At 49.4% G+C, this 72089-nt stretch overlaps 3 long non-coding RNA genes across 3 annotated transcripts; all 3 read right to left on the bottom strand.

Annotated features, from left to right (window-relative positions):
* Positions 1–24424: 24424 nt before the first annotated feature.
* On the bottom strand, positions 24425–25218 carry LOC130366785 (uncharacterized). The gene is made up of 3 exons (XR_008891920.1): positions 25106–25218; positions 24841–25005; positions 24425–24738 (listed from the first exon to the last, which is right to left on the bottom strand). It is a non-coding gene; the product is annotated as an uncharacterized LOC130366785 (long non-coding RNA).
* Positions 25219–44136: 18918 nt separating this feature from the next.
* On the bottom strand, positions 44137–44890 carry LOC130366784 (uncharacterized). Its single transcript, XR_008891919.1, has 3 exons — positions 44792–44890; positions 44527–44691; positions 44137–44428 (listed from the first exon to the last, which is right to left on the bottom strand). It is a non-coding gene; the product is annotated as an uncharacterized LOC130366784 (long non-coding RNA).
* A 20409-nt stretch (positions 44891–65299) lies between these two features.
* Positions 65300–65892, bottom strand: LOC130366783 (uncharacterized). The gene is made up of 3 exons (XR_008891918.1): positions 65763–65892; positions 65498–65662; positions 65300–65396 (listed from the first exon to the last, which is right to left on the bottom strand). It is a non-coding gene; the product is annotated as an uncharacterized LOC130366783 (long non-coding RNA).
* Positions 65893–72089: the final 6197 nt, after the last annotated feature.

Here is a 72089-nt window from a genome sequence, read left to right as displayed (position 1 = left end):
AAAAATACAAAACTTATCAAATACAAAACACAAAGCAAGCTTAACCAGCTATAACATAAATAAGAAATACTCTAGAACCAAAAACAAAACCTCATAAACAAAACCCTGCCTAACCGGCCAGCCCAGCTTTACTAAGATACTAAAATACTAAGATATTAACCCCTTCCCGCAGAATGTCATATATAAACACCGGGTTGTGCAGTTCGTTCGCGCATCCCGACGTTTATAAATGACATTCAGTTAACCCGGCGATGCGCAGCATCGCACGGGTTAACTGGCAGAAGTCCCGCTGTTTCCAGCAGGGGACAACTTCTGCTTCACCCCCAGGACCATCCATTGATGGTCCTGGTCAGCGATCACTGTGATTGGTCCCTGTGGACCAATCACAGTGATCTAGGGTGAAAGTTCAGATCCCGCGGCATAGGTGGGGGAACACGCGGGGACCGGCGGCCTTACCCGAACCAGCAGCGGGACCGAGGAGCAGCGCGGGACTGGCCACGTGGACGAGCAGCGACGGGACCGGCAGGTAAGTACATGGTCCTCAGAAGCAGCAGTGAAGATCTTCACTGCTGCTTCTAGGAGTCTGAAAACTACAACTCCCAGCATGCCTAGACAGCCTTTGGCTGTCTGGGCATGCTGGGAGTTGTAGTTTTGCAACATCTGGAGGGCCCCAGTTTGGAGACCATTGTATAATGGTCTGCAATCTGTGCTCTTCCAGCTGTTGCAAAACTACAACTCCCAGTATGCACTGACTGTCCAGGAATGCTGGGAGTTTTAGTTCAGCAACATCTGGCCCTTCAGATGTTGCCGATCTACAACTCCCAGCATGCCTTTCAGCTGTCTGGGCATGCTGGGAGTTGTAGTTTTGCAACAACTGGAGACCCACTGGTTGGGAAACATTGTCTGTTTCTAACTCAGTGTTTCCTAACCCGTGTGCCTCCAGCTGTTGCAAAACTATAACTCCCAGCATGCAGTATGCAACAGACCATGCATGCTGAGAGTTGTGGTTTTGCAACAGCTGTTGCACCCCCCCCCCCCTGTGAATGTACAGGGTACATTCACATGGGCGAGGCTTTTACAGTGGGTTTCTCGCTGCAAGTTTGAGATGCAGCAGATTTTGCGCTGGGAAACTCGCTGTAATCCCCCGCCCATGTGACTGTACCCTAAAAACACTACACTACACCAACACAAAATAAAATAAAAAGTTAAAAACACTACATATACACATACCCCTACACAGCCCCCCTCCCCCAATAAGAACGTCCGGTACATGACTGTTTCCAAAGCAGAGCCTCCAGCTGTTGAAAAACAACAACTCCCAATATTGCCGGACAGCCGTTGACTGTCCACGCATGCTGGGAGTTTTGCAACAGCTGGAGGCACCCTGTTTGGGAATCACTGGCGTAGAATACCCCTATGTCCACCCCTATGCAAATCCCTAATTTAGTCCTCAAATGCACATGGTGCTCTCACTTTGGAGCCCTGTCGTATTTCAAGGCAACAGTTTAGGGTCACATATGGGGTATCGCCATACTCGGGAGAAATTGCGTTACAAGGTTTGGGGGGTATTTTCTTCTTTAACCCTTCATGAAAAGGAAATGTTGGGGTCTACACCAGAATGTTAGTGTAAAAAATTTTAATTTTTTACACTAACATGCTGATGTTGCCCTATACTTTACATTTTCACAAGAGGTAAAAGGGAAAAAAGCCCCCCAAAATTTGTAACGCAATTTCTCCTGACTACAGAGATACTCCATATGTGGGCGCAAAGTGCTCTGAGGGCGCACAACAAGGCCCAGAAGGGAGAGCGCACCATGTACATGTCACGATGCCGGCTGGCAGGAGGTGGATCCTCTGTGCCAGAGAGGGATTGGCGTGGACCGTGCTAGTGGACCGGTTCTAAGTCACTACTGGTTTTCACCAGAGCCCGCCGCAAAGCGGGATGGTCTTGCTGCGGCGGTAGTGACCAGGTCGTATCCACTAGCAACGGCTCAACCTCTCTGACTGCTGAAGATAGGCGCGGTACAAGGGAGTAGACAGAAGTAAGGTCGGACGTAGCAGAAGGTCGGGGCAGGCAGCAAGGATCGTAGTCAGGGGCAACGGCAGGAGGTCTGGAACACAGGCTAGGAACACACAAGGAAACGCTTTCACTGGCACAATGGCAACAAGATCCGGCGAGGGAGTGCAGGGGAAGTGAGGTATACATAGGGAGTGCACAGGTGAACACACTAATTAGAACCACTTGCGCCAATCAGCGGCGCAGTGGCCCTTTAAATCGCAGAGACCCGGCGCGCGCGCGCCCTAGGGAGCGGGGCCGCGCGCGCCGGGACAGGACCGACGGAGAGCGAGTCAGGTACGGGAGCCGGGGTGCGCATCGCGAGCGGGCGCCACCCGCATCGCGAATCGCATCCCGGCTGGAGGCGGTATCGCAGCGCACCGGGTCAGTGGATCTGACCGGAGCGCTGCAGTAGCGAGAGTGTAGCGAGCGCTCCGGGGAGGAGCGGGGACCCGGAGCACTCGGCGTAACAGTACCCCCCCCCCTTGGGTCTCCCCCTCTTCTTAGAGCCTGAGAACCTGAGGAGCAGACTTTTGTCTAGGATATTGTCCTCAGGTTCCCAGGATCTCTCTTCAGGACCACAACCCTCCCAATCGACCAAAAAAAAAGTTTTCCCTCTGACCTTCTTGGAGGCCAGTATCTCCTTTACGGAGAAGATGTCCGAGGAGCCGGAAACAGGAGTGGGAGAAACAAGTTTGGGAGAGAAACGGTTGATGATGAGTGGTTTAAGAAGAGAAACGTGAAAGGCATTAGGAATACGAAGAGAAGGAGGAAGAAGAAGTTTGTAAGAGACAGGATTAATCTGGCACAAAATTTTGAAAGGACCAAGATAGCGTGGTCCCAATTTGTAGCTAGGGACACGGAAGCGGACATATTTAGCGGAGAGCCATACCTTGTCTCCAGGAGAAAAAATGGGGGGAGCTCTTCTTTTCTTATCAGCAAACTTCTTCATGCGTGATGAAGCCTGTAAGAGAGAATTTTGGGTCTCTTTCCATATGGTGGAAAGATCACGAGATATTTCATCCACAGCGGGCAAACCAGAGGGCAAGGGAGTAGGGAGGGGGGGGAAGAGGGTGACGGCCGTACACCACGAAAAATGGGGATTTGGAGGAAGATTCAGAGACTCTGAAGTTATACGAGAATTCGGCCCATGGTAGAAGATCTGCCCAGTCATCCTGGCGGGAGGAAACAAAATGCCGTAAATAATCACCCAGGACCTGGTTAATTCTTTCTACTTGCCCATTGGATTGAGGATGATAGGCAGAAGAAAAGTTTAATTTAATCTTGAGTTGTTTACAGAGAGCCCTCCAGAATTTTGACACGAATTGGACGCCTCTGTCCGAGACGATCTGTGTGGGCAACCCGTGAAGACGAAAAATGTGTACAAAAAATTGTTTTGCCAACTGAGGCGCTGAAGGGAGACCAGGAAGAGGGATGAAATGTGCCATCTTGGAGAATCGATCAACGACCACCCAAACAACAGTGTTGCCACGGGATGGGGGTAAGTCTGTAATAAAGTCCATACCAATCAGAGACCAAGGCTGTTCGGGGACAGGCAGAGGATGGAGAAGACCAGCGGGCTTCTGGCGAGGAGTCTTATCCCGGGCACAGACAGTGCAGGCTCGCACAAAATCCACAACATCCGTCTCCAGAGTCGGCCACCAATAGAAACGAGAGATGAGTTGCACGGATTTCTTGATGCCCGCATGACCTGCGAGATGGGAGGAGTGACCCCATTTGAGGATTCCGAGGCGTTGGCGTGGAGAGACGAAGGTCTTCCCTGGAGGAGTTTGCCTGATGGAGGCTGGAGAAGTGGAGATCAGGCAGTCAGGAGGAATGATGTGTTGCGGAGAGAGCTCTACTTCCGAGGCATCCGAGGAACGAGAGAGAGCATCGGCCCTAATGTTCTTATCGGCAGGCCGAAAGTGAATTTCAAAATTAAATCGGGCAAAGAACAGAGACCACCTGGCCTGGCGAGGATTCAGCCGTTGGGCAGACTGGAGATAGGAGAGGTTCTTGTGATCGGTGTAAATAATAACTGGAAATCTTGATCCCTCCAGCAGATGCCTCCATTCCTCAAGTGCTAATTTAATGGCTAGTAGCTCTCGATCCCCGATGGAGTAGTTCCTCTCCGCCGGAGAGAAGGTCCTAGAAAAAAAACCACAAGTAACAGCATGCCCGGAAGAATTTTTTTGTAGAAGGACCGCTCCAGCTCCTACTGAGGAGGCATCAACCTCCAATAGGAAGGGTTTAGATGGGTCAGGTTTGGAGAGCACGGGAGCCGAAGAAAAGGCAGACTTGAGCTGTTTAAAGGCGTCTTCCGCTTGAGGAGGCCATGACTTAGGATTGGCATTCTTTTTGGTTAAAGCCACGATAGGAGCCACAATGGTAGAAAAATGTGGAATAAATTGTCTGTAATAATTGGCGAACCCCAAAAAACGTTGGATAGCATGGAGTCCGGAGGGGCGTGGCCAATCTAAGACGGCAGAGAGTTTGTCTGGATCCATTTGTAGTCCCTGGCCAGAGACCAAGTATCCTAGGAAAGGAAGAGATTGACATTCAAACAGACATTTCTCCATTTTGGCATAAAGTTGATTGTCACGAAGTCTCTGAAGAACCATGCGGACATGCTGGCGGTGTTCTTCTAGGTTGGCAGAAAAAATCAGGATATCGCCCAGATACACAACAACACAGGAATATAAGAGATCACGAAAAATTTCATTAACAAAGTCTTGGAAGACGGCAGGGGCGTTGCACAGGCCAAAGGGCATGACCAGATACTCAAAGTGTCCATCTCTAGTGTTAAATGCCGTTTTCCATTCATCCCCCTCTCTGATGCGGATGAGATTATAAGCACCTCTTAAGTCCAGTTTGGTAAAGATGTGGGCACCTTGGAGGTGATCAAAGAGTTCAGAGATGAGAGGTAGGGGGTAGCGGTTCTTTACCGTGATTTTATTAAGACCGCGGTAGTCAATGCAAGGACGTAGGGAGCCATCTTTTTTGGACACAAAGAAAAATCCGGCTCCGGCAGGAGAGGAGGATTTGCGGATAAAGCCCTTTTTTAAATTTTCCTGGATGTACTCAGACATAGCAAGAGTCTCTGGGGCAGAGAGAGGATAAATTCTGCCCCGGGGTGGAGTAGTGCCCGGGAGGAGGTCAATAGGACAGTCATAAGGCCTGTGAGGAGGTAGAGTCTCAGCTTGTTTTTTGCAAAAAACATCCGCAAAGTCCATATAGACCTTAGGGAGACCGGTTACAGGGGGAACCACAGGGTCACGGCAAGGAGAACTGGGAACCGGTTTAAGGCACTCCTTGAAACAAGAGGAACCCCAACTCTTGATCTCCCCAGTGGACCAATCCAGGGTTGGGGAATGGTGTTGAAGCCAGGGTAGTCCGAGGAGAATTTCGGAAGTGCAATTGGGGAGGACCAAAAACTCAATTTTCTCGTGATGAGGTCCGATGCACATTAGGAGGGGCTCCGTGCGGAAACGTATGGTACAGTCCAATCTTTCATTGTTAACACAATTGATGTAGAGGGGTCTGGCGAGACTGGTCACCGGGATGTTGAACCTGTTGATGAGAGAGGCCAAAATAAAATTTCCTGCAGATCCGGAATCCAAGAAGGCCATAGTAGAGAAGGAGAAGGTAGAGGCAGATATCCGCACAGGCACAGTAAGACGTGGAGAAGCAGAGTTGACATCAAGGACTGTCTCACCTTTGTGCGGAGTCAGCGTACGTCTTTCCAGGCGGGGAGGACGGATAGGACAATCCTTCAGGAAGTGTTCGGTACCGGCACAGTACAGGCAGAGATTCTCCATGCGGCGTCGTGTCCTCTCTTGAGGTGTCAGGCGAGACCGGTCGACCTGCATAGCCTCCACGGCGGGAGGCACAGGAACGGATTGCAGGGGACCAGAGGAGAGAGGAGCCGGGGAGAAAAAACGCCTCGTGCGAACAAAGTCCATATCCTGGCGGAGCTCCTGACGCCTTTCGGAAAAACGCATGTCAATGCGAGTGGCTAGATGAATGAGTTCATGTAGGTTAGCAGGGATTTCTCGTGCGGCCAGAACATCTTTAATGTTGCTGGATAGGCCTTTTTTAAAGGTCGCGCAGAGGGCCTCATTATTCCAGGATAGTTCAGAAGCAAGAGTACGGAATTGTACGGCGTACTCGCCAACGGAAGAATTACCCTGGACCAGGTTCAACAGGGCAGTCTCAGCAGAAGAGGCTCGGGCAGGTTCCTCAAAGACACTTCGAATTTCCGAGAAGAAGGAGTGTACAGAGGCAGTGACGGGGTCATTGCGGTCCCAGAGCGGTGTGGCCCATGACAGAGCTTTTCCAGACAGAAGGCTGACTACGAAAGCCACCTTAGACCTTTCAGTAGGAAACTGGTCCGACATCATCTCCAAGTGCAGGGAACATTGAGAAAGAAAGCCACGGCAAAATTTAGAGTCCCCATCAAATTTATCCGGCAAGGATAGTCGTAGGCCTGAAGCGGCCACTCGCTGCGGAGGAGGTGCAGGAGCTGGCGGAGGAGATGATTGCTGAAGCTGTGGTAGTAGCTGCTGTAGCATCACGGTCAGTTGAGACAGCTGGTGGCCTTGTTGCGATCTGTTGTGACTGCTGGGCGACCACCGTGGTGAGGTCGGCGACAACTGGCAGAGGGACTTCAGCGGGATCCATGGCCGGATCTACTGTCACGATGCCGGCTGGCAGGAGGTGGATCCTCTGTGCCAGAGAGGGATTGGCGTGGACCGTGCTAGTGGACCGGTTCTAAGTCACTACTGGTTTTCACCAGAGCCCGCCGCAAAGCGGGATGGTCTTGCTGCGGCGGTAGTGACCAGGTCGTATCCACTAGCAACGGCTCAACCTCTCTGACTGCTGAAGATAGGCGCGGTACAAGGGAGTAGACAGAAGCAAGGTCGGACGTAGCAGAAGGTCGGGGCAGGCAGCAAGGATCGTAGTCAGGGGCAACGGCAGGAGGTCTGGAACACAGGCTAGGAACACACAAGGAAACGCTTTCACTGGCACAATGGCAACAAGATCCGGCGAGGGAGTGCAGGGGAAGTGAGGTATACATAGGGAGTGCACAGGTGAACACACTAATTAGAACCACTTGCGCCAATCAGCGGCGCAGTGGCCCTTTAAATCGCAGAGACCCGGCGCGCGCGCGCCCTAGGGAGCGGGGCCGCGCGCGCCGGGACAGGACCGACGGAGAGCGAGTCAGGTACGGGAGCCGGGGTGCGCATCGCGAGCGGGCGCCACCCGCATCGCGAATCGCATCCCGGCTGGAGGCGGTATCGCAGCGCACCGGGTCAGTGGATCTGACCGGAGCGCTGCAGTAGCGAGAGTGTAGCGAGCGCTCCGGGGAGGAGCGGGGACCCGGAGCGCTCGGCGTAACAGTACATTTGAGGTGATTTGCACAGGGGTGGCTGATTGTTATAGCGGTTTTGACAAATGCAAAAAAAACAAAACCCCACATGTGACCCCATTTCGGAAACGACACCCCTCAGGGAATGTAATGAGGGGTGCAGTGAGAATTTACCCCCCACAGGTGTCTGGCGGATCTTTGGAACAGTGGTCCGTGAAAATGAAAACTTGTACAGCCCACTGTTCCAAAGATCTGTCAGACACCAGTGGGGGGCAAATTCTCACTGTATCCCTTGTTACATTCCTCAAGGGGTCTAGTTTCCAAAATGGTATGCCATGTGTTTTTTTTTTTGCTGTCCTGGCACCATAGGGGCTTCCAAAATGCGACATGCTCCCCGAGCAAAATTTGCTCTCAAAAAGCCAAATATGACTCCTTCTCTTCTGAGCATTGTAGTTCGCCCGTAGTGTACTTCAGGTCAACTTATGGGGTACCTCCATACTCAGAAGAGAAGGGGTTACAAATATTGGGGGTATTTCCTGCTATTAACCCTTGGAAAAATGTGAAATTTGGGGGGAAATACACATTTTAGTGAAAAAAAATAAAAACATTTTTACATATGCAAAAGTCGTGAGACACCTGTAGGGTGTTAAGGCTCACTTTATTCCTTGTTATGTTCCTCAAGGGGTCTAGTTTTCCAAAATGGTATGCCATGTGAGGGTTTATTGCTGTTCTGGCACCATAGGGGCTTCCTAAATGCAACATGCCCCCCAAAAACCATTTCAGAAAAACATACTCTCCAAAATCCCCTTGTCGCTCTTTCCCTTCTAAGCCCTCTACTGCGCCCGCCGAACACTTTACATACACATATGAGGTATGTGCTTACTCAAGAGAAATTAGGCTACAAATATAAGTATACATTTTCTCCTTTTACCCCTTGTAAAAATTCAAAAATTGGGTCTACAAGAACATGCGAGTGTAAAAAATGAAGATTGTGAATTTTCTCCTTCACTTTGCTTCTATTCCTGTGAAACACCTAAAGGGTTAAAATGATGACTGAATGTCATTTTGAATACTTTGGGGGGTGCAGTTTTTATAATGGGGTCTTTTGTGGGGTATTTCTAATATGAAGACCCTTCAAATCCACTTCAAACCTGAATTGGTCCCTGAAAAATAGTGAGTTTGAAAATTGCTGCTGAACTTTGAAGTCCTCTGGTGTCTTCCAAAAGTAGAAACTCGTCACTTCTATGATGCAAACATAAAGTAGACATATTGTATATGTGAATAAACATTTTTTTTATTTGTAATATACATTTTCCTTACAAGCAGAGAGCTTCAAAGTTAGAAAAATGCAAAATTTTCAAATTTTTCATCAAATTTTAGGATTTTTCACCAGGAAAGGATGCAAGTTACCACAAAAATTTACCACCATGTTAAAGTAGAATATGTCACGAAAACAAAATCTCGGAATCAGAATGATAACTAAAAGCATTCCATAGTTACTAATGTTTAAAGTGACAGTGGTCAGATGTGCAAAAAACGCTCTGGTCCTTAAGGCAAAAATGGGCTTGGTCCTGAAGGGGTTAAAATATGCCCAAAATATCTAATCAAACACTCACAGGCTTACCGAAAATGAACATAAGAAAAATAAATAAATAAAATAGCACAACTTGGCTTGTCAAAATATAAACATAAAAGTTATCATTACCCGACTATAACTCAAAACCATCCATACTTGGGAACACGCAACAAGAAAACTAAACAGAAAAGTAGCAAGCACACCTAAAAAAAAATAATAATAAAAAAAAATAAATAAATAAATAAATAAAATAAAGGGGGCGTGGCTTGACGCACTGGCGGGAGGACGTGTTCTCTGAGCGCTCCTGACCGGGCCACCTGAATCTGGGCTACATCCGTGTGTTATGGGAGGCAAACGTAGACACAGAAAACCCAGAAAGCCTGCTGAACCCTCCAAGACCGCGACCCACCTGATTCCGGACTTTTTTCAGCCTCAGCAACCGTCCACAGTACGGGAGAAGCCAGCGCCTGTGCCTGCCGTCCTCGCTGGGCCCCAGACCGGAAGTGCACCTACGCCTCACAGCAGCGCTGCACACCCACCGGAGTCCGCAATTATGGAGGAGAACACGCGACCTCCTGCACCCCGGCCACCACAGCTGACCGCTGAGGGCAGAGAGACGCCGAGGGCAGCCACAGACCGCCAGGAAACGCAAGTACATAGGGGCACAAAGCCTCCTCCGGACCCGCACTCCCTGTGCCCTCGGGCCCCTAGACAGCAGACACCTGTCCTCTGTCCCCTCACAAAAGAGATGGCTGAGCCTTGCTCCGGGCCTGCTCCTACCGGGCTAAGTGCCCCAAAAGTGAAAGCTGCACCACCCACAGAATCTCCTGGGGTGCCTGATGGAAGGGGCCCAAACGGCTCCCCCAGCCTGCCCTCCCATGCACGGTCTCCTAGGCTGTCTACCGCATCACCTCCCCGCCCGGAGGTCCCAGCACGTACGCAGGCAGACCACGCGGCAACCCCTGCTCCTGCTCTTCTACCTGCCGCATCTCAGACAGCTAGTGTCCCGAATGTATCTACACTACCTGTAACTACATCTCCTTTAATTTCCCTCACTGGTCCTGCTAGCAGGTCCTCCTCTGAACTTCCTCATGCCCGACCTGTCCCAGGCCCTGCACCACGAAACGTCCTAGATTGGGCCTCTGAAATGGAGACTAATCCCCCATGCTCTGATGTGGATTCATGTGTGTCTTCGGACGACTCAGACACTCCTGACTATTGGGGGGCAAGCCCCCCTGCTAAGAAAAAACTGTTCAAGACACCATCAAAACTCTCGGCTGCTAGATCCTGTGGAACTGACTGCTCGTCTTCTGATGACTCTCGAGGCGATGTGTCAAGCAGGCCCAAACAAGCTAAAACCCCAATACAAAGTCAGGAGAGTGTTCCTGCGCTGCACTCTGCTCCGTATCCTTCGGTCCCCTCACTGCCCACTCCTGAAATGGCAGCCAACACCCTGAAGGGCCACCCTGAACTTCAGGCGCTCCTGGCTTTACTGCCGACTAAGGCTGACATGTTCTCATTGGCGGCAGACCTGAAGTCGGCGTGGCAACAGGACCTACAACCTGTCAGGGAGGACATCTCTACTCTACAGACTAGAGTACAATCCCTTTAGGACTTTCACTCATCCGTGGCTGCACAAATGAGATCATTGCAGGAGTCTACAAAAAATCTCTCCTTACATCAAATGGCGACAGTCGAACACCTTGACGATATTGACAATAGGAACAGGCGCAACAACATACGTCTGAAGGGGCTACCAGAATCGGTACCACCCCAAGAGCTGGCGAACACGTTACAGAGACTTTTTAATGAGATACTTCACAAGCCTCCTGATCATCCAATTGAACTGGATAGAGCACATCGTGCACTCAAGGCCAAGAATCCGGACCCCAGTAAACCGAGAGATGTCATCTGCCGTGTTCATCACTTTACTATAAAGGACGAAATAATGCGCAGAGCTAGGACCCTTAAGAATCTCTCCTATAACGGTGCAGCCATTCAGATATTTCCGGACCTCTCGCTCCGCACTCTACGTCTGAGGACTGCCCTGAAACCCTTGCTGACACTTCTGCAGAATGCAAAGATTCTATACAGATGGGGGTTCCCTTTCTCCCTGGTAGCCAGACATGGCTCCACTATTGCCACTCTCCGACGCCCAGACGACTTGCTTCAATTTCTGCGCACCTTCAAGTTGCCACCTGTTCTACTGCCAGATTGGGATGTGCTGTTCCAGTTTAGCTCAGCAGTCCCCTTGACCCCACGCATAATGCAATCTACCAGGCGTGGTCCCTCTTCTCCTGCTGACCCGTTACCTCAACGCCAGAAGAGAAAGACTTGACTCCACTCCTTCCTTGCTGGAAGATTCCCTTGTCTCCTCGTATTATTTCTTTAAGAGCTCCCTTGAGTCCGACCTATGAGCCCAAGGCTACTGGACTTCGCTAAGGACTTCGTCAGAATTTTTTCTTTTTCCTTAGTGAAAGATTCCTTAGACCTTATGTTTTCTGATTTTGTTTGTTGGTTTGATTATGATACCTGATGCTTGTAATATGCTGTGCCGTGGCAGCTCTAAATATTGCCGACTGCCCAACCTCCCATCTCTACATACCCCCATAGTTTGTCATAATTTTCCACCTTGCTTCCCCGCCATCAGCCTTCATAGGGTTATGCACCCACACGATATACAGCCCTTATATAGGATTACCCTCCCTCACATGTTGAGTCGAGGCCCACTTTATGTTGTCATTAGGCCCTGGTCCCCGCACCTCCTAATGTCTCTCTATCTAGTGACAATGTGTACTTGGCTGCTTGCGGTCCCCGGCCCTCGCCTCTTCTGCGTTACCCCCACTAGGTCTGAGGCCAGGCTGGTTCTGGCCTATATTTTGGCCCTTATGGCCACCTTCTTTAGCCCCCCCGCTTATGTGTCTATGCGTATGCCTGTTTTTTTCTTCTGTATTCTCACCTTGTCTTCTCTTCTCTTTTCCTTTTCTAGGTCAACAAAACTTTCCTATTCCTCCACTCCTTGCGGATCGGTCATCTGGAAGAACCCGGGGCACCTGAGTGAGTTTGACAGTATATGTCTTATTCCCTATGGCCAATGATATCAAGGTAGCTTCACTAAATGTGAGGGGCTTCCACACACCTGAAAAGAGAGCCCAGATCTTATATGCCTTTCATAAACAGAAGGTGCATATTCTCACGCCCCAAGAGACTCATTTCAAGGAGGGTTGCCTCCCTGCTATCAGCACAAGATATTATCCCAAGTGGTACCATAGCACAAACCCGGAAGCCAGGACGAAAGGTGTGTCGATCGCTTTTCACAAATCTCTGCCAGTTGAGGTCACCTCCACACTTGTAGACCCTGATGCTAGGTTTGTCTTTGTGAATTTTACTGTGACAGGACATAACTTCACTGTGGCGTCAGTCTACGCGCCAAACCACTCACAGATCCCTTTCCTAATCCGAACCATAGATAAACTAGCCAACTTTGCCACAGGTAATATTATCTTAAATGGAGATTTTAATGTCCCCCTCTTTCCCTCCTGCGACACCTCTTCAGGCCACTCTACACTGTCCCACAACAAGCTAAGAGCACTACGCCTCAAACTTCACTCCCTCCAACTCAATGATACTTGGCGGACTCAACACCCACAAGAGAAAGATTACACGTTCTATTCCCATCCTAGAAACTCTTACAGTAGAATTGATTACATCTTTCTTCCACACCATCTCTTGCCATCAATCTCATTCACCTCTATTGGTACAGTTACACACTCGGATCATGCCCCGGTGTTCTGTTCTTTTGCCCTGCCCTCCTTTGCCAAGCCCCATGCCTCATGGAAACTAAATGAATCATTGTTGCTTGATGCACTTTGCCTTCAGGAACTGAAAGACACTATAGCCCAATTTGAAGCTCATCACGCCGAGGACTCTACCTCACTGGCGATGAAGTGGGACGCCTTAAAGTGCGTGCTTAGAGGGGTCCTGATGAGGCATGGGGCGAGATTGAAACGAGAGGCGGCGCACAGGTTCAGGACCTTAATGCAATCCCTCCACACCCTAGAGGCCCAACATAAACGCTCCCAACAGGACAATGTTTATAGGGAGTTAATTAAAGTTAGACATGAGTTGCTGGAGGTGATGAACGCCAAACACCGTTATTTTAAACAGCTCACCGGGAGGGTCTTCTACGAATGGAGCAATAAGTCTGGTCGCCTCCTTGCTTCAGCTCTTAGGAAAAAGCGCACATCCACGTATATTCCGGCGATTCGGACCTCCTCTAACTCCATCTCCCACCTCACCCCGGACATATTATCTGCGTTCCACAAATACTACTCTGAACTATATAGTCTTCCTAAACCTTCGGCCCTGACCACACCTTCTTCCGCTATACCCTCACTACGGCACTACCTAGACTCAACGGCTCTGCCTAAACTCCCCCATGATGTGATCCAATCCCTAGAGTCTCCATTTTCTGCGGAAGAACTAGACGACGCCATATCGGCCATGCCCTCGGGTAAAAGCCCTGGCCCTGATGGATACACTAGTAAATTCTATAAAGCACTCAAGGTAGACTTAATTACCCCCCTCCTTAAGACGTTTAACTCGGTCTCTCAAAATTCCCCACTGCCCCCTTCCTTCCTCCGGGCATACATCACCGTAATCCCGAAGGAGGGTAAGGATCCCCTTCTCTGCCCTAGCTACAGGCCAATATCACTCATTAACATGGACGCCAAGCTGTTTGCCAAACTACTGGCGAATAGGCTGGCAGACCACCTGGGCTCCCTCATCCACCCTGATCAAGTGGGCTTTGTCCGCGGACGCGAGGCAAGAGACAACACTCTGAGAGCTTTCTCTACAATACATTATGCACGTCGACATAATATCCCAACCATGCTCTTGTCTTTGGATGCGGAGAAGGCCTTTGACCGGGTGGACTGGGATTTCCTGCGGATGACACTCTCACACATTGGTGTTGGCGACTCAATGATGGCCCGAGTTATGGCGCTGTACTCTAATCCCCTAGCTCAGATACGTGTAAACGGACAACTTTCTTCCCCTCTTCCCATTTGTAATGGCACGCGGCAGGGTTGCCCTCTTTCGCCGCTCCTGTATGTCCTCTGCATGGAGCATCTCCTTGTGGACATCAGACAGAACACTGACATTAGGGGGATATCGGTGCCGCCTTGCCATTACAAATGCTCGGCATTTGCCGACGATTTGCTTCTTTTCCTCACCTCCCCGCACTTGTCACTGCCCTCATTATTGGCCACTATCTGCCGTTTTGCCAGCTATAGCAACTATAAATTGAACACGTGCAAGTGTGAAGCCCTAAATATCAACATTCCCACCCGCACCCTTCAGACACTGAGGGCTTCCTACCCATTTAAGTGGCAAACACGATCCCTGCAATATCTAGGTGTTCAGGTCCCGGCTGTCCTGGCTGACACATACCAGCTTAACTTTCCACCCCTTCTACAAGCGCTGCGCTCGGACTTAGCCAGGTGCAATCGTGGCGACCTCTCCTGGCTTGGCAGGATTAACGCATTCAAGATGAATGTCCTCCCCCGCCTCCTATACCTGTTTTCGGGTATTCCTGTGCACCTGCCTCGCTCCTTCTTTAGAGAGGTCGCTGCGATCCAGACTGGATTTGTGTGGGCGCACCGTCACCCCCGCCTAGCCAGAAACATCCTCATTAGGAGGAAGACTGAGGGAGGCCTGGCTCTTCCAGACTTCTCTGCTTACTATATGGCATCAACCCTCACGAGGGTATTAGATGGGTTTCACCATAGAGAGGGGAAGCAGTGGGTAGCACTTGAGCATCGGACTTCGGGTATAGACATACGATCTGCGCTATGGCTGCCTAAGATTCCTTGGACCAGTAATACCCCTTTGAGTCTCCCACCCATAACGGCTTCAGTTATCTGGGCCCATAAGACATACTCCTCCCGCCTGTCTATGTTCCCGAACTCTAGCCCATTGTCACCACTCTTTGGAAATCCGCTGTTCCCTCCGGCCCTGACCTCCTCATCGTACCTTTCCCTGACTAAATCTTCAGCACCAGCAATACGGGATCTCTTACACTCGTCGGGCGTGAAGCCCCTCGAGGTCATTATGGGTGATATACCGCCCACTGCTTCTCATAGGTTTCAAAATCTACAATTCAAACATTTCTACGAGAAAAACAAAAGTAAGCTGGACCTACACCGAACCCTCACACCATTTGAGCGTTTCTGCACCTCTTCGCCCCTAACCGGCAAAACTGTGAGTGCCTTATATTCTCAACTCCTAGATAGTCTCACAAAGGGACAGATGACATTCTGCTCTGCATGGGAACGAGAGACCAATTGTCCCATATCAGAGGAGGAATGGGGGAGGGCCTTCTCTTGGTGCCACCGGTCTGCCACCTCGTCTAAAGCACACGAAACTAACTATAAGGTAATGACGCGATGGTACCGTGTCCCATCGCTCCTCGCCCACATGTATCCGAATGTCTCGGACATTTGTTGGCGGTGTGGAAGACCGGGAGGCACCATGTATCATATCTGGTTGAGGTGTCCGGCACTTGCTTCGTTTTGGTCGCGGGTGACGGACATTATAGGCAGAGTGTTGAACTTGTTGCTTCCCATGGAGCCCAAGATTCTCCTCTTGTCAATCCTCCCAAACGACATACCCAAGGCTTCGACCCGACTACTCCATTTTTTACTTTTAGCCGCTAGAACGGTCATTCCACGCCTATGGAAGTCATCCACTCCCCCTTCTGTTTCGTTCTGGCTTCAGGAGGCTTCCTGCTTACTTAGAATGGAGGAATTAGTAGCGGACTCACGTGGTCAACTTGACAAATTCACCTCCATATGGAGGCCGTGGATTGCCTTTATGGCCTCTAGCGAATTCACGTCCATTCATAGCCCAGTCACATAAAGCTCTCAGTGTCACTATATGATTGATGCCCATGCTCAGGTGCCTGGGGTCTCCGAAGGATGTGCTGCGACGCAAGGTAAGATACTTCTTGCATATTGACCTCTTCTCCACCTTCCTCTCTCTCTTCTATCCCTGTCTGCTTCTCACCTCTTTTTGCTCCTCCTTTTCTCCCTCTCTATTCTTTTCACCTCTCTTTGTTTAATACCGACAGAGGCTCTGCTGCCAATTTGTTCTACCCCGGACTGGCGCAACATGTCAAGGCAGCCACCACTCAAATGCCATACTCTGCCCATTTGTACAACCACTATAGACAACACCTACTTGTCCACTCGCTGCGATACTACCTACCATTCTTGAAAATACACCTGCTGACCATTTGTATAGTGGCTGATATGTTACCTTCCACTATGTTTTCTCTATTCTCGTATTATGTGTGGATCATTTTGTGTTCTATATGTCTCAAGCTTTTCAGGACTTAGTTGTGTCCCATAACGATACACTTATGTGGCCCCTGTTATCTGTTTTCTTTTATAAAAACTTGAATAAAAACATACTTTGAAAAAAAAATAAAATAAAATAAAAAATAATTATTGTGTTTTTTTACATTTTATTTTTTTATATATTTTTTTATTAATTTTTTTACATTTTTTAGATTTTTTTAAATCTATATATATATATATTATTTTTTTTTTCTTCTCATATATTAAAAAAATAAATAAATAAATAAATAAAAATTACAAAAAAAAAATTTATATTGTAATAATAATAAAAATAATCAAAATAATCATATCACACATACATTCACTTACAAAACGTCCAAATTAACTGTATCCTCTATCCGGGACTAATGAAAATACCAAGGAAAACATAAAACAGACCAAATAACTGAAATAAACAAAATAAACCACATATCAACACAACAACTGGTCCGGCTACCATAACGCTATAACATGAAACAATATGAAACAATATAGATATAACACAATATAGGTACAAAATTACTAAATTTACTATATAAATAAAATATAATATAAACAAAATATATGCACTACAGAAAACACCTACAAAATCAATAGAAAACCCTAGGAAAAACCCTACACTAAAACTGTACCCTCACCCACACCACCCCTCCTGTACATGGGTCAGAGTCCATACCGTTCTTACAGTTCACAAAGTCCAGTCCTTAACTGACCCATGTCAGGTCCCCCAAAGATGAACACCACCACCCACAAGCACACCCTCCCCACCTAGCACTCCTCCCAACCAACTTATACACAAACTTATACACACTGAACCACAACCCACTTTAGGCCCAAGTTTGGTCGCCTGTAAGCCCTTCATACCATATCAGCTTAAAAATAAAACAAAAAGCTAGCGTGCACATGCATTAGCCCTCCACCAGGAAGAAGGATGGCAGACTTGATACATTCAAAATAATTTTACACTCTTTCCCTAACTCCCCCTACAATTCTCCCTAATCCTATCCCTCCATTCAAACTAACCCTGTTCTCATCCTATTTCTATCCCTATAACACTGTCCCTAACCAAAATAAAGGTACTCTACCAAAAAGGTCTAGTACCTAGGGCACATGAAAAGAAAACCCTCTCCATAGGAGAGAAGCCCTACTGGTACCAAGACTGCCATACTCCAAAGACCTGATCTTCCCGAGGTCACCGGTGATGTTCCTACAGACCTCCACCTCGGAGAGGATTTTCTGTTGGGTCGACACTAAACACCGTGCATTCCACGTGTAGTACCTAATTACTAAACTAACTAAGAATAAAGTGCCCCGATCTCGGCCACCCAGGTTCCTAAATGCCCCATAAGCCCACTCCGGATAGGTAAGGCCGGCAAGTTGACTCCAGCCGATGGAAGCACCCACCCTGTTGTAAACCCCTATATTAAAGGGACAATGAAGCAGGAAATGGTCCATGCTTTCCAGCGTGTCCCCGCACTCTTCTCGGGGACATCCCCGGTCATCAGAGTTCCTACACTTCAAATTGTCCCTCACATATAGCTTCCCCTGAAAGCAGCTCCAGGCCAAGTCCCAAAACTTCTGGGGGATCCTTTTCATGTTTAAAAGGTGCAACCCCACCCTCAGATCCCGACCTGGGCAGTCCCTGAGCGCCAGAGGCTTCTGGAAGTGGGTCAACAGAACCCGTTTGTCAAGGAACTGCCTTGACTGGGTCCTGATCTCCCACACTCCCAGACCCCACCGACGTATCGCCTTCAGAGTCGGGGTAGCGTAAGCTGGAAGATATCCATGGGGCGTACGGAGGTCCTTCACTTGCCCTCCTGTCTCCCATTCCTGGAAGAAAGGCCGAAACCATTCCCTGCATGAGAGTACCCACGGAGAAGCCCTCTCTGACCAGAGGTTTGAGATGTTAGCTTTCAAGAAGGTGTTGGTTAAGAACACCACAGGGTTTACCATAGATAAACCCCCTAGTCTCCTCGTGCGGTACGTAACCTCCCTCTTGACTAGGTTCATCCTGTTTCCCCATAACAGTTGGAAAAACAGGCTGTAGATTCTAATGTAGTAAGCTTCTGGCAAGATACATACGCTGCAGATAGATAAACAAGGGGAGCAGGTACGATTTGATCAGGTGTACCCTTTCCCTGAGGGTCATAGACCAACCCTTCCATTGGTCCACCTTCTGAGCGGCATCCTGGAGCTTACCATCCCAGTTTTTGGTGGGATAATCATCCTGGCCGAATATGATGCCCAAAACTTTTGCTGACTCTTGGGGCCCGGGAAGAGTGTCCGGGAGATCAAACGTGGGATCTCCCCCTCCCAGCCATAGACTCTCACACTTATCCCGGTTGATCTTAGACCCAGATGCCTCCGAGTAGCGGTCCACTTCCGACATCACCACATCGACCTCCTCTCGCGAGGAGACAAAAATAGTGACATCGTCAGCGTACGCCACCACTCTCTGGGCGACATCCAGCTCCGCCAGACTCATCCTGACTCCCGCCAATGGCCCACAATCTACCCTCCGGACGAAGGGATCGATCGCAAACACGTATAAAAGCAGGCTCAAAGGAAAACCCTGACGGACTCCGGACCCCACCTCAAAACAGCGAGACCAACCGTTCACCAATGGGAAACTCTGTGCCCCTGCATATAAGATCTTAAGCCAATTAACAAAAGTACTCGGTAAGCCATATCTCAGGAGGACGGACCAGAGGTACTCGTGGTTCACCCGATCAAACGCTTTGGCCTGATCCAGGGACAGCAAGTACCCCTTCCAGAAACCCGCACTACTCCGCTCCACTGCCTCCCTAAAACTAAGGACCGCACTTAAGGTGCTTCGGCCTGGAACAGAGCAGTGTTGAGCCCCCGAAAGGAGGGGGAGGAGATGGTATCGAGGACGAGGTACCGGTTTGACAGGTCAACCAGAGGGGGGGCAGTCAGGCTTCCGTTTTGGACCTGGCCCGTAGTACAAGGAGCAGATGACTCTGACCTCTTCTTTCTCCCTTTCCTTTTGCCCTTATCTTTCTTTTTAGGCCTCTCCCCACTATCCTCATCCACACTTTCATAGTGGGAGGAATCAGAAGGGTCGGCCATATTGCCATCCTCTTTGCGCAGTCTCCTGATCTCCTCATCTAGCACGTTCTCCTCCAGGGCTTCAGCAGTTACAGGGCCAGCTTCAGGAGCAGGGGCTGAAGCTACCCCCGCCACCTGGGCACTCTCCAGCTCCCTACTCCTTCGACGATTTTCCTCCCGCCTTAGTTTGGCGAGGCCCTTTTTCCTCCTCACTAGCCCTGTTGCGCCCCCATCCCTGCTCGTACCCTCCCCAGCCAAGGCAACTTCACAGCTCTCCTCAGCCAGAGCGGCCGCCGCACGGGTGAAGGCGCTAGGACAATGGCTAAAAGGGTGTCCGAGGACACCACACAGGTGGCACCGGATCTGCCGACAGGATGCGGCCAGATGACCCACCCCACCACACAAAGCGCAGACCTGCACAGTACAGGCTGCGCTAAAGTGGGTGGGGCTGTAACAGACCTTAGGCTGCCCCTGGTAGAAGACCTGAATCCTATCACGTCCAAGGAAGGCGGCTGACGGAATGTGGGCAACCGTACTGCCTGAACACTTGAGTTTGACGGAAAACGTCCAGGCCCCAGACCAGATCCCGTGCTCATCAAAGTTTTTCTTGGGCATGTCCGTCACATCCCCATACCGACCGAGCCAGGTCATGATGTCATAACAAGAAAGCGACTCGTTACGGGTCAAAACGGTCACTTTCTTGACAGAGTTCTGACGGGAAATCGCCTTTACGGCGAAATCCCGCCAGCCGGGCTCGTTCTTCGCCACTTCATAGTTTGACCAGAAGAGTTCAAGACCCTCTGGCCGAACGAAACTGACGTCAAACTCAGACGAACCGTAGGGGTGAATCAGGGCAAAGATGTCACTCGCCCTGAATTCCATCTGAAGGAGGAGCTCAACCACTTTAGCGCGTGCTGGACACGCATCCTCGCCCCTCCAAATCAGACAGACCACATTCCTACGGTTATTGTCCTGCCCGGGTGTCGGGAGGGACCAGACCACCTCCCCATTCCGCTCTCGGAAAGCCCCCAAACCGTGTCTCTCTATCCAGAAAGACAGGTCGACCTCACCCCTTCCCTCTACCTGGATCGACCTGTCACCCCTGCGTAAAGCCTCCAGGAGGCGCTGTTGCAAATGGCCCCCAGGGCCGGCCAGAGACAGGGACCCCCCTGAACCCCCGGCAGTGACATTGGCATAGCTCCTAGTAGCAGTCACTACCGGGGGGGCAGCCAGACCAGACCCAGAACCAGGCCCAGAACTACTAATACCACCATTCGCACCACCACTCTCATCCACACCAGACTTACCATTTATACCACTATCACTCCCACCAACATTCACTCCACTGACACTCCCACATACACTCCTCTCATCCACAACACTACCACACTCAGCATTCACCCACCCTGCACTCTTGACCTGACTAATAGATTCTGGGCTGGCTGGGAGTTGTAGTATTGCTGGCTTCAGAATGGTCTTTTTCTCTGGTGCTGCTGCTGCTGGGGTCGACACCGATGGCTCCTCCTCCATGGCTGATGTTATTATCAGAGTCTGAGACTGCCCCATCGGGCGCACCCCAGCTCCTCCCACAATGCCAGCACCTGCCTTGCCCGACCGCACGGGCTCTGCGGATGATTCCGGCACCCGGACACTCCCCCCCCTCACAGAGGAGTGCCCCCCAGTGCCCACAGAACACACTATACTCGGAGGACCGCCCCCCGAGCACATGGACCTACCACTCTCTGCCACCAGCACCCGGACACTCCCCCCCCTCATAGGGGAGTGCCCTGCAGTGCCAGTAGTGCCCACAGAACTCAGGGAACCGCCCCCCAGAGCACACGGCGGCATAGCTCGCCACTGGCACTTGGACACGCCCCCCGCCACCCTGGGGCGGTCCTGCAGTGCCAGAGCTGCCCACCATGAGCCCATCCTGCCCCTTCCTACCGGCAGGATGGGTGGGCTTCACTTCTATTGCGTCCACAGCCTTTACTGACGCCATGCTGTACCCCCCATGCTGGCTCCGTTCCACCACAGAAACCGGGTCTGGCAGTTTGGGGGGCCCAGCAGCCTGAACCAGCTTTGCAGCTGGCCCAGATTGCTGGAAAGGAACAAAGACATACTGCACAGTTTCCTGCATCTTATGTTTCTTAGCTTTATGCTTAACTGCCACATCCTCACATGGGTCTTCTCCAAAAGTGAAATTCTGGAGGTGGGCTGGGGACTCCTGTAACACTATAGCCCTCAGCAATCCCCCAGCCTCACTCTCCGCATCATCCTCCTCGCTAGCAGTAAGTGGAAGTGCCACCTGTGCCGGCTCAAAGTAGCTGTCCTGGGTGGTATGGGCTACAGGCACAGCATCTTTCTCCACAACTGCACTTTCCACCACCTTCTCCTCTTCCTCACCACCATCCTCACTTTCTTCACCGCCACTACTCTCCCCATCATCCACCTCCACCTTACCTGGGGATTTCATGGCGGCAAACCGATCCTCGTTGATCAGCTTCTCCCGGAAGAGGCCGCTCCCTTCAATGATCTCTGCCCTCCGCATCTCTAATTTCACAATTTCGCTTTTCAGCGCTGAGATCCTTTTCTTTAATTCTGGATGGTTCTTTTTGGACCCCGTATTTGCCAGATTCTGAGACACCCGTAGATCCTCTCTGGCCATCTTCAGCTCCTTGCCGCACTGGTCGTACTCCGCAAACCTTGCGGCCATGCGAGAGCAGTAGGTCTCGCTGGACTCTTTGGGCCCTCTCTCAGCCCACAACTCCACACTTTTCCCCCTCACCTTCTTACTACCAGATCTCTGGCTGGCACACTTTGCCGGAGGAGCAGAGCCTGCATTGCTGCAGACTCTGCTAGATCTTCTTCCTCCGGCCGGAACATTGGCTGTTGCAGTTTTCTCTCCACTCCCCGCCAGCCTGGAAGAACGAGGAGTGGAGGCCCGAGACTCCATGCAGGGAGGCTCTCCTGAGGAGCCTGCCATGCTCCTGGGAAAAGCTGATGTAACACCTGCTGCTTTGCCTCTGGAAGTCTGGAGGAGCTCAGAAAGGGACACACCCGCTCGCTGCACACACTGAACTTCTCTGGACTACAGGAAGTGCGCTCTGCTGACACTTCTGTCCATGTGAGGAACTGTCCGGAGTAGGAGAAGTTTACTATGGAGATTTGCTCCTACTCACAGAGAGCACAGTAGTCAGACCAAAAAGAACTATACAACTTCCTCTGTAGCATACGGCAGCTGATAAGTACTGTAAGGATTAAGATTTTTAAGAAGTAATTTACAAATCTGTTTAACTTTCTGGCACCAGTTGATTTAAAAAAATAAAATAAAATAATGTTTTCCCCCGGAGTACCCCTTTTACGTAACAACTGTAAATTCTGCACTACGAATATCACCAGCCACTGAAGAGAGAGGTCATCCAACAACTGAAGTCCCAAAAAAATCTGCCACTAAATCCCTCAAGCAACCGTTCAGCCCCAGTCCAGAACCATCTGACCCGACCACAGGGACCAGTGTGGAGGAGAACAGTGTCCAGGCTGTAAAAGAGAAGAACACCGGAGCAGCCAGATACACTGACTCTAAGGCTGAGCCTCATACTTCTACCGAAGCTGCAGAGTTATAGGGGAACTGTAAAAATGAAAGTACTACAACCCCCAGTGTGGTCCGTCTATGCCCCCCTAAGGGTCAGGGTTGGAGGAGGCACAGGTTGAACAGACACACTACAATGGGAGTTGTAGTACTGTAGTTGTTAAAGAAAAAAAATATGTTTTCATCAGGTTGCTCATAGCAACCAATCAGATTGCTTCTTTCATTCTTGAGAAGACCTCTGAAAAATAAAAGAAGTAATCTGATTGGTTGCTAAGAGCAACTGGACAACATTTCCTCTCCACAGGTACATTTCCCCGATTGTCTTCATATTTAGGATGAGAATCTACTGACAAAGTGAGTAGCCAACCATTTCTGGGCATAAAACTCTGTAAGAGACAGCAGTCTGGGGGCGTCTGTGGTGGACATGAAGGAAGGGGGGGGGTCCAGGGAAATTGAGATTTGACGTCTGCAGCGCGCTTCTCACTGAGCGACGGGTCTCATCCCAGGTATTGCAGGGGGACCCCCCACGATCAGCTACTTATCCCATAACCCATGGATAGGGGATAAGTTAATTTTTGCCATAGTTCTCCTTTAATTGGCCAGAACACACCCAAAATTGGTCCCAGCCAAATATTGCTTTGTGTCCTGTCATTTCTCCCAGCTGTTCTTTTTCTACCTGCTTGTAAGGCATGCCTACACTCTCTAATTCCTTAAAGTGGTACTCTGCCCCTAGATATCTTATCCCCTACCTTAAGGATAGGACAAAAGATGACTGATCACTGGGACCCCCGTGATCTTCATGCAACACCCGGCGTTCCAAATAATATATTTAGAACTCTGGGTTCTCGTGGTGCGGGTCGTGACCTCACGTCACGCCCTTTCCATTTATGTCTATGGGAGGTGGTGTGATGTCACAAGAAGGTGTGGCATGATATCACAAATCCCACCACAGAAACCAGTGAGCTAAACATACTATTTAGAATTTTGGTTGCTGCATGGAGATTGCTGGGGTCCCAGCAGCAGGATCCCCTTGATCAGACATCTTATCCCCTATCCTTTACATAGGGGATAAGATATCTAGAGGCGGAGTACCCCTTTAAGGGACAGTTCATGTACCCAAAAGTTGATCCTTTGCAACTGTATGACCCCTAGCAAGTTCCCTGCATGAGTCCCATTCATCAGAAAAAGGCTTGTGCATGGAACTTGCTGGGTGTTCTACGTTTGCCTCATAAACTGCACCACCCAGCACCAGTTACCTCTCTCCGCACCGCATTATGCAGATCGTGCAGGAGAGCAGCTTTGGTCATCCATGTTTTGCTAACTCTATTTTCACACACAGAAATAAATAAATGAGTCGAACAAGTCAAAGAACAGTTTAAAAAAAGGGGAACTTTATTTATAATTTATTAAAATGTTTGTGTAGGGGATTTTTTGTAACCTCCCATCACTCACAAAGAGCGTACAGTAACTAATACTCAGGACAGGAAAAACCTCCAGAGGGGAGGAAACCTGTAGGGAATCCATGGCTACTGTATGGCCCTTCCTCTGGGCATACTAAAGGAGGTTACCTCTATAATTTGGGCAAATGTTTCTGTGTATGTGCATGATTCCTAGGCCTGTGCCTTCATCCAACGTCTTGCTGTAGGTCCCGAAATGCTACTCCATGTCCTGGAAATAGTGCATCTAAGATAGGGGACAAAAAAGATAGATTATTTACATGTTTATCATAGAAATGCACATGGAACTGCAATAAAGACCTTTTGGACAAAACAATGTAACACTTACCAGTCACAGTCATGTGCATGACTTTGCATTCCCGTGTCCCTACACAGTGTCCAGCACCGGCCCCTCACTGATGAACAGGACCAGTGTTATTTCTGGGGCTATGCCTTCATCCAACGTCTTGCTGTAGGTCCGGAAATGCTACTCCATGTCCTGGAAATACTGCATCTAAGATAAGAAAAAAAAGATAAATGATTTACATGTTTATCATAGAAATACACATGGAACTGCACTAAAGATCTTTTGGACACAACAATGTAACACTTACCAGTCACAGTCATGTGTATGACTTTGCATTCCCGCGTCCCTACACAGTGTCCAGCACCGGCCCCTCACTGATGGAGAATGAACAGGAGCAGTGTTATTTCTGCTCAGTGCTGCTCTTTGGTGGACAATGGTTATGACATCACATGTGTGACACGCTGTTACCTCCTGGGAGTTCTATTTCAGTAGTGCTGCTCTCTGATTGGCTGAAAATAAAAAAAGCTTTCTAATATATTCTGTATGACTGTTATCTAAGGTTTTTGACAATTTTTATTAAAATGGCGCCACTCCCTGTGGGTGTGTTATATTTGTTTCTCCTAACCAGACATTCTGTATATGTAATATCATTTGGTGGCCCCAACAGCCTGGGCCCATAGGTTTCTTACATAGATCAATGCTACTCCGGTAGGCTCAATGAGCAGCGCTGGCCGCCGGGACGTCTGACGAGTGACGTCCCTGACGTTGCGGTCTGGAGCGAAGGATGTCACTAGTCAGACGTCCCAGCAGCCATTGATTTAAAGTGGTCGTGGCTCCTGCTGCCAGTTCAAGATCAGACACCATGGCCCTAGATTGACATACTGCAACATCGATCCCCTGTGGCTGCCCACCTGTTGCAAAACTACAACTCTCAGCCTTCGGCTGTCAGGGCATGCTGGGAGTTGTAGCTTTGCAATAGCTGGACAGACGTCTGTCGAAAAGGGGGAAAAAGCACCAAAAATAAAGCAATGTGGGCTTTGAAAAACACCATTTATATGTTGTTTTAAATCACAGCCTAAGCCCAGGAACAAACACAATTCTTGTTTGATGTTTTGGGTTTTTTTTGCAAAAAAAAACAAACATCAAAATCTTCCCCCTCATTTCTTTTCTCAGCTATCTATGTGTTATTTTTGCTAGCAGGGAAGAGGGAAAGTGGACCAGTTGCCCATAGCAACCAATCAGGTAGTTTCTTTCATTTTTAAAAAGGCCTCTGAAAAGTGAAAGAAGTGATCTGATTGGTTGCTATGGGCAACTGGTCCACTTGACCTCTGCACAGGTTTTCATACATCTGTCCCAATGTGTATTATTATTATCATCATCATCATCATCATTATTATTATTATTATTATTATTATTATTATAGGAAGTGTTTTTTCTTTGGTGTTTTTTTCCCTCTGGCTTTTCTCATTACAAGTCATGTGATTCTTTCATCATTTGACTGAAGGATTTCTATAAAAAAAAAAATAGTGAGAAAATACACCCCCCCCCCCCCCCCCCCCAAAAAAAAAATTAAAAACATGCTCTCGGCATCCCACAGATTTGATAGCCTAAAAACACCATAAAAGGATGAAGAAACCCCCATTAGTGTCTGGTGTTTCATATTACCCTATTGGTTCCAACCTAACATGTGCCCGCAGCGAGCATGGTGTTTTTTATGACAAACACGCCAAGTGTAATCCCAGCGGATATAAATGTTTTCACAATAGGTGTGAACAGGCTGCAGGCTGTGCTAGATATATTTGCATAGTTGCGGCATACAGCACGTGCAGCATTTATGTGGCGGCTTTCCGCTGGCATATATGGCTTTCTGTGCTGGTGAATGCAGCGGGCACTTACTGGTGTTTTTTTCCTAGCTGCACAGTTTTGCACCACAACCACTCCGGTTGGGACCAGGCTGACCGATCTAATGACCAAGATGCCGCAGTGAACGGCTTTCTTTCTGTGAAAGTTCTGGCGAACTACAATGCTCAGAAGAGGAGGAGCGCCATTGAGCTTTTGGAAAGAGAATTAGTTTGGAATGGTCAGGGCCATGTGCGTTTACAAAGCCCCCCGTGGTGCCAGAACAGTGGACCCCCCCCCACATGTGACGCCATTTTGGAAACTACACCCCTCACAGAATTTAATAAGGGGTGCAGTGAGTATTTACACCCCACAGATCTTTGGAACAGTGGGCTGTGCAAATGAAAAATGTAATTTTTCATTTTTACGGACCACTGTTCCAAAAATCTATCAGACACCTGTGGGGCGTAAATTCTCAATGTACCCCTTATTACATTACGTGAGGGGTGTAGTTTCCAAAATGGAGTCACATGTGTCGGGGGTCCATTGTTCTGGCACTATGGGGGCTTTGTAAACACATGTGGCCTTCAATTCCGGCCAAATTTTCTCTACAAAATCCCAATGGCACTCCTTCTCTTCTGAGCATTGTAGTTCGCCCGCAGAGCACTTTAAATTCACATATGGGGTATGCTCAGTACAATCAGCCACCCCTGTGCAAATCACCAATTTAGACCTCAAATGTACATGGTGCGCTCTCATTCCTGAGCCTTGTTGTGAGCCCGCAGAGCATTTTACGCTCACATCTGGGGTATTTACGTACTCAGGAGAAATTGCGCTACAAATTTCGGGGGTCTTTTTTTCCTTTTACCGCTTGTGGAAATAAAAAGTATGGGGCAACACCAGCATGTTAGTGTAAATTTTTTTATTTTTTTACACTAACAGGCTGGTGTAGCCCCCAACTTTTCCTTTTCACAAGCGGTAAAAGGAAAAAAAAAGACCCCAAAAATTTGTAATGCAATTTCTCCTGAGTACGGAGATACCCCATATGTGGCCCTAAACTGTTTCCTTGAAATACGACAGGGCTCCGAAGTGAGAGAGCGCCATGCGCATTTGAGGACTAAATTAGGGATTGCACAGGTTTGGACATAGGGGTATTCTACGCCAGTGATTCCCAAACAGGGTGCCTCCAGCTGTTGCTAAACTCCCAGCATGCCTGGACAGTCAGTGGCTGTCCAGAAATGCTGGGAGTTGTTGTTTTGCAACAGCTGGAGGCTCCGTTTTGGAAACCCTGCCGTAAAAGACGTTTTTAATTTTTTACTGTGGGTGGGGGGGGGACAGTGTAAGGGGGTGTATATGTAGTGTTTTACCCTATATTATGTGTTAGTGTAGTGTAGTGTTTTTAGGGTACATTCACACTGGCGTGTTATGGTGAATTTCCCGCTAGGAGTTTGCGCTGCGGCAAAAAATTTGCCGCAGCCCAAACTTGAAGCAGAAAATTTACTGTAAACCTGTCCGTGTGAATGTACCCTGTACATTCACATGGGGGGGGCAAACCTCCAGCTGTTTCAAAACTACAACTCCCAGCATGTACTGACACACCGTGCATGCTGGGAGTTGTACCTTTGCAACAGCTGGAGGCACACTGGTTGGAAAACCTTCAGTTAGGTTCTGTTACCTAACTCAGTATTTTCAAACCAGTGTGCCTCCAGCTTTTGCAAAACTACAACTCCCAGCATGTACTAATCACCGAAGGGCATGCTGGGAGATGTAGTTATCCAACAGCTGGAGGTACCCAACTACAATTCCCAGCATGCTGAGACAGCTGTTTGCTTTATGGGCATGCTGGGAATTGCAGTTTTCCAACATCTTGAGAGCTACAGTTTTTAGACCACTGCACAGTGATCTCCAAACTGTGGACCTCCAGATGTTGCAAAACTACAACTCCCAGCATGCCCAGACAACAAACAGCTATGTAAGCATACTAGGAGTTGTAGTTTTGCAAGATCTGGAGGGATATAGTTTAGAGACCACTGTATAGTGGTCTCAAACTGCAGCCCTCCAGCTGTTGCAAAACTACATATTCCAGCATGCCCAAACAGCTGTCTGGGCATGCTGGGAGTTGTAGTTTTGCAACATCTGGAGGGCTACAGTTAGAGACCACAGTCTCAGACTGTAGCCCTCCAGATCAACTTACCGGCTTCCATAGGAACCCGGGAGCCATCCTCTTCAGAAGCACGTGACGCCGCCCGCCGATCAACGTCGCCGCAGCCTCCGGACGGGTAAGTGGACTCCAGCGCCCGGTCCCCTTCGGTTCCCCGTTCTGCCCCGCCTATTGTGGTGTGGGCAGGACGGGGAAAACGAAAGTTAACCCCCCGCCCCCGGTCTGCTATTGATCGTCGCCTCTGACGATCAATAGCAGACCAATAGCTGGGATAGGAGGGGTGGCAACCCTGCCACCACACTCCTATGCCTACAGGGGGATCGTGGGTGTCTTAGACAACGCGCGGCGGGGACTGAAATTCCCATGGGCGTATGGATACGCCCTGGGTCCTTAAGTACCAGGACGTCAAAGCGTATCCATACGCTCTAGGTCCTAAAGTGGTTAAACACTAACCTTGAGGTTGGGGAAATTTGCCAGATTTGTAAATTATTTCTATTTAAAAATCTTAATCCTTCCAATACTTATCAGCTGCTGTATTCTACAGAGGAAGTTATTTTCTTTTTGGATTTCTTTCCAGTCTGACCACAGTGCTCTCTGCTGACACTCTTTTTATTAGAAAAATACAAAACTTATCAAATACAAAACACAAAGCAAGCTTAACCAGCTATAACATAAATAAGAAATACTCTAGAACCAAAAACAAAACCTCATAAACAAAACCCTGCCTAACCGGCCAGCCCAGCTTTACTAAGATACTAAAATACTAAGATATTAAAATATGCCCAAAATATCTAATCAAACACTCACACGCTTACCGAAAATGAACATAAGAAAAATAAATAAATAAATAAAATAGCACAACTTGGCTTGTCAAAATATAAACATAAAAGTTATCATTACCCGACTATAACTCAAAACCATCCATACTTGGGAACACGCAACAAGAAAACTAAACAGAAACGTAGCAAGCACACCTAAAAAAAATTAAAATAAATTATGTTTTTTTACATTTTATTTTTTATATTATTTTTAATTCATTTGTTAAATTTTTTATATATTTTTTATCTTTTTATATATATATATATATATATATATATATATATATATATATATATATATATATATTTTTTTTTATAAATAAAAAAAAAAAATTGCCCCCCCTGAGATTGCCGCACGCAGCACCCGCCCCACCACCTTGCATGGTGGAGCCGAAGCTGTAAGCTCCAGCTCCACCATTCACTGAACTTTCACACGCTGTGATTACAGTGTGTGAGCTGCAGGGACGCAATCCACTAGAGGCCGGCGCGATGAAGTCACATCATCGCGCCGTCGCCCGGAGATCCTGTCCCCGCAGCCCGCATACTGTAAGTAGTGAATAGTATGCTCAGGGCCCAGGGGATTTGGGGAAACTATATACAGGAGGAGGGGGAAGGGGATTTAAAAACTTGGAAAAAGGGAATATTTAATGTGAGGGGCTACAGGGCAAAGCACAGGCCCCCTGTGCTGTGCCCCTCACATATAATGCCCTCTGTGCTGTGTCCCACACATATAATTTATATGTTTGGGGCACAGCACAGGGGGCATTATATGTGAGGGGCATAGCACAGGGGGCATTATATGTGAGGGGCATAGCACAGGGGGCATTATATGAAATAATGCCCCCTGTGCTGTGCCCCTCACATATAATTCCCCCTGTGCTGTGTCCCACACATATAAATTATGTGTGTGTGGCACAGCACAGGGGGTATTATATGAAATAATGCCTCCTGTGCTGTGCCCCTCACATATAATGCCCCCTGTGCTGTGCCCCTCACATATAATGCCCCCTGTGCTGTGTCCCACACATATAAATTATATGTGTGGGGCACAGGGGGCATTATATGTGAGGGGCACAGCACAGGAGGCATTATTTCATATAATGCCCCTGTGCTGTGCTCCACTCATGTAATGCCCCCTGTGCTGTGCCCCTCGCATATAATGCCCCCTGTGCTGTGCCCCACTCATATAAATTATATGTGTGGGGCACAGGGGGCATTATATGTGAGGGGCACAGCACAGGGGGCATTATATGTGAGGGGCACAGCACAGGAGGCATTATTTCATATAATGCCCCCTGTGCTGTGCTCCACACATATAATGCCCCCTGTGCTGTGCCCCACACATATAAATTATATGTGTGGGGAACAGCACAGGGGGCATTATATGTGAGGGGCACAGCACAGGAGGCATTATTTCATATAATGCCCCCTGTGCTGTGCTCCACACATATAATGCCACCTGTGCTGTGCCCCACACATATAATGCCCCGTGCTTTGCCCCACACATATAATGCCCCCTGTGCTGTGCCCATCACATATAATGCCCCATAATGCACCCCTCACATATAATGCCCCCATCACGCACCCCTCACATATAATGCCCCCATCATGCACCCCTCATATATAATGCCCCCATCATGCGCCCTTCACATATAATGCCCCCGTCATGCGCCCCTCACATATAATGCCCCCGTCATGCGCCCCTCACATATAATGCCCCCTGTGCTGTGCCCCTCACAAATAATGCTCCTTTCATGTGCCCCAAACATAAAATGCCCCCTGTGCTGTCCCCCTCACATATAATGCCCCCTGAGGGGACAGGATGGGGGCATTATATGTGAGGGGCACAGCACAGGGGGCATTATATGTGAAGGGCACAGCACAGGGGGCATTATATGTGAGGGGCCCATGATGGGGGCATTATATATGAGGGGCAAAGAACAGGGGCATTAAATGTGAAGGGCACAGCACGGGGCATTATATGTGAGGGGCGCATGATGGGGGCATTATATGTGAGGGGCAAAGAACGGGGGCATTATATGTGAAGGGCACAGCACAGGGGGCAATATATGTTAGGGGCACAGGACAGAGGGCATTATTATTATGTGGGGGGAACAGGACGGGTCATAATTATTATATGTAGGGGCACAAGATGGGGCATTATTACTATATGTGAAGGCACAGAGTGTTCTGCATTTCAGAAGTATAGTGTATATGATGAGGAATTTCTGGGGTGGTACGTTTTTTATGGGCCACAAAACATTTGGGTATTTTATTCAGAAGGTGTAATGCACAGCAAGTTATATTCAGAGAGTGCAGTGTGTGGTAGTATTAGATTTAGAGAACACAGTGTTTGGTAGTATTATATTCAGAGGGTGCAGTGTGTGATAGTATTATATACAGAGGGTACGGTGTGTGGCGGTATTATATTCAGAAGGTACAGTGTGTTGTATATTCAGGAGGTACAGTGTGTCAGAATTATATTCAGAGGGTGTGTGGCGGTACTGTATTAGAAGAATACAGTGTTTGGCAGTATTATAATAATTATTGTTTTCCTATAGAGGATCAAAATCCGCTGACATAGAAACCATCTGGGCGTCAAGTTCTGCTGAGAGAAAATATAGCTGGAACAATTCCTGGCGGTATGTACATCTGAATTAGATAAGGAAAGACTATAGAGAAGGCATCACCTGTAGTCACTGATATCATTGTGTATTCTCCTCACTATAGAGAAGATGTCACCTGTAATCACTGATATCATTGTGTATTCTCCTCACTATAGAGACGTCACCTGTAATCACTGATATCATTGTACATTCTCCACACTATAGAGAAGATGTCACCTGTAGTCACTGATATCATTGTACATTCTCCTCACTATAGAGAAGATGTCACCTGTAGTCACTGATATCATTGTGTATTCTCCTCACTATAGAGAAGACGTCACCTGTAGTCACTGATATCATTGTGTATTCTCCTCACTATAGAGAAGACGTCACCTGTAGTCACTGATATCATTCTGTATCCTCCTGTGTGTGTCCCATCAGAGCTGGAGTCACTTGTAAGTTCTGCAGTAATGATGGGTGAAACAACAACTCCCAGCATTCCCTTACCACTGCTTAGGTCATACTGGGAGCTGTAGTTTTAAATGGTAAAAACCTCTTTAGCACTTTCCCATTCTGCGGCAATTGGTATATTTGATAATTATTCTGACAAATGAACATGGCCTAAGAGTCTTAACCTCTTAAGGACCAATGAAGTTGTGGAACGTCATGGCACCCTGGGCTTTAAGGAACAATGACGTTCCGCAACGTCATGGCGTTTTCCGGTCTCTGCCGCTCGCCGGGCAGAGATCGGAACCGGGTGCCTGCTGAAATCCTGGATAGGAGAGAAAACAAACTTTATCTGCTCCTCAGCCTTTTTCTTCTTCTTCTTTTTCTTCCACTTCCTCTCCTCAGGGCCCAGGTCCTGGCCAAAACTGAAATTTTCCAGACGGGTGGGTGACTCCTGCATTACTATGGCCCGCAGGAGCCCCCCAAAGACCAGTCCACTGTCACCGCCATCATTACTGTCACTTTCCTCAGAGGTGGCTGGTAAGGCGACTTGGGCAGGGTTGATGTAATCCGCACTCGGGGTGACAGAGGTCTTAGGGGTACACGGGGTATTACACACATCCCCCTCACACTCATCACCCTCACTGCCGCCATCTCCCTCACCACCTTCCTCCATCTTCTCCTCCGTGACACACAAGCACTCTTCCTCCCCCTGACTATCCTCTTCCTCCTTCACAGGGGTCCGCATGGTTTTATAGCGGTCTTCATTCTTTAATTTTTCTTTAAACATGCCCGCTCCCTCTACAATCAGCATTCGGGCTCTCACCACCTCCTGCTCCTCTGCCTTCAGCTCACACACCCTGGCAGCGAACCTTGCCCTCATAGCCTTGGCAGAGTTATCTGTTTGGTAGCGAGCAAACTTCAGATCTTCCCTTATGATTTTCAGCTTTTTTCCCAGCTGCTCATATTCTACTAGATTTGCCTGCATGCGGTAACCGAAAGTAGCTAGCGACTCCCTGGGACCCTTCACCCCCCATTGCTGGGGTTCCATAGTATCAGACATAGTCCCCGAAGACATAACCATAAGCTTCTTACCGGACGCCTTGCGGTTTCCAGCGACGGACGGGGGAGTGGGCTCCACATTACTGCGGAGCCTGCTGGATCTTCTCACCCTGTCCTGGGAATCGGCCGTAGCTCTCTCACTCCCACCCCCCGCCGGCCTAGTTCGAGGGGTGGAAGTCTGGGACTCCATAGCAGGAGGCTCTCCCAAGGAAGCTGCCACCCTCCTGGGGAAAAGGCTGTAGGAAACACTGCTTCAATCCTCCCTCTCTGGAAAACTCTGGAAGTCAGACACATCCAACAGCTGCTGTGTTCCACAGGAAGTGCTCTGTGCTGACACTCTTTTTTATTATAAAAATACAAAACAATTCCAAAAAACAAAAACACAAAACAAGCTTAACCAGCTACAACAGAAATGTAAAATAAAATAAAACCCTGCCTAACCGGCCAGCCCAGCTTTAATAAATTCTAAAATATACCAATCTACAACTATACTATACCTATACACCTAAGCAAACTATGAAATTCACACTAACACACATAACATAAAAAAAAATTGTAATAATTAGCTCAACTTGGCTAATTAAATGAAATAAATAAACCAACATAAAATTCAGCACCACCTGGCTATAACTCAAAATCATCCATACTTGGGAAAATAAATAAATAAATAAATAAAGCAACAGAAAACATAACACACGCATAATCTCCAAAACTAACACACACACACACACACACATATTGAGAATGAACATAACAACAGCACAACTTGGCTTATCAAAAATAAATAAATAAACGGTTTTTAAATAAGTTATATATACACAGACAAAAAACACCTACATATAATAATAATAATACTACATAACTACAACTGGTCCGACTACCCTTTTCTTATGGCTAATGCAACAATATAAAACAAAATACATAACACAATATACCAACAAATAAATAATATAAAACAATATACATAGCACAGTATACATACAAATATAATAAATGTGCCTCACAAAAATACCTACAAAAACCCTAAAATAAATCCTACACTAAAACTGTGCCCTCTCCCACACCTCCCCTTCTGTACATGGGTCAGTCCATAACCGTTAGTACAGTTCTTAAGTCCAGTCCTTAACTGACCCATATCAGATCCCCTAAGGAGAAAAATAAAATAAAAAATAATAATAATTAAAAAAAAATGTTTTTTAAATTTTTTTTAAACACCCACAAATACCCCCTCCCCACCTAGCACTCCAACCAACCAACTAAATACAACCTTATATACAAGACCACAACCCAATTTAGGCCCAAGTTCAGTGCCTGTAAGCCCTTCATACCATATCAACTGTAAACAAAACAAAAAGCTATGGTGCACATGCAACAGCCCACCACCAGGGAGAAGGATGGCAGATCTGATACACTGAAGAAATTTAAACTCTTTCCCTAATCCCCCCTACTATTCTCCCTAATTCTATCCCTTCATTAAAACTATTTTTGACCCTACTATCACCCTATCTCTATCCCTGTATGCCTGTCCCTAACCAAAATAAAGGTACTCTACCAAAAAGGTCTAGTACCTAGGGCACATGAAAAGAAAACCCTCTCCATAGGAGAGAAGCCCTACTGGTACCAAGACTGCCATACTCCAAAGACCTGATCTTCCCGAGGTCACCGGTGATGTTCCTACAGACCTCCACCTCGGAGAGGACTTTCTGCTGGGTGGACACTAAACACAGTGCATTCCACGTGTGATACTTAACCACTAAGCTGACTAAAAATAAAGTGCCCCGATCTCGGCCACCGAGGGTCCTGAATGCCCCATAAGCCCACTCCGGATAGGTAAGGCCGTCAAGTTGACTCCAGCCGATGGAAGCGCCCACCCGGTTGTAGACCCCTACGTTAAAGGGACAAGGAAGCAGGAAATGGTCCATGCTTTCCAGCGTGTCCACACACTCTTCTCGGGGACACCCTCGGTCATCAAAGTTCCTGTACTTCAGGTTGTCCCTTACACCTAGCTTCCCCTGAAAGCAGCGCCAAGTCCCAAAACTTCTGGGGGATCCTTTTCAAGTTTAAAAGATACAACCCCACCCTCAGATCCCGACCTGGGCAGTCCCTGAGCGCCAGAGGCTTCTGGAAGTGGGTCAACAGAACCCGTTTGTCAAGGAACTGCCTTGACTGGGTCCTGATCTCCCACACTCCCAGACCCCACCGACGTATCGCCTTCAGAGTCGGGGTAGCGTAAGCCGGAAGATATCCATGTGGTGTACGGAGGTCCTTCACTTGCCCTCCTGTCTCCCATTCCTGGAAGAAAGGCCGAAACCATTCCCTGCAGGAGAGTACCCACGGAGAAGCCCTCTCTTTCCAGAGGTTCGAGATGTTAGCTTTCAAGAAGGTGTTGGTTAAGAACACCACAGGGTTTACCTTAGATAAACCCCCTAGTCTCCTCGTACGGTACGTAACCTCCCTCTTGACTAGGTTCAACCTGTTCCCCCATAACAGTTGGAAAAACAGGCTGTAGACCCTAGTGTAGTAAGCATCTGGCAAGATACATACACTACCCAGATAGATAAACAAGGGGAGCAGGTATGATTTGATCAGGTGGACCCTTTCCCTGAGGGTCATAGACCAACCCTTCCACTGGTTCACCCTCTGAGTGGCATCATGGAGCCTACCGTCCCAGTTTTTGGTGGAATAATCATCCTGGCCGAATGTGATGCCCAGAATTTTTGCTGAGTCTTGGGGCCCTGGGAGGGTGTGCGGGAGATCAAACGTGGGATCCCCCCCTCCCAGCCAGAGACTTTCGCACTTTTCCCGGTTGATCTTGGACCTGGATGCCTCCGAGTAGCGCTCCACCTCTGACATCACCACATCGACCTCCTCCCTCGAGGAGACGAAAATAGTGACATCATCAGCGTACGCCATCACTCTCTGGGTGACATCCAGCTCCACCAGACTCATCCTGACTCCCGCCAACGGCCCACGATCTACCCTCCGAACGAAGGGATCAATCGCGAACACGTATAAAAGCGGGCTCAAAGGACAACCCTGACGGACTCCGGACCCCACCTCAAAAGAGCGGCCAGACCACCCGTTCACCAGTGGGAAACTCTCTGCCCCGGTAAGCCATACCTCAGGAGGACGGACCAGAGGTACTCGTGGTTCACCCGATCAAATGCTTTGGCCTGATCCAAGGACAGTAAGTACCCCTTCCAGAGACCCGCACTACTCCGCTCCACTGCCTCCCTGACACTGAGGACAGCACTTAAGGTGCTTCGACCTGGAACAGAGCAGTGCTGAGCCCCCGAAAGGAGCCGGGGTGCAAACTTCACCAGCCGATTAAACAGTATCTTGGCCAGAAGCTTCCTGTCCGTATTGAGAAGAGCTATGGGCCTCCAATTCTCAATACGGCTAGGATCTTTACCTTTTGAGAGAAGAATCAGGGCCGACCTCCTCATTGACTTTGGCAGAGTGCCCGAGGAGAGACACTCATTGAATACCTTGGTCAAGAGGGGAGCTAAAGACTCCTTAAAGGTCTTATACCACTCGGATGTTAAGCCATCCGGACCTGGCGACTTCTTGGGGGCAAGCCCCTCAATCGCCAGTCTCACTTTCTCTTCCCTGGTATCTTCTGCCAAAACATCAAGAGAGGGGTCTACCCCTGGCTCAGGAATGGTTTCAGCCAGGAAAGCCGACATCCTGTCTCGATCTAGATCCTTTCTCCCCAAGAGGTGCAAGTAGAAAGATCTGACGACCTCCAGGATCCCTGATCTGGACCGATTCAGGGATCCCGTACTATCAACCAGTCCTGAGACTACTTTACTACTCACTGACATCTTGCAGTTCCTGTAAGGGTCGGGCGAGCGGTACTTCCCGAAATCCCTCTCAAAAACCAAAGATGCGTGCCTATCGTACTGACACCTCATCAGCAAGGACTTCACTCTGGAGATATCATCACGACTACCTCCAGTCGAGACAAGGAGCTCGAGTTTCCTCCTCAGACCCTGATATAAGCGGTACCTGTTCAGAGACCTGAGGCTCGAGAGCTGGCGGAAGAACCCCGCAACCCGCTTCTTGAATATCTCCCACCACTCTGACTTACTACTACAAAGGCCCAGTAAAGGTACCTGACTCTGAAGAAAATCCTCAAAGGACTGTCTTATCTCTGCTTCCTCCAGGAGGGACGAATTCAGCTTCCAATAACCTTTACCCATCCGGGGGGTCTCTGAAACATTCAAGGAAAACAAAATCATACAGTGATCGGAGAACTCCACCTCAACCACGGACAATGCGGAAGAGACGGCTTCCTCCTTCAAATAAAACCTATCTATCCTAGACCTGCGACTACCTTGATGATAGGTGAAACCCGCGTGGCCTGAGGGGCTCCGGATGTGGGCGTCCTCTAGGCGAGCTTCCCTAACTATATTATTAAGGACCACACTATCGCAATCCAGCGGACCATTGGAGCCGCTCCTATCTTGGGACCTCGTGACATTATTAAAGCCCCCTCCAAAGATCACCTGCCGGCTTGTAAAAAGGAAGGGCTTAATCCTCATAAAAAGATTTTTACGGCCCAGCTTAGTTTGTGGGGCATAGATGTTTATGAGCCGGAGCTCTTGTCCCTTCATGAGGACATCTAAGATCAGGCACCTCCCCATTTCTAACTCAATAACCCGTCTGCATTCAACCGGAGCGGTAAAAAGGACCGCCACCCCACTATACGGCTCAGCCACAAGAGACCAGTGGGAGGGCTCGCGCCTCCACTCTCTTCTGGCTTTCACCAGAGAGGCTAGATCTGACAACCTAGTCTCCTGTAAAAAGAAAATATCGGCTTCAACACGGCCAAGAAAATCTAAGGCTGTGAATCTAGCCGTATCAGACTTTATACTGGCACAATTAATAGATGCCAGCGTCAGTGGGGTGAGTGCCGCCATCATGGGTGATTGAGTTAGACAGCCACACCTTTACTTCTGCTTCCCCTTCTTTTTCGCCCCCTCATCCCCTGAAGAAGAGGAAAGGGCAGGACCACTTTTGGACCTTTTCTTAGATTCTGATTGGTCCATGTGGTCCCCGTCTCCGTCCGGCCCCAGTCTAGCCTTGCCCTCCGAGGAAGATGCCTCCGCAGGACAGGGCCCAGTTCCCCCCAGAGGCTCTCTCATCCTAGGCACCCCGCCCTCACCTTCCCCCTTCAAGGAGGGGGAGAAGATGGTATCGAGGACGAGGTACCGGTTTGACAGGTCAATCAGAGGGGGGGCAGTCAGGCTTCCGTTTTGGACCTGGTCCGTAGTACAAGGCTTAACAGAGGGCTCCGACCTCTTCTTTCTCCCTTTCCTTTTGCCCTTGTCTTTCTTTTTTGGCCTTTCCCCACTCTCCTCATCCACACTTTCATAGTGGGAGGAATCAGAAGGGTCGGCCATGTTGCCTTTCTCTCTGCACAGCCTCCTGATCTCCTCATCCAGCATGTTCTCCCCCAGGGCTTCAGTGGTTACAGGGCCAGCTTCAGGAGCAGGGGCCGGAGCTACCCCAGTCACCTGGGCACTCTCCAGCTCCCTACTCCTCCTACGATTTTCCTCCCGCCTTAGTTTGGCGGGGCCCTTTTTCCTCGTCAATAGCCCTGTTATGCCCCCATCCCTGCTCGTACCCTCCCCAGCCGGGGCAACTTCACAGCTCTCCCCGGCCGGAGCGGCCCCAGCACGGGCATAGGCGCTCGGACAACGGCTGAAAGGGTGCCCGAGGACACCACACAGGTGGCACCGGATCTGTCTGCAGGATGCACCAGATGACCCACCCCACCACACAAAGCACAAACCTGTACAGTACAGGCTGCACTAAAATGGGTGGGGCTACCGCACCTGTGACAGCCTTAGGCTGCCCCTGGTAAAAGACCTGGATTCTGTCACGTCCAAGGAAGGCAGCTGACGGAATGTGGGCAACTGTACTACCTGAACGCTTGAGTTTGACGGAAAACATCCAGGCCCCAGACCAGATCCCGTGCTCATCTAGATTTTTCTTGGGCATGTCCGTCACATCCCCATACCGTCCCAGCCAGGTCATGATGTCATAGCAGGAGAGTGACTCGTTACGAGTCAAAACAGTCACTTTCTTGACTGAGTTCTGACGGGAAATAGCCTTTACAGCAAAATCCCGCCAGCCGGGCTCATTCTTCGCCACTTCGTAGTTCGACCAGAAGAGTTCGAGACCCTCTGGTCGAACAAAACTGACGTCAAATTCGGACGAACCATAGGGGTGAATCAGGTCAAAGATGTCACTTGCCCTGAATTCCATCTGGAGGAGGAGCTCAACCACTTTAGCGCGAGGCGGGCACACATCCTTGCCCCTCCAAATCAGACGGACCACATTCCTACTGTTATTGTCCTGCCCGGGTGTCGGGAGGGACCAGACCACCTCCCCATTCTGCTCTCGGAATGCCCCCAAACCGTGCCTCTCTATCCAGAAAGACAGGTCGACCTCACCCCTTCCCTCTACCTGGATTGACCTGTCGCCCCTACGTAGAGCCTCCAGGAGGCGCTGCTGCAAGTGACCCCCGGGGCCGGATGGAGAGGGGGACCCCCCGGCAGCGACATAAGCATAGCTCCTAGGAGCAGTCACTACCGGGGGGGCAGCCGAACCAGACCCAGACTCAGACCCAGGACCCCCATTCACACCACTACACCCACCAACATTCACACCACAATTCTCATCATCCATACCAGACTTTGTATTCATACCACCACTACTCCCACCATTATTCACTCCACTAACACTCCCACATGCACTCTTCTCATTCACAACACTACCACACCCATCATCCTCACCCCCTACACTCGCGTCGTGCCTAACATATCCTGGGCTGGCTGGGACTTGTAGTACTGCCGGTTTTAACAGAGTCTTTTTTTGCTGGCTTTGCTTTTGCTGGGGTCGACTCTGATGGCTCCTCCTCCATGGGCGATGTTACTGCCTGAGCCTGGAGCTGCCCCTCCGAGCGCACCCCAGCTCCTCCCACAACGCCATCACCATGTCTTCCCGACTGCACGGGCTCTGAGGCTGGCACTGGCACTCGGACACTCTCCCCCTCACAGGAGAGTGCCCCGCAGCACCCACAGAACACACAGACCGACCGTTTTCCACTCTCGATGCCCGGACACTCCCCCCCCCTCACAGAGGAGTGCCCTGCAGCGCCGCTAATGTCCACGGCACTCGGGGGACCGCCCCCCAAGCACACAGACATATCACTTACCTGGACACTCCCCCCCCTCACAGGGAAGTGCCCCTTAGTGCCAGCAACACCTGGGGAACCGCTCCCCGAGCAAACAGTAGCATAGCTTGCCCCTGGTGCCTGGACACGCCCCCCACCACCCTGGGGCACTCCCGCAGCACCAGGGCTGCTCACCTTAAGCCCAATAGGACTTGCTGGCTCTATAGCGTCCTCTGCCGTCTTGGACGCCATGCTGTACCCCCCTTTCTGGCCCTGCTTCACCACAGAAACGGGGACTGGCAGTTTGGGGGGGCCCAGCAGTCTGAACCAACTTTACAGCTGGCCCGGACTGCTGGAAAGGATGAAGCACATAAGTCACAGTCTCCTGAACCTTCTGCCTTTTCTTCCTTTTCTTTACTAGATCATATTTACCGAGATCCTCACCAAAGGTAAAATCCTCCATACGGGTAGGGGACTCCTGCTGTATAATGGCTTGCAGCAAACCCCCACTGGCCAGCTCCTCCTCACCGCTCTCCTCTGTCTCCCCATCACTGGAGGGTAGCGCCACCTGGGCGGGCTCAGGGTAGCTATCTTGGGGGGGCTGGGGGTCACACACACTAGGGGTGGCATCCATTTCACTTCCCACAGCCGACTCTCCGCCATCTTCCTCCCCTCCTTCCTCCTCCTCCTCACTGCTCTCCTGATGGCAGCATGCACCATACTTCCTTTCCTTGAATCTCTCCTCATTAACCAGTTTTTCTTTTAGGAATCCTGCCCCCTCAGAGATTTTTCTTTTGGCCTCCTCCACCTCCGCCACCTCTATCTTCAAAGCCCGCACCTGGGCAGTGAACTTCTGCCTCTTACCTGTAGGGCCCTGGTCAGCCTGGTAGCGGGCAAATCTCAGGTCCTCTCTCAGACTCCTCAGCTTCCTGCCCAGCTCTTCATACTCCATCATCTTTGCTTGTATCCTTGAGCCATATGTCGCCAATGACTCCCTTGGTCCCCGTGCCCCCCAATGCTGGGGTTCCGGGGTAGCAGAAGGACCGCTGGTCTTTGCTGATGCCTTATGTCCCTCTGATTCGGTCAGGGGAGTGGGCTCCACATTTTTGCGGGCCCTGCTGGAACGTCTCACCCCGACCTTGAATCCGGCTGTAGACACTTTCTTTCCCCCACTCGCAAGCCGGGAACAAGAGGTAGAAGCCCGAGGCTCCATGCAGGAAAGCCCTCCCAGAAAGCCTGCCATGATCCTGGGAAAGCCCAATGTAAAAACCTGCTTCTCTGCCTGGAAGTCTGGAGAGCAAATGGAGCCACACCCGACAGCTGCACACAATGAAACCACAGGATGTGCTCTGTGCTGACACCTCTGTCCATGTCAGGAACTGTCCGGAGTAGGAGAAGTTTACTATGGAGATTTGCTCCTACTCACAGAGAGCACTGTAGTCAGACCGAAAAGAACTATACAACTTCCTCTGTAGCATACAGCAGCTGATAAGTACTGTAAGGATTAAGATTTTTAAGAAGTAATTTACAAATCTGTTTAACTTTCTGGCACCAGTTGATTTAAAAAAATAAATAAAAATGTTTTCCCCCGGAGTACCCCTTTTACGTAACACCTGTAAATTCTGCACTACCAATATCAGCAGCCACTGAAGAGAGAGGTCATCCAACAACTGAAGTCCCAAAAAATCTGCCACTAAATCCCTCAAGCAACCGTTCAGCCCCAGTCCAGAACCATCTGACCGGACCACAGGGACCAGTGTGGAGGAGAACAGTGTCCAGGCTGTAAAATAGAAGAACACCGGAGCAGCCAGATACACTGACTCTAAGGCTGAGCCTCATACTTCTACCGAAGCTGCAGAGTTATAGGGGAACTGTAAAAATGAAAGTACTACAACCCCCAGTGTGGTCCGTCTGTGCCCCCCTAAGGGTCAGGGTTGGAGGAGGCACAGGTTGAACAGACACACTACAATGGGAGTTGTAGTAATGTAGTTGTTAAAGAAAAAAAATATGTTTTCATCAGGTTGCCCATAGCAACCAATCAGATTGCTTCTTTCATTCTTGAGAAGACCTCTGAAAAATAAAAGAAGTGATCTGATTGGTTGCTAAGAGCAACTGGACAACATTTCCTCTCCACGGGTACATTTCCCCGATTGTCTTCATATTTAGGATGAGAATCTACTGACAAAGTGAGTAGCCAACCATTTCTGGGCATAAAACTCTGTAAGAGACAGCAGTCTGGGGGCGTCTGTGTGGACATGAAGAAAGGGGGGGGGTCCAGGGAAATTGAGATTTGACATCTGCAGCGCGCTTCTCACTAACCGACGGGTCTCATCCCAGGTATTGCAGGGGGACCCCCCATGATCAGCTACTTATCCCATAACCCATGGATAGGGGATAAGTTAATTTTTGCCATAGTTCTCCTTTAATTGGCCAGAACACACCCAAAATCGGTCAAAGCCAAACATTGCTTCATGTCCTGTCATTTCTCCCAGCTGTTCTTTTTCTACCTACTTTTAAGGCATGCCTACACTCTATAATTCCTTAGAGTGGTACTCCGCCCCTAGATATCTTATCCCCTACCTTAAGGATAGGACAAAAGATGACTGATCACTGGGACCCCCGCGATCTTGATGCAGCACCCGGCGTTCCAAATAATATATTTAGAACTCTGGGTTCTCGTGGTGCGGGTCGTGACCTCACGCCACACCCTTTCCATTTATGTCTATGGGAGGTGGTGTGATGTCACAAGAAGGTGTGGCATGATGTCACGAATCCCACCACAGGAACCAGTGATCTAAACATACTATTTAGAATTTTGGTTGCTGCATGGAGATTGCTGGGGTCCCAGCAGCAGGATCCCCTTTATTAGACATCTTATCCCCTATCCTTTACATAGGGGATAAGATATCTAGAGGCGGAGTACCCCTTTAAGGGACAGTTCATGTACCCAAAAGTTGATCCTTTGCAACCGTATGACCCCTAGCAAGTTCCCTGCATGAGTCCCATTCATCAGAAAAAGGCTTGTGCATGGAACTTGCTGGGTGTTCTACGTTTGCCTCATAAACTGCACCACCCAGCACCAGTTACCTCTCTCCGCACCGCATTATGCAGATCGTGCAGGAGAGCAGCTTTGGTCATCCATGTTTTGCTAACTCTATTTTCACACACAGAAATAAATAAATGAGTCGAACAAGTCAAAGAACAGTTTAAAAAAATGGGAACTTTATTTATAATTTATTAAAATGTTTGTGTAGGGGATTTTTTGTAACCGTCCATCACTCACAAAGAGTGTACAGTAACTAATACTCAGGACAGGAAAAACCTCCAGAGGGGAGGAAACCTGTAGGGAATCCATGGCTACTGTATGGCCCTTCCTCTGGGCATACTAAAGGAGGTTACCTCTATAATTTGGGCAAATGTTTCTGTGTATGTGCATGATTCCTGGGCCTGTGCCTTCATCCAACGTCTTGCTGTAGGTCCCGAAATGCTACTCCATGTCCTGGAAATAGTGCATCTAAGATATGGGACAAAAAAGGTTATTTACATGTTTATCATAGAAATACACATGGAACTGCACTAAAGACCTTTTGGACAAAACAATGTAACACTTACCAGTCACAGTCATGTGCATGACTTTGCATTCCCGTGTCCCTACACAGTGTCCAGCACCGGCCCCTCACTGATGAACAGGACCAGTGTTATTTCTGGGGCTATGCCTTCATCCAACGTCTTGCTGTAGGTCCGGTAATGCTACTCCATGTCCTGGAAATACTGCATCTAAGATAAGAAAAAAAAGATAGATTATTTACATGTTTATCATAGAAATACACATGGAACTGCACTAAAGATCTTTTGGACACAACAATGTAACACTTACCAGTCACAGTCATGTGTATGACTTTGCATTCCCGCGTCCCTACACAGTGTCCAGCACCGGCCCCTCACTGATGGAGAATGAACAGGAGCCGTGTTATTTCTGCTCAGTGCTGCTCTTTGGTGGACAATGGTTATGACATCACATGTGTGACACGCTGTTACCTCCTGGGAGTTCTATTTCAGTAGTGCTGCTCTCTGATTGGCTGAAAATAAAAAAAGCTTTCTAATATATTCTGTATGACTGTTATCTAAGGTTTTTGACAATTTTTATTAAAATGGCGCCACTCCCTGTGGGTGCGTTATATTTGTTTCTCCTAACCAGACATTCTGTATATGTAATATCATTTGGTGGCCCCAACAGCCTGGGCCCATGGGTTTCTTACATAGATCAATGCTACTCCAGTAGGCTCAATGAGCAGCGCTGGCCGCCGGGACGTCTGACGAGTGACGTCCCTGACGTTGCGGTCTGGAGTGAAGGATGTCACTAGTCAGACGCCCCAGCAGCCATTGATTTAAGGTGGTCTTGGCTCCTGCTGCCAGTTCAAGATCAGACACCATGGCCCTAGATTGACATACTGCAACACCGATCCCCTGTGGCTGCCCACCTGTTGCAAAACTACAACTCTCAGCCTTCGGCTGTCAGGGCATGCTGGGAGTTGTAGCTTTGCAATAGCTGGACAGACGTCTGTCAAAAGGGGGGAAAAAGCACCAGAAATAAAGCAATGTGGGCTTTGAAAAACACCATTTATATGTTGTTTTTAATCACAGCCTAAGCCTAGGAACAAACACAATTCTTGTTTGATGTTTTTTTCTTTTTTTGCAAAAAACTAACAAACATCAAAATCTTCCCCCTCATTTCTTTTCTCAGCTATCTTTGTGTTATTTTTGCTAAAAGCACTGGGGGGGTGGGATCTTAGAGATTTATCAAAACCGGGGAAGAGGGAAAGTGGACCAGTTGCCCATAGCAACCAATCAGGTAGTTTCTTTCATTTTTAAAAAGGCCTCTGAAAAGTAAAAGAAGCGATCTGATTGGTTGCTATGGGCAACTGGTCCACTTGACCTCTGCACAGGTTTTCATACATCTGTCCCAATGTGTATTATTATTATTATTATCATCATCATCATCATCATCATCATTATTATTATTATTATTATTATGGGAAGTGTTTTTTCTTTGGTGTTTTTTTCCCCTCTGGCTTTTCTCATTACAAGTCATGTGATTCTTTCATCATTTGACTGAAGGATTTCTATAAAAAAACAAATAGTGAGAAAATACCCCCCCCAAAAAAAAAAAAAAACATGCTCTCGGCATCCCACAGATTTGATAGCCTAAAAACACCATAAAAGGATGAAGAAACCCCCATTAGTGTCTAGTGTTTCATATTACCCTATTGATTCCAACCTAACATGTGCCCGCAGCGAGCATGGTGTTTTTTATGACAAACACGCCAAGTGTAATCCCAGCTGAAATGAATGTTTTCACAATAGGTGTGAACAGGCTGCAGGCTGTGCTAGATATATTTGCATAGTTGCGGCATACAGCACGTGCAGCATTTATGTGGCGGCTTTCCGCTGGTATATATGGCTTTCTGTACTGGTGAATGCAGCGGGCACTTACTGGTGGTTTTTTCCTAGCTGCACAGTTTTGCTCCACAACCACTCCGGTTGGGACCAGGCTGACCGATCTAATGACCAAGATGCCGCAGTGAACGGCTTTCTTTCTGTGAAAGTTCTGGCGAACTACAATGCTCAGAAGAGGAGGAGCGCCATTGAGCTTTTGGAAAGAGAATTAGTTTGGAATGGTCAGGGCCATGTGCGTTTACAAAGCCCCCCGTGGTGCCAGAACAGTGGACCCCCCCACATGTGACCCCATTTTGGAAACTACACCCCTCACAGAATTTAATAAGGGGTGCAGTGAGTATTTACACCCCACAGCTCTTTGGAACAGTGGGCTGTGCAAATGAAAAATTTTATTTTTCATTTTTACGGACCACTGTTCCAAAAATCTGTCAGACACCTGTGGGTCATAAATTCTCAATGTACCCCTTATTACATTACGTGAGGGGTGTAGTTTCCAAAATGGGGTCACATGTGTCGGGGGTCCATTGTTCTGGCACTATGGGGGCTTTGTAAACACATGTGGCCTTCAATTCCGGACAAATTTTCTCTACAAAATCCCAATGGCGCTCCTTCTCTTCTGAGCATTGTAGTTCGCCCACAGAGCATTTTAAATTCACATATGGGGTATATTCTTACTCAGAAGAGATGGGGTTACACATTTGGGGGGGCTTTTTTCCTATTTTCCCTTGTGAAAATGAAAAATTTAGGGTAACACCAGCATTTTAGTGAAAAAATATATATTTTTTTCATTTTCCCATCCAAATTTAATGAAAATTCGTCAAACACCTGTGGGGTTTTCAGGCTCATTATACCCCTTGTCACGTTCGGTGAGGGGTGTAGTTTCCTAAATGGGGTCACATGTGGGTATTTATTTTTTTTTTTGCGTTTGTCAGAACCGCTGTACAATCAGCCACCCCTGTGTAAATCACCAATTTATGCCTCAAATGTACATTGTGTGCTCTCATTCCTGAGCCTTGTTGTGAGCCCGCAGAGCATTTTACGCTCACATCTGGGGTATTTACGTACTCAGGAGAAATTGCGTTACAAATTTTGGCGGTCTGTTTTTTCCTTTTACCGCTTGTGGAAATAAAAAGTATGGGGCAACACCAGCATGTTAGTGTAAAAAATGTTATTTTTTTACACTAACAGGCTGGTGTAGCCCCCAACTTTTCCTTTTCACAAGCGGTAAAAGGAAAAAAAGACCCCCAAAATTTGTAGTGCAATTTCTCCCGAGTACGGAGATACCCCATATGTGGCCCTAAACTGTTTCCTTGAAATACGACAGGGCTCCGAAGTGAGAGAGCGCCATGCGCATTTGAGGACTAAATTAGGGATTGCACAGGGGTGGACATAGGGGTATTCTACGCCAGTGATTCCCAACCAGGGTGCCTCCAGCTGTTGCACTACTTCCTGTTCAGGGTGTGGTTGTGTGATCGTCAGCTCCAGGAGAACCAGAGAGCAGCAGGATCTTCACCAGCCCTCCCCCCCCAGGTTTGTGGCAGCCTTCGGGGAAGGGCTTCCCTGCATGAACCCCAACGTCCCCACCTCCCGTACCAGGCCGGCGGGAGGTGGAGGTGACATTGCAACGGCCAACTCCCAGGATGGGGTACGGAGATCCTCCAGGATCCGCAGAAATGCAGAACCAACTCCACCGTCCATATCTGGAAGCCGCAAGGCTGAGAGGAAGGCTACAAGCAAGGCTGCAGGTAAAGGCCTGCATGAAGGTGAGGAGTTGAGGAGAAACATGGGGAGGCAAGGTACCTCTGAACCTCAGCAATGGGGGGTATTGGGTCCCAGGGAGTCTTTGGCCACTTTTGGGTCCCGACTCCAAGCAAAAATGGCGGAGTATGAGCGTCTTGGCAACATGCTTCGTGGGCTAAGAGAGGACTTAAAATTTGCCCGTTACCAGGCTGATTACACCTCGAAAAATCTAAGGCCAGTGTATTCGGCTAAAGTGCGCACCCTGAAAAAAGAGGTTGAGGAGGTAGAAAGGGTGAGGATGGAGATCATGGAAGGGGCTGGTATCTTCAGAGAAAAACTCTGCAATGAAGTTGGTTCAGAGGCCAGCAGAACCCAGAAAGAGAGGAGGAGGTCAGTCACAGCGAAAGCAGTGCAGAGGAGGACGGTGTGGAGGTGGATGGTGGAGGAGAAAGAGAGGACAGTGCTGAGGAGGATGGTGTGGAGGAAGATAGTGGTGGAGAAAGAGAGAACAGTGCTGAGGAAGGTGCTAAAGAGAAGCAAGATGGTGGTGCAGAGGAGAGTGAAATGGAGGAGGACACAACCCAGAGTTCATACATAAATCCTGCTCAGGTAGCCCTGCCTGTAACGTCAGATGACAGCAGTGACGACAGCGGCAGCAGCAATGGGTTAATTGGTGGTGGATTGCTGAAGGCGATTCTGCTCCAAGAGTCACCTACCCATTTTGAGAACTTCTCATTTGGAAATGACTTGGGCCCAGATACTGAGGTGAAGGGGAAGAGGAAGAGGAGAAATAAAAGGAAAAAAGGAGAGGTCACCAGACTTGTTTATTCTTCTCTCCAGCAGTCTGGGCCATCTGAAAAGATGGTTCAGGCTGGTGGGCCCCCCAGTCTGCCCGACCCCACTTTTGCTGTAAAGCGGGGCCAGCATGGGGGGTACATGGTGGATAAGGTTTCTAAGATGGCTGCAGACGCCAAGGAGCCCGCCTGTCCTGCTGGTAGGGAAGGGCAGGACAGGCATAAGGTGGGCGACTCCGATGCTGCAGGACCACCCCAGGTGGGCAGGGGGCGTGTCCTAGTGCCGGAGCTTGGTGATGTTGCTGTCTGCTCGGGGGGCGATCCCCCGAGCGATCTGTGCGTAGCAAGGCACTCCTCTGTGAGGGGGGGGGGGAGTGACCATGCGTCTGGATTGGTAGAAAAGCCCGGGCGGTCGGGTGAGGTGGCTCTTGAAGGTTGCACTGACGCTGTGGGGAATCCCTGCACGTCGGCTGCTGTAGGAGGGGTGGGTGTGCGTCCGGAGGGACAGCTCCCACCCGGTGTGAAGCAGTTCTCACTGGGAACATCATCGGCGTTGAAGGAAGTGACATCACTGGAACTGGAAGTAACATCGCCAGAACCGAAAAAGCGGTCATCGGGGGCGGGACCAGCAGCACAAACCCCCGTGGCATACGCAAATAACCCGGCCAGCTCAGGAAAGTTTAGCCAGGATAATAGTGTGAAAGGGAAGAGTGCAAAAGAGAGTGAAAATTTTGGTGATGGTATGTTGCATGAAAATGTTAGCAGTGTGCAAGAGTGGGGCATTAGAGGAGTACAAGAGAGGGGTGCTAGCGGTGTGCAAGAGAGGGGTGCTAGCGGTGTGCAAGAGAGGGGTGCTAGCAGTGTGCAAGAGAGGGGTGCTAGCGGTGTGCAAGAGAGGGGTGCTAGCGGTGTGCAAGAGAGGGGTACTAGAGGTGTGCGAGAGAGAGGTGCTAGCGGTGTGCAAGAGAGGGGTACTAGAGGTGTGCAAGAGAGGGGTGCTAGCGGTGTGCAAGAGAGGGGTGCTAGCGGTGTGCAAGAGAGGGGTGCTAGCGGTGTGCAAGAGAGGGGTGCTAGCGGTGTGCAAGAGAAGAGTGCTGGAGGCGGGCAAAGGGATGTCACTGGATCAGTAAAGAGTACTGAGGAAGTAGGCGCTGGTTCGGCTGCCCCCCCGGTGGTGACTGCTAGAAGCTATGCCAGCATCGCTGCCGGGGAATCAAGAGGGTCCCCGTCTCTATCTGGTTCTGGGGGTCACTTGCAGCGGCGCCTCCTCGAGGCTCTGCGTAAGGGTGATAGGTCAATTGAGGTAGAAGGGAGGGGTTTGGTTGACCTGTCTTTTTGGATAGAGAGGCATGGTCTGGGTGCCTTCCGAGAACAGAATGGGGAGGTGATGTGGTCCCTCCCGACACCCGGGCAGGATAGTAACCGTAGGAATGTGGCCCGTCTGATTTGGAGGGGTAAGGATGCGTGCCCGCCCCGGGCAAGGGTGGTTGAGCTCCTCCTTCAGATGGAGTTCAGGGCGAGTGACATCTTTGCCCTGATTCACCCCTATGGTTCTTCTGAGTTCGACATCAGCTTTGTTCGGCCAGAGGGTCTTGAACTTTTCTGGTCGAATTACGAGATGGTGAAGAATGAGCCCGGCTGGCGGGATTTCGCTGTAAAAGCGATATCCCGGCAGAACCAAACCAAGAGAGTGACCGTATTGAGCCGTAACGAGTCGCTCTCTTGCTACGACATCATGACCTGGCTCAGCCATTATGGGGATGTGACGGACATGCCCAAGAAAAATGTTGATGAGCACGGGATCTGGTCTGGGGCCTGGACGTTTTCCGTCAAACTTAGGCGTTCAGGGAGCACAGTTGCCCACATCCCATCGGCAGCCTTCCTTGGACGTGACAGAATCCAAGTATTCTACCAGGGGCAGCCTAAAGTCTGCCACAGGTGTGGTAGTCCTACCCATTTTAGCGCAGCCTGCACTGTGCAGGTTTGCGCTTTTTGTGGTGGGGCTGGTCAATTGGCTGCATCCTGTGGGCAGATCCGGTGTCATTTGTGTGGTGTCCTAGGACACCCTTTCAGCCGTTGCCCCAGCGCCTTTTCCCGTGTGGTGGCTGCTCCAGCTGGGGAGAGCTTTAGGGTTGCCCCGGCTGGGGAGGGTACGGGCATGGGTGAAGGAGCAACAGGGTTAATGAAGAGCAAGAAGGGGCCTGCCAAACTAAGGCGAAAGTGTGGATGAGGAGGGGTGGGAAAGGCCGGAAAAAGACAAGGGCAAAAAAGTTGTAAAGGGGAAGTCTCAGTCCTCTATTTCAGGTGCTAAAGGCCAGGTCCTAAAAGGAAGCTTACCTGCCCCCCTTCTGATTGACCTATCGAACAGGTACCTTGTCCTTGATACCATCTCCTCCCCCTCATTGGAGGGGGGTGGCGAGGATGGGGTGCCTGAGGGATTGGAGCCTCCGGGGGGAACTGGGTCCTGTCTTGTTGAGGCATCTTCCTCGGAGGGCAGGGCTAACTCAGGGCCAGATGGAGATGGGAGCCAGATGGATCAGTCTGAGTCAAAAAAGAGATCTAAGGAAAGTAGGAATGCTCCTTCTTCTTCAGGGGATGAGGCGGTGAAGAAGAAGGGCAAGAAAAAATAATGGGTAAGGCCGTCTAACTCAATTACCCAGGATGGCAGCACTCACCCCATTGACGCTGGCATCTATTAATCGTGCCAGTATAAAGTCTGATACGGCTAGATTCGCAGCCTTTGATTTTCTCGGCCGTGTTGAAGCCGACATTTTCTTTTTACAGGAGACCAGGTTGTCAGATCTAGCCTCTCTGGTGAAAGCCAGAAGAGAGTGGAGGTGCGGGCCCTCCCACTGGTCTCTTGCGGCTGAGCTGTATAGTGGGGTGGCGGTCCTTTTTACCGAGGAAACTTGAGCTCCTTGTCTCGACTGGAGGTAGCCGGGAGGAATCTCCAGAGTGAAGTCCTTGCTGATGAGGTGTCAGTATGATAGGAACGCATCTTTGGTTTTTGAGAGGGATTACGGGAAGTACCGCTCACCCGACCCTTACAGGAACTGCAAGATCTCAGTGAGTAGTAAAGTAGTCTCAGGACTGGTTGATAGTACGGGATCTCTGAATCGGTCCAGATCAGGGATCCTGGAGGTCGTCAGATCCTTCTACTCGCACCTCTTGGGGAGGAAGGATCTAGATCGAGACGGGGTGTCGGCTTTCCTGGCTGAAACTATTCCTGAGCCAGGGGTAGACCCCTCTCTTGGCATTTTGGCAGAAGAAATCAGGGAAGAGGAAGTGAGACTGGCGATCGAGGGGCTCGCCCCCAAGAAGTCGCCAGGTCCGGATGGCTTAACATCCGAGTGGTACAGGACCTTTAAGGAGTCTTTAGCTCCCCTCTTGACTGAGGTATTCAATGAGTGTCTCTCCTCGGGCACTCTACCAAAGTCAATGAGGAGGTCAGCCCTGATTCTTCTCTCAAAGGGTAAAGATCCCAGCCGTATTGAGAATTGGAGGCCCATAGCTCTTCTCAATACAGACAGGAAGCTTCTGGCCAAGATACTGTTTAATCGGCTGGTGAAGTTTGCACCCCGGCTCCTTTCGGGGGCCCAGCACTGCTCTTTTCCAGGCTGAAGCACCTTAAGTGCTGTCCTCAGTGTCAGGGAGGCAGTGGAGCGGAGTAGTGCGGGTCTCTGGAAGGGGTACTTACTGTCCTTGGATCAAGCCAAAGCATTTGATCGGGTGAACCACGAGTACCTCTGGTCGGTCCTCCTGAGATATGGCTTACCGAGAACTTTTGTTAATTGGCTTAAGATCTAGGATGCAGTAGTGTTGAGCGGCATAGGCCATATTCGAATTCGCGAATATTCGCGAATATATGGACGAATATTTGTCATATATTCGCGAATATTCGCATATTCGTAATATTCTCGTTTTATTTTCGAATATGCGCAAATTTGCGTATGCGAAAATAACATATGTGAAAATTAGCATATACAAAATTAGCATAAGCAAAAATTCGCATATACGAAAATAAGCATATGCGAAAATTCGCACGCCAGTCTCACACAGTAGTATTAGAGCCTTCTTTACACCACACAAGCTGGAAGCAGAGAGGGATGATCACTGTGATGTGTACTGTGAAAAAAATAAAATGAATATTCGTAATTACGAATATATAGCGCTATATTCGCGAATATTCGCGAATTCGCGAATATGCGATATTCGCGAATAAAATTCGTATTGCGAATGTTCGAGAGCAACACTAGTATGCAGGGGCAGAGAGTTTCCCGCTGGTGAACGGTTGGTCTGGCCGCTCTTTTGAGGTGGGGTCCGGAGTCCGTCAGGGTTGTCCTTTGAGCCCGCTCTTATATGTATTTGCGATCGATCCCTTCCTTAGGAGGGTGAGTTGCGGACCATTTTTGGCGGGAGTCAGGATGATTCTGGCGGAGCCAGGTGTCGCCCAGAGAGTGGTGGCGTACGCTGATGATGTCACCATTTTCGTCTCCGAGAGAGAGGAGGTCGATGTGGTGATGTCAGAAGTGGAACGCTACTTGGAGGCATCCGGGTCTAAGATCAACCAGGATAAGTTTGAGAGTCTCTGGCTGGGAGGGGGAGACCCCACGTTTGATCTCCCGGACACCCTTCCAGGGCCCCAAGAGTCAGCAAAAGTTTTGGGCATTACATTCAGCCATAATGATTATCCCACCAAAAACTGGGATGGTAAGCTCCAGGATGCCACTCAGAGGGTGGACCAGGGGAAGGGTTGACTATGACACTCAGGGAAAGGGTACACCTGATCAAATCGTACCTGCTCCCCTTGTTTATCTATCTGCAGCGTATGTATCTTGCCAGATGCCTACTACACTAGGATCTACAGCCTGTTTTTCCAACTGTTATGGGGGAACAGGTTGAACCTAGTCAAGAGGGAGGTTACGTGCCGTACGAGGAGACTAGGGGGTTTATATATGGTAAACCCTGTGGTGTTCTTAACGAACACCTTCTTGAAAGACAACATTGCAAACCTCTGGTCAGAGAGGGCTTCTCCGTGGATACTCTCCTGCAGGGAATGGTTTCGGCCTTTCTTCCAGGAATGGGAGACAGGAGGGCAAGTGAAGGACCTCCTTACACCACATGGATATCTTCCGGCTTACGCTACCCCGACTCTGAAGGCGATACGTCGGTGGGGTCTGGGAGTGTGGGAGATCAGGATCCAGTCAAGGCAGTTCCTTGACAAATGGGTTCTGTTGACCCACTTCCAGAAGCCTCTGGTGCTCAGGGACTGCCCAGGTCAGGATCTGAGGGTGGGGTTGTATCTTTTAAATATGAAAAGGATCCCCCAGAAGTTTTGGGACTTGGCCTGGCGCTGCTTTCAGGGGAAGCTATATGTGAGGGACAACCTGAAGTACAGGAACTCTGATGACCGGGGATGTCCGCGAGAAGAGTGCGGGGACATGCTGGAAAGCACGGACCACTTCCTGCTTCATTGTCCCTTTAATATAGGGGTCTACAATCGGGTGGGCGCTTCCATCGGCTGGCGTCAACTTGCTGGCCTTTCCTATCCGGAGTGGGCTTATGGGGCATTCAGGAACCTGGGTGGCCGTGATCGGGGCACTTTATTCTTAGTTAGCTTAGTGGTTAGGTACTACACGTGGAATGCACGGTGCTTAGTATCGACCCAACAGAAAGTCCTCTCCGAGGTGGAGGTGTGTAGGAACATCACTGGTGACCTCGGGAAGATCAGGTCTTTGGAGTATGGCAGTCTTGGTATCAGTAGGGCTTCTCTCCTATGGAGAGGTTTTTCTTTTGATGTACCTTCATTTTGGTTAGGGACAGTATATAGATGTTAGGGTGAGTATAGGGTCAGTTTTATGAAGGGATAGCAATAGGGTTAGAAGTAAGGTTCATAGGGTAAGCATTTTGAAACTAAGTTTTATCAGGATTGCCATCCTTCTTCCTGGTGGTGGGCTATGCATGTCACTCTAGCCTTTTGTTTTGTTTTCTGTAATTTGAATGTAAAGGGCTTGCAGGCAACTAATCTTGGGCCTGGTGGGGGTTTGTAGTACTGTATTACTTTGTTTTTCATATTATTTCTGTGGTTGTAGTGAGTTAGTACATTGTTGAGTTAGTTAATAATAGTGGGGGGAATTCATTTTAGGTTGGGTGGGGGTTGTTGGGGGGAGGGGGTGATGTTTTGGGTCTGACTTGGGTCAGTTTATGGACAATGACTGTTTCAGTTAAAAAAAAAAAAAAAAAAACTGGGATACACGAACTCTGACCATGTCCAGTGGGGATGGTGTGGGTGATGGGAGAGTTCATAGCGTAGGTTCTTTTTCTTTAGGTTTTATTCTTGTTTACATGTATTTCATAAGTATAAATAGTTTTATGTATTTTTGTATAGTGTTATACCTCATTGTAGGGTAAAGGCAGTCAGACCAGATTTTAGTTGATATTATCGTGGTTTTTTTCCCCTTATGGTAATGTATCCATGCATGTGTATGTTACTATAGTTTAAAGAGAAGGGAAAAAAGAAAAGAAAAAAAAAAAAACAAGAAAAAATTTCCAAGTTGGAATTATTTTTAGTTATGGCAATAAGCCCTCTTTTTATTATAATTTTTTTTTTCCCGTTGTTATGATATAATATGTATTGTGAGTATTGGTTGTTGTATGTGTGTAAAATTAATGGTATTTCCAAGATGGAATTATTTTATTTATTTCCTTATTATTTTTATGGCAGTTAGCCCTATTTATTTTTGTTTAATGCATTTTGTGTATGGTATGTGGGGATAAGTTTCCTATTCGGATGTTTTCAGTAAAAATTTAATTAAGGAAAGCTATATTTATGTTTTGTTGGTAATGAATATGTGTGTGTGTGTATGTGTTTGGAAGGATAATAGGTAAGAATTAGTAGTATCAGGCATTATTTGTTAGTTGAGTTAAAGGGGTACTCTGGTGAAAACCTTTTTTCTTTTAAATCAACTGGTGGCAGAAAGTTAAACATATTTGTATATTACTTCTATTAAAAAATCTTAATCCTTCCAGTACTTATTAGCTGCTGAAGGCTACAGAGGAAATTCCTTTCTTTTTGGAACACTGATGACATCACGAGCACAGTGCTCTCTGCTGACATCTCTGTCCATTTTAGCAACCATGCATATCAGATGTATGCTAAGGGCAGCATGGTGGCTCAGTGGTTAGCACTGCTACCTTGCAGTGCTGGGGACTTGGGTTCAAATCCAGCTAAGGACAACAATAAATAAAGTGATATTATTATTATTATAATAATGTCAGCAGAGAGAACTGTGCCCGTGATGTCATCAGAGAGCATTCCAAAAAGAAATTAATTTTCCTCTGTAGTATTCAGCAGCTAATAAGTACAGGAAGGATTAATATTTTTTAATAGAAGTAATTTACAAATATGTTTAACTTTCTGCCACCAGTTGATTTAAAAGAAAAAAAGGTTTAGGTAGGTCCTTTTATTCTGTAACAAAGAGTTTATATTTGTTACTTTTTCATTGCTTATGTTTCAGCTGATTAAGCATTGTATTTGTGTTTTGTAAAAGATTTATATTTTTCTAATAAAAAGAGTTCCAGCTGTTGCTAAACTCCCATCATGCCTGGACAGTCAGTGGCTGTCCAGAAATGCTGGGAGTTGTTGTTTTGCAACAGCTGGAGGCTCCGTTTTGGAAACCCTGCCGTACAAGACGTTTTTAATTTTTTATTGGGGGGGGGGGGGCAGTGTAAGGGGGTTTATATGTAGTGTTTTACCATTTATTATGTGTTAGTGTAGTGTAGTGTTTTTAGGGTACATTCACACTGGCGTGTTACGGTGAATTTCCCGCTAGGAGTTTGCGCTGCAGCGAAAAATTTGCCGCAGCCCAAACTTGAAGCAGGAAATTTACTGTAAACCTGTCCGTGTGAATGTACCCTGTACATTCACATGGGGGGGGGGGGGGGCAAACCTCCAGCTGTTTCAAAACTACAACTCCCAGCATGTACTGACAGACCATGCATGCTGGGAGTTGTACTTTTGCAACAGCTGGAGGCACACTGATTGGAAAACCTTTAGTTAGGTTCTGTTACCTAACTCAGTATTTTCCAACCAGTGTGCCTCCATCTGTTGCAAAACTACAACTCCCAGCATGTACTAATCACCGAAGGGCATGCTGGGAGATGTAGTTATGCAATAGCTGGAGGTACCCAACTACAATTCCCAGCATGCCGAGACAGATGTTTGCTTTCTGGGCATGTTGGGAATTGCAGTTTTGCAACATCTGGAGAGCTACAGTTTTTAGACCACTGCACAGTGATTTCCAAACTGTGGACCTCCAGATGTTGCAAAACTACAACTCTCAGCATGCCCAGACAACAAACAGCTATGTGGGCATACTAGGAGTTGTAGTTTTGCAAGATCTGGAGGGATATAGTTTAGAGACCACTGTATAGTGGTCTCAAACTGCAGACCTCCAGCTGTTGCAAAACTACATATTCCAGCATGCCCAAACAGCTGTCTGGGCATGCTGGGAGTTGTAGTTTTGCAACATCTGGAGGGCTACAGTTAGAGACCACAGTCTCAGACTGTAGCCCTCCAGATCAACTTACCGACTTCCGTAGGATCCCGGGAGCCGTCCTCTTCAGAAGCATGTGACACCGCCCGCCGATCAACGTCGCCGCAGCCTCCGGACGGGTAAGTGGACGTCGGCGCCCGATCCCCTTCGGTTCCTCATTCTGCCCGATCTATTGTGGGTGGGCAGGACGGGAAAAACGAAAGTTAACCCCCCCCGCCCCCGGTCTGCTATTGGTCGTCGCCTCTGACGATCAATAGCAGACCAATAGCAGGGATAGGAGGGGTGGCAACCCTGCCACCCAACTCCTATGCCAACAGGGGGATCGTGGGTGTCTTAGATAACCGCGATCCTCCTTCTATTCCGGGTCACCGGGTCACAATAGACCCGTATGACCCGGAATAAGCGCAAATCGCAAGTGTGAATTCACTTGCGATTTGCGCCGATCGCCGATGGGGGGGGGGGGGGGTGTGCGGGCATTTGTGCGGGGTGCCTGCTGATTCATATCAGCAGTCACCCCGGCCCGGTCCCCGCCCGGCGCGCGGTGGGGACTGAAATTCCCACAGGCGTATGGATACGCCCTGGGTCCTTAAGTACCAGGACGTCAAAGCGTATCCATACGCCCTAGGTCCTTAAGTGGTTAAACACTAACCTTGAGGTTGGGGAAATTTGCCAGATTTGTAAATTATTTCTATTTAAAAATCCTAATCCTTCCAATACTTATCAGCTGCTGTATTCTACAGAGGAAGTTATTTTCTTTTTGGATTTCTTTCCAGTCTGACCACAGTGCTCTCTGCTGACACCTCTGTCCATGTCAGGAACTGTCCGGAGTAGGAGAAGTTTACTATGGAGATTTGCTCCTACTAACAGAGAGCACTGTAGTCAGACCGAAAAGAACTATACAACTTCCTCTATAGCATACGGCAGCTGATAAGTACTGTAAGGATTAAGATTTTTAAGAAGTAATTTACAAATCTGTTTAACTTTCTGGCACCAGTTGATTTAAAAAAAAAAAAAAAAATGTTTTCCCCCGGAGTACCCCTTTTACGTAACACCTGTAAATTCTGCACTACGAATATCAGCAGCCACTGAAGAGAGAGGTCATCCAACAACTGAAGTCCCAAAAAAATCTTCCAAATCCCTCAAGCAACCGTTCAGCCCCAGTCCAGAACCATCTGACCGGACCACAGGGACCAGTGTGGAGGAGAACAGAATGCCCTGGAAGTGAAAGCATTGGACTGTCGGGGCACATGACAGGGGGATTAGGCAGCGAGTAAAGGGTTAATGGGTTAGAGCGGGAGGTTCAAGGAGGAAAGGGAGGAGCTAGGTACAGGGGTCATAAGTAGGTAGGCAGGAAGTTAGGGCCAGTCGGGACACGAGGAGGAATGTGAGAAGAGCTCCCTACCTGATGGAGGACATGGACGCGATCTTGAGGCGAGTGAGGGAGGAGGCGCTGCTCCGTGGGCCCCAGTGGTTCGTGGAGCAGTTTCCGGGATTCGCGGCGCAGTCGGTGGGGGAGTCCGGGCCCCGGTCCAGCGGCCGGCGCTCTCGCCCTCCGGAGTGCCTTTCACCTGCGGCCTCTCCCTCTGCTAGACGCCGGCGGGTGAGCCCTTCGGCCGTTGCCGCTGGCTGGAGGTCCGTGGCGGCCAGCGGTGGGCGGTCGGGGGGAACGCCTGCCGGTTCAGATGCTGCGCTAGTGGGGACCGTGAGGCGTGCGTGCGGCGCGCCTCGCTCGCTGCAACGGGAGCATGGTGCGGCGGCCTGCTCCCTGGGAGTGACGGTGATGGGGGAGCAGGCCAGGGGGAGGAGGACGACACGTGCCCCGGCTGACCCCGCCCCCCAGTCGGGGGGGCAGGCTCCTGCGGGCCTGGCAGTCACCCAGGCCTTGATTCATGCTGCACCTGCGGCCTCCACCACTAGAGGGGGCAGGCGGCATACTAGATTGTCGCAGGCTGCTGCTGCTGCAGGGGGAGCTGCAGTGTACGGGGGGGATGAAATTAGCCCCACCCCTAGCGATGCCAGCGGTGATGAGCTGCTGCTGGCTGATGGTCCTGCTGTTGCCCTGGACCCGATGGCCAATCCCCTGCTTCCCCTCGGGGTCGCAGGCACGGAGGTTAGCGGGGGCCGGAGTTCTTCCTGTGATGATGCCGCTGTTGGGGGTGATTTGACCGGTGTTGCTGCATTCCGCATGGAGGGGGTTCTTCTGGTCCAGCCTCCTGTCGTCGATGTGAGCCGAGTCCGTGATTTCCGGAGCCGTCCCGCAGCTGGAGTTATGGCCGCTGGTCCAGAGCCGGTGAGGTCTCCACTGCTGCGGGTTCAGGGGGGGGGGGGGTTGGCGGGGGGTTGCAATATTTTGTAGATGGGTTGCAAGCGTTGCTGCGCAGTAGCGGGTTGTCTGCGGGTGGGTCGCCAGTACCTGTGTGGGGCGCAGCGTCTTTGTCCAAAGGGCTGGTGGATTAAGGGAGTGCCGGGGGATGGATATAGTCGGGGGTCCTGCGGTTGCTCGGGCGAGCTCACCCCCGGTGGTGGGGGCATCGGGATCCAGTGGGGAGGTTCGTTTGGCTGATTCTGCTCGGGGAGAGGTGTACGTGTGTTTCGAGGGCCCCTTGGGCGCGCACCTTAAGGCTGAGGTGCGGAAAGGATTTGGAAGCGGGAGTATGTGGATATTTTTTCGCTACTCCCGCTTGAAAAATTTAATCTGGACAGGGTTAGGCCGGATGAGTCGAAGCGTATGGAGAACGTTGAGGAGGAGGAGCGCCGGCGGTATCGGCTGATACCTCGGATCTTTTCCAACTGGCTTCCGGCATTCGCTATTTTGGCCAGCGTTTTGGGAGAAAAGTCGCCGGAGCATTGCTCTGGTCTCTTTTGTTATTTGGACGCTGTGGGAGAGGCGTATTGGGTGTATGGGGGTTTGGCGTGGCTTCGGTTTGAAAAACAGTTTAGGCAGCGGTTGGCGGTGCGCCATGATTTGAGGTGGGACCATAAGGACATATGGCTGTGGATGCGGCTTATGGCGGCTCCACGCAGTGGGGGTGGCCTGCAGTCCTTTCGGGACAGCGCTGGAGGTGCAGGGCCGGGGTCAGGGCGGTCCGGGGGGGCTGGTAAGGGTGTTTGCTGGCAATTCAATGAAGGGAAATGCAAGTTCGGAGCAGAGTGCCGTTTTAAGCACGAATGCTCCGGGTGCGGAGTGGGTGGCCACGGGCTGTCACGCTGTTTCCGGCGGGGTAAAGGCAAATTGGGGGAGGTTGATGCGAAGAGGGGCGACCCCGGTGCAGGTGGCAAGGATGGAGCCGTTCCTCGCCAAGTACCCAAATAGGGCGGCGGCGGAATTTTTGAGGGCGGGGTTTACGGAAGGATTCCGTATCCCCTTTGAGGGGGTTCTGGATGGGAATGGGGAGGTTAGGAATTTGGTCTCGGCTCTTGCCCGGCCAGATTTGGTGGAGGAGAAACTCATGAAAGAGGTGTCTTTGGGACGGATGGCTGGTCCTTTTGACTCGCCTCCGTTGGTGGGCTTGAGGGTTTCCCCATTGGGTTTGGTTCCTAAAAAGGAGCCTAATAAGTTCCGCCTGATTCACCACCTTTCACATCCTTCTGGAGGGTCGGTGAATGACGGCATTGACCCAGCTATCTGTGCTGTGTCTTATACTTCTTTTGATGCGGCATTGGCGTGGGTCCGGAGGTACGGCCAGGGGGCCTTGTTGCCCAAGACGGACATTGAGGCCGCTTTTCGTCTGTTGCCGGTACACTCGGACAGTTTTGCGTTATTGGGGTGCTGTTTGGGAGGGCGGTTTTTTGTAGACATGTGTTTGCCCATGGGCCTCTCAGTTTCATGTGCGTTTTTTGAGCAGTTTAGCTCCTTTTTGGAGTGGGTGGTGCGGGTAGAGTCGGATTTGGATTCAGTTTTGCACTACCTTGATGACTTCCTGTTTTTGGGCCCAGCGGGGTCTAGGGTGTGTGCTATTTTACTACAGGAAATGGAAAGGGTGTCGGGCTGGTTTGGCATTCCGTTGGCGCCTGACAAGACTGAGGGCCCGTCTACGTCGGTGAAGTTTTTGGGAATAGTGATCGACACTGTGGCCATGGATTGTCGGCTGCCAGAAGATAAGCTGGGCGGGCTGAGGGAGGCGGTGGCGAGGGCGTGTCGGGTTCGGAAGCTGAAGCTGCGGGAGGTCCAGTCTTTGCTGGGGCGTCTTAATTTTGCTTGCCGGATCATGCCTATGGGGAGGGTTTTTTGCAGACGTCTCGCGGCGGTCACGGTGGGTGTTTCTCGGCCTAATCACTATGTGCGGTAGCCGGTGGGGTTGCGTGAGGACCTGAGGGTGTGGCAGGATTTTTTTGGTCGGTATAATGGGCACTCTGTGGTGATGGGCACTCAGTGGTGTGTGGAGGTATGGCGGGAGACGGGGCTGACTAGGGACCTTGCGTTCCTGGAATTGTTCCCGATCGTGGTTGCGTTGTTTGTATGGGGGGAGCTGTTTCGCAATAGGAAGGTGTGCTTCCATTGTGACAACCTGGGTGGTTTTGACTATCAACAACCAGACGGCGAGTTCTCCACCAGTGGTCACGTTGCTGAGGCGATTAGTGTTGAGGGTGCTAGAGCTTAATTCTCAGGTGGTGGCGTTGCATGTGCCGGGGGTGGATAATTCGGTGGCTGACGCTCTCTCTCGCTTACAGTAGGACCGCTTCCGGGAACTGGCGCCGGAGGCCGAGGTGACCGGCCTTCCGTGTCCGGAATGGCTGTGGCGTCTGGTTTAGAGGTGGCGCTCGCTTTAGTCTGTCGGTCAGTAAGCCAGGCTACTTGGGCTTCTTATCGACGCTGGTGGTCGGACTGGGAGACGCTACTGGGACAGTTGTCGTTTACGGGTGCCCCTGCAGATTGGGAGGCGGCCCTATTGTATTATGTTGGTAGGGCGTTTTGCGAGGGCGTGTCTCCGGCGGGGATTGGCCGTCGGATGTCGGCTTTTGCGTTCTGGTTCAAAGTTCGTGGTTTGCCGGACGTCGCTAAGTCGTTTTTGGTGCGTCAGGCACTTGTTGTGTGTTGGGGGAGTGCGGTTTGTATTTTGTTATTGTTTTTTGTCTTTCAGGTGGCGGCCCGGGACTTGTGTGGATTATCGGCCACTCCTATGTGGTAAGGGGTGGGGTGCGGGCTGGTGTTCGTCCGGCGGGCCGGCAGTTAGACTTGACGAGTTCGGCAGGTCAGGTCCACTGGTTTGGGAAGAGCGGAATGCGGTGGGCGGAATTGTTGGCCAGGGTTCAGTTTTTTGTACACTTGGACAGAGCCCCCAACGTCCTTGTCATACACCTAGGGGGGAATGATTTGGGTGTGAGGAGATCCCGGGATCTGACCCGGGACATCAAGCTGGACTTGATGCGATTGTGGTCGTCCTTTCCAGGCCTGATCATCGTGTGGTCTGATATGGTGGCCAGGAGGAAATGGTAGCAGGCCAGGTCTGTGGTTGCCATTAATAGAGCACGGATAAAACTCAATAAGATGGTGGGCAAATTCGTGGCCCGTAATGGTGGCCTGGTGGTGCGTCATAGAGAATTGGAGGGGAGCTCTTCGGAGTTCTTGGATGATGATGGCGTTCATCTGAATATTTTTGGTATGGATCTGTGGATCTTGGAGATTCGGGAGGTGGTGGAGCGAGCACTTAGTCTGTGGCGGAATGGGGACAAGTGAGGAGTCACTTGTCGCCGTTGTGGCGGTGGCAGGAGAGAGACCTGGAGGTACAAGTGGATGGCATGGAGGTGATGGGATACAGTGTGGAGGTGGGCTGGGAGCGGTCCCAGCCCAATGGAAAATTCTGCAAGGGAACATGGGTTCCCAGGATGGATGGGGGGCCTCACAAAATGGTGCTCCTGTGCAGGCGCTAACGGCTAGGAGCAAGTGAGGCCCCATTCTAGCTTGGGCTCGGTAACAGTGCCTTCAGGTCCTCCTCCTGTATTAGGGACATGTTAATTGGTTAACTTATGTTAAGAATGTTTTATTCAATGTTATATATGATGTTCATACAAGGTTGCCTTACAATGTTTTATTGTTATTTATGGTTTGATATTTAATAAAGGGGCTGCTGTGGCCTTGTTACCACCAACACTGTGTCTGTCATGTTTAAGGTAAGGGATTCCTCGTTACAAAGGGGGCTTTTGGGGGTTGGTGGATGGTAGGCTTTAGCAGCTATAATATCCCCTAGTCAAGGGTCCAGGCTGTAAAATAGAAGAACACCGGAGCAGCCAGATACACTGACTCTAAGGCTGAGCCTCATACTTCTACCGAAGCTGCAGAGTTATAGGGGAACTGTAAAAATGAAAATACTACAACCCCCAGTGTGGTCCGTCTGTGCCCCCCTAAGGGTCAGGGTTGGAGGAGGCACAGGTTGAACAGACACATTACAATGGGAGTTGTAGTACTGTAGTTGTTAAAGAAAAAAAATATGTTTTCATCAGGTTGCCCATAGCAACCTATCAGATTGCTTCTTTCATTCTTGAGAAGACCTCTGAAAAATAAAAGAAGTGATCTGATTGGTTGCTAAGAGAAACTGGACAACATTTCCTCTCCACAGGTACATTTCCCCGATTGTCTTCATATTTAGGATGAGAATCTACTGACAAAGTGAGTAGCCAACCATTTCTTGGCATAAAACTCTGTAAGAGACAGCAGTCTGGGGGCGTCTGTGGTGGACATGAAGGAAGGGGGGGGTCCAGGGAAATTGAGATTTGACGTCTGCAGCGAGCGCTTCTCAATGAGCGACGGGTCTCATCCCAGGTATTGCAGGGGGACCCCCCACGATCAGCTACTTACCCATAACCCATGAATAGGGGATAAGTTAATTTTTGCCATAGTTCTCCTTTAATTGGCCAGAACACACCCAAAATCGGTCCCAGCCAAACATTGCTTCGTATCCTGTCATTTCTCCCAGCTGTTCTTTTTCTACCTGCTTGTAAGGCATGCCTACACTCTCTAATTCCTTAAAGTGGTACTCCGCCCCTAGATATCTTATCCCCTACCTTAAGGATAGGACAAAAGATGACTGATCACTGGGACCCCCGTGATCTTCATGCAGTACCCGGCGTTCTGAATAATATATTTAGAACTCTGGGTTCTCGTGGTGCGGGTCGTGACCTCACGCCACGCCCTTTCCATTTATGTCTATGGGAGGTGGTGTGATGTCACAAGAAGGTGTGACATGATGTCACGAATCCCACCGCAGGAACCAGTGATCTAAACATACTATTTAGAATTTTGGTTGCTGCATGGAGATTGCTGGGGTCCCAGCAGCAGGATCCCCTTGATCAGACATCTTATCCCCTATCCTTTACATAGGGGATAAGATATCTAGAGGCGGAGTACCCCTTTAAGGGACAGTTCATGTACCCAAAAGTTGATCCTTTGCAACCGTATGACCCCTAGCAAGTTCCCTGCATGAGTCCCATTCATCAGAAAAAGGCTTGTGCATGGAACTTGCTGGGTGTTCTACGTTTGCCTCATAAACTGCACCACCCAGCACCAGTTACCTCTCTCCGCACCGCATTATGCAGATCGTGCAGGAGAGCAGCTTTGGTCATTCATGTTTTGCTAACTCTATTTTCACACACAGAAATAAATAAATGAGTCGAACAAGTCAAAGAACAGTTTAAAAAAAGGGGAACTTTATTTATAATTTATTATAATGTTTGTGTAGGGGATTTTTTGTAACCTCCCATCACTCACAAAGAGCGTACAGTAACTAATACTCAGGACAGGAAAAACCTCCAGAGGGGAGGAAACCTGTAGGGAATCCATGGCTACTGTATGGCCCTTCCTCTGGGCATACTAAAGGAGGTTACCTCTAGAATTTGGGCAAATGTTTCTGTGTATGTGCATGATTCCTAGGCCTGTGCCTTCATCCAACGTCTTGCTGTAGGTCCCGAAATGCTACTCCATGTCCTGGAAATAGTGCATCTAAGATAGGGACAAAAAAGATAGATTATTTACATGTTTATCATAGAAATGCACATGGAACTGCACTAAAGACCTTTTGGACAAAACAATGCAACACTTACCAGTCACAGTCATGTGCATGACTTTGCATTCCCGTGTCCCTACACAGTGTCCAGCACCGGCCCCTCACTGATGAACAGGACCAGTGTTATTTCTGGGGCTATGCCTTCATCCAACGTCTTGCTGTAGGTCCGGAAATGCTACTCCATGTCCTGGAAATACTGCATCTAAGATAAGAAAAAAAAGATAGATTATTTACATGTTTATCATAGAAATACACATGGAACTGCACTAAAGATCTTTTGGACACAACAATGTAACACTTACCAGTCACAGTCATGTGTATGACTTTGCATTCCCGCGTCCCTACACAGTGTCCAGCACCGGCCCCTCACTGATGGAGAATGAACAGGAGCAGTGTTATTTCTGCTCAGTGCTGCTCTTTGGTGGACAATGGTTATGACATCACATGTGTGACACGCTGTTACCTCCTGGGAGTTCTATTTCAGTAGTGCTGCTCTCTGATTGGCTGAAAATAAAAAAAGCTTTCTAATATATTCTGTATGACTGTTATCCAAGGTTTTTGACAAATTTTATTAAAATGGCGCCACTCCCTGTGGGTGTGTTATATTTGTTTCTCCTAACCAGACATTCTGTATATGTAATATAATTTGGTGGCCCCAACAGCCTGGGCCCATAGGTTTCTTACATAGATCAATGCTACTCCAGTAGGCTCAATGAGCAGCGCTGGCCGCCGGGACGTCTGACGAGTGACGTCCCTGACGTTGCGGTCTGGAGTGAAGGATGTCACTAGTCAGACGTCCCGGCAGCCATTGATTTAAAGTGGTCGTGGCTCCTGCTGCCAGTTCAAGATCAGACACCATGGCCCTAGAATGACATACTGCAACACCGATCCCCTGTGGCTGCCCACCTGTTGCAAAACTACAACTCTCAGCCTTCGGCTGTCAGGGCATGCTGGGAGTTGTAGCTTTGCAATAGCTGGACAGACGTCTGTTGAAAGGGGGGAAAAAGCACCAGAAATAAAGCAATGTGGGCTTTGAAAAACACCATTTATATGTTGTTTTTAATCACAGCCTAAGCCTAGGAACAAACACAATTCTTGTTTGATGTTTTGTTTTTGTTTTTGCAAAAAAAAAAAAACATCAAAATCTTCCCCCTCATTTCTTTTCTCAGCTATCTTTGTGTTATTTTTGCTAAAAGCACTGGGGGGGGGGATCTGAAAAGTGAAAGAAGCGATCTGATTGGTTGCTATGGGCAACTGGTCCACTTGACCTCTGTACAGGTTTTCATACATCTGTCCCAATGTGTATTATTATTATGTGTATCATCATCATCATCATCATCATCATCATCATCATCATTATTATTATAGGAAGTGTTTTTTCTTTGGTGTTTTTTTTTCCCCTCTGGCTTTTCTAATTACAAGTCATGTGATTCTTTCAGAAAATACCCCCCCCCCCCCCCCCAAAAAAAAAAAAAAAAATACATGCTCTCGGCATCCCACAGATTTGATAGCCTAAAAACACCATAAAAGAATGAAGAAACCCCCATTAGTGTCTGGTGTTTCATATTACCCTATTGATTCCAACCTAACATGTGCCCGCAGCGAGCATGGTGTTTTTTATGACAAACACGCCAAGTGTAATCCCAGCTGAAATGAATGTTTTCACAATAGGTGTGAACAGGCTGCAGGCTGTGCTAGATATATTTGCATAGTTGCGGCATACAGCACGTGCAGCATTTATGTGGCGGCTTTCCGCTGGCATATATGGCTTTCTGTGCTGGTGAATGCAGCGGGCACTTACTGGTGTTTTTTTCCTAGCTGCACAGTTTTGCACCACAACCACTGCGGCTGGGACCAGGCTGACCGATCTAATGACCAAGATGCCGCAGTGAACGGCTTTCTTTCTGTGAAAGTTCTGGCGAACTACAATGCTCAGAAGAGGAGGAGCGCCATTGAGCTTTTGGAAAGAGAATTAGTTTGGAATGGTCAGGGCCATGTGCGTTTACAAAGCCCCCTGTGGTGCCAGAACAGTGAACCCCCCCCCCACATGTGACCCCATTATGGAAACTACACCCCTCACAGAATTTAATAAGGGGTGCAGTGAATATTTACACCCCACAGCTCTTTGGAACAGTAGGCTGTGCAAATGAAAAATTTGATTTTTCATTTTTATGGACCACTGTTCCAAAAATCTGTCAGACACCTGTGGGGCGTAAATTCTCAATGTACCCCTTATTACATTACGTGAGGGGTGTAGTTTCCAAAATGGGGTCACATGTGTCGGGGGTCCATTGTTCTGGCACTATGGGGGCTTTGTAAACACATGTGGCCTTCAATTCCGGACAAATTTTCTCTACAAAATCCCCTATATCTATCTATCTATCTATCTATCTCATATCTATCTATCTATCTATCTCATATCTATCTATCTATCTATCTATCTCATATCTATCTATCTATCTAGATCGCAGGAAGAAAGCAGCACTCCTGAAGGCTGTAGGTGGGTTCCCTCCCGCCGGGGTCCCAATTCAGGATCCTCTAAGATACTTGAAAGGAAAAAGCATTGGCACTCCAATTCCGTGAAGAAAAGAGATTATTTATTCATCTCTGTGTGCAGCGACGTTTCGATGGTCTCTCACCATCATTATCAAGCAACATTGTGTTACACCTTGTGATTATTTATAGGCCCACGCAGGGCCAATTACAAAATTAGTATAATTGTTACAACAAATAGAAAAGTGGTATATTGTAACGCATATATACAGTGCAAGCATAAGGGGGAGTCATGGACATTCATTGCGATAATGTGCATGGCTTCCGATATACAGTGTAGGCATTAGATGCTTAGATACAGTGCATACCGTAATACCGTAATTAGTGACGTAGGTGATGCAGTGATGAGATGGGCGTGGAACGAGATCACTCGCCAGGTTTCTCCGGTAGTATACAGCGTGGTTGTAAACGCTTCCTGGTTCCATTCGTGAAACCGGAAGTGACGTTGTCTCCAGATGTCACGTGTAAGATCATGTGATACTGTTGCTATGGAGTGTATGGCGCTTTCCCCCGCACATGCGTGCGGTGCTCTCGGAGGGTCACGGTGCCATCTTGGATCAGGGAAACAGTGCCAGAACACAGCAATCTTCTAGAAGGCATTTTTGCCACAATGGGGCCCGAAATGTCACTTGAACCGTTGGCAGATCAAGTCCCATATACTTGAGCAGTCCTTACCACTGCCACAGCCATAGCCTCTGTCTGAAGAAGTGTGACGTCTGACTTCTGCATGGCAGCTGTTTTTGGCTTCAGTGTTCGTGGCTTTGTTATTACATTCCATAGATTTGTGACAAATGAGGACTAAATCACATGTTTTTAATGCAGTATAGTTGCAGTATAGTTCCCCCACATTAGGTGCAATATAGTTCCCCCACATTAGGTGCAGTATAGTTCCCCCACATTATGTGCAGTATAGCTCCCCACATTAGGTGCAGTATAGTTCCCCCACATTAGGTGCAGCATAGTTCCCCCGCATTAGGTGCAGTATAGTTCCCCCACATTAGGTGCAGTATAGTTCCCCCACATTAGTGTTACGCCGAGCGCTCCGGGTCCCCGTTCCTCCCCGGAGCGCTTGCCTCATCCTCGTTACTGCAGCGCCCCGGTCAGATCCACTGACCGGGTGCGCTGCGATACTGCCTCCAGCCGGGATGCGATTCGCGATGCGGGTGGCGCCCGCTCGCGATGCGCACCCCGGCTCCCGTACCTGACTCGCTCTCCGTCGGTCCTGTCCCGGCGCGCACGGCCCCGCTCCCTAGGGCGCGCGCGCGCCAGGTCTCTGCGATTTAAAGGGCCAGTGCACCAATGATTGGTGCCTGGTCCAATTAGCTTAATTGGCTTCCACCTGCTCCCAGACTATATCTGACCTCTGCCCCTGCACTCCCCTGCCGGATCTTGTTGCCCTTGTGCCTAGTGAAAGCGTTCCCTTGTTTGTTCCTAGCCTGTGTTCCAGACCTCCTGCCTTTGCCCCTGACTACGATCCTTGCTGCCTGCCCCGACCTTCTGCTACGTCCGACCTTGCTTCTGTCTACTCCCTTGTACCGCGCCTATCTTCAGCAGTCAGAGAGGTTGAGCCGTTGCTAGTGGATACGACCTGGTCACTACCGCCGCAGCAAGACCATCCCGCTTTGCGGCGGGCTCTGGTGAAAACCAGTAGTGACTTAGAACCGGTCCACTAGCACGGTCCACGCCAATCCCTCTCTGGCACAGAGGATCCACCTCCTGCCAGCCGGCATCGTGACAGTAGATCCGGCCATGGATTCCGCTGAGGTGCCGCTGTCAAGTCTTGCCGACATTTCCACGATGATCACCCAACAAAATCACCAGCTGGCATACTTGTCCTCCGTGACACAGCAACTGAAGTCACAGTTACAGCAGATGCTGTCACTGACACAGCAGCGGCAACTACAACAACCATCTCCTCCGCCGGCTCCTGCAACTCCTCCGCAGCGTCCGGCCGCTCCTAACCCCTGCTTGTCCCTGCCGGACAAATTTGATGGGGACTCTAGACTCTGCCGTGGTCTCCTTTCTGGAAAGGCCTTGTCTTGGGCCACACCGCTCTGCGACCACAATGATCCTGCCACAGTCACAGTCCAGTCCTTCTTCGTTGAGGTCCGTAGTGTCTTCGAGGAGCCTGCCCGAGCTTCTTCTGCCGAGACTGCCCTGCTGAACCTGGCCCAGGGTGTTTCTTCCGTTGGCGAGTACGCCATTCAGTTCCGTGCTCTTGCTTCCGAGTTGTCCTGGAATAGTGAGGTCCTCTGCGCGACCTTTAAAAAGGGCCTATCCAGCAACATTAAAGATGTTCTGGCCGCACGAGAAACTCCTGCTACCCTACATGAACTCATTCATCTTGCCACTCGCATTGACATGCGTTCTTCCGGATGGCGTCTGGAGCTCCGCCTGGATATGGACTTTGTTCGCACAAGGAGTTTTTTCCCCCCGGCTCCTCTCTCCTCTGGTCCTCTGCAATCCGTTCCTGTGCCTCCCGCCGTGGAGGCTATGCAAGTTGACCGGTCTCGCTTGACACCTCAAGAGAGGACACGACGCCGCATGGAGAATCTTTGCCTGTACTATGCTGGTACCGAACACTTCCTGAAGGATTGTCCTATCCGTTCTCCCCGCCTGGAAAGACGTACGCTGACTCCGCACAAAGGTGACACAGTTCTTGATGTCAACTCTGCTTCTCCACGTCTTACTGTGCCTGTGCGGATATCTTCCTCTACCTTCTCCTTCTCTACTATGGCCTTCTTGGATTCCGGATCTGCAGGAAATTTTTTTTTGGCCTCTCTTATCTACAGGTTCAACGTCCCTGTGACCAGTCTCGCCAGACCCCTCTACATCAATTGTGTTAACAATGAAAGATTGGACTGTGCCGTGCGTTACCGCACGGAACCCCTCCTAATGTGCATCGGACCTCATCACGAAAAAATTGAGTTTTTGGTCCTCAGGTTCTTTGGCCCCAAGAAGAGGGGGAGACCCAAGGGGGGGGGTACTGTTACGCCGAGCGCTCCGGGTCCCCGTTCCTCCCCGGAGCGCTCGCCTCATCCTCGTTACTGCAGCGCCCCGGTCAGATCCACTGACCGGGTGCGCTGCGATACTGCCTCCAGCCGGGATGCGATTCGCGATGCGGGTGGCGCCCGCTCGCGATGCGCACCCCGGCTCCCGTACCTGACTCGCTCTCCGTCGGTCCTGTCCCGGCGCGCGCGGCCCCGCTCCCTAGGGCGCGCGCGCGCCGGGTCTCTGCGATTTAAAGGGCCAGTGCACCAATGATTGGTGCCTGGTCCAATTAGCTTAATTGGCTTCCACCTGCTCCCAGACTATATCTGACCTCTGCCCCTGCACTCCCCTGCCGGATCTTGTTGCCCTTGTGCCTAGTGAAAGCGTTCCCTTGTTTGTTCCTAGCCTGTGTTCCAGACCTCCTGCCTTTGCCCCTGACTACGATCCTTGCTGCCTGCCCCGACCTTCTGCTACGTCCGACCTTGCTTCTGTCTACTCCCTTGTACCGCGCCTATCTTCAGCAGTCAGAGAGGTTGAGCCGTTGCTAGTGGATACGACCTGGTCACTACCGCCGCAGCAAGACCATCCCGCTTTGCGGCGGGCTCTGGTGAAAACCAGTAGTGACTTAGAACCGGTCCACTAGCACGGTCCACGCCAATCCCTCTCTGGCACAGAGGATCCACCTCCTGCCAGCCGGCATCGTGACAATTAGGTGCTGTATAGTTCCTCCACATTAGGTGCAGTATAGTTCCCCCACATTAGGTTGTAGATCCCTCAATATTAGGTGCAGTATAGTTCCCCCACATTAGGTGCAGTATAGTTCCCCCACATTAGGTGCAGTACAGTCGCCCACATTAGGTGTAGTATAGTTCCACCACATTAGATGCACTTTTTTTTTGCAATGTTATAGCTCCCATAGGCTATAACACTGCACACACTGATCTTTTACATTGATCAATGGTTTCTCATAGGAAATCATTGATCAATGATTCTGCCGCTAGACTGCTCATGCCTGGATTTCAGGCACTGAGCAGTCATTCGGCGATCTGATACCAGGAGGCAAGGTAAGCTACCCTCCTGCTGTG

The sequence above is a fragment of the Hyla sarda genome, chromosome 4 (assembly GCF_029499605.1).
Source record: "Hyla sarda isolate aHylSar1 chromosome 4, aHylSar1.hap1, whole genome shotgun sequence".
Taxonomy (NCBI): domain Eukaryota; kingdom Metazoa; phylum Chordata; class Amphibia; order Anura; family Hylidae; genus Hyla; species Hyla sarda.
The sequence above is the reverse complement of the archived record's forward strand: the minus strand, read 5'-3'. Positions and strand labels throughout refer to the sequence as shown.